Raw genomic sequence first — 72,089 nt, forward strand, 5'->3', positions numbered from 1 at the left:
CTTGAGCTCAGTATTGTTCAGTCGTTCTGTGAATAGTACATTAATAAATTTATTGATTCAAGTTTAGCACTTAGCTAAAAGATTTTTGTAGTGCTGAAAATATTTCAATAGGTCAATAAAATAAGGAAATACAGGATAAGTCAGTCAATAACTTTAACAATATCAATTTGTTTGCATGACAAAGCTTCAAATAAATCAAATGTGCAGGCAAATAGCTCTATTAAATCTCATCTGGATTGAGAAAATACTTAAGCCTATAATGAAAATGAAAATTGAACCTTCTTTAATTATCTGCATAAACTGCACCACCATCAGCATAAAAATGCAGTTAACGTTTTTTTGGTAACAATCAACTGCTTAACCAATGGCAATAATAGTAAATTTCTTTTAAGATTTATGTTCTGATACAACCAAACACTAATTTCTTGTCTAACTTCAGGTGAAAGCACAGCCTGGTTAAAGAAAATGAAGCAAGATTTGTAATGTTTAAAAAAGATGCATGCTTAAGGAATTCGCTGAAATGTACTCCATAAAATTAAGGAATGCATATTCTTCCTTTGATGAGACATATCTTATCAAAAAATGAACTTTAGAAGTCAGTGTAGATAAACATTTAACCTTTACCTAAACAATGACCTCAGTCTTTCATTAATTCAAACATGCATCATTTGAAACCTATAGAGAATAATTTTGAAACAAGAATGTAAGCAGGGAGTGGGCAGAAAAAGTCGAAAAGAGGGACAAAAAAGTAAGATGATCCAAGAAGTATCTAAGTTTATTCTCTTTATTCTATTGTTTGATAGTAGCCACAATAGCTTTTGAGCTTTTGAGTACAATTTTCATTCACATTTGTAAAGTGCAACTCCTTGCTTACACTGATTGTGTAAACCTGGAGTGGCTACATATTTCATAGCCAGAAAAGTATAAATTAGTTCTTATAGTCAGAGGGATTTAATGATACCTTGCTTTGCAAATACACTGAAATATCTGCTGTATCAGAAAGAAAAGTACTGAGCAAGGAGGTCTGGTAAACCATAGTTTAATTCAGAATTTCAATGCTCAGAAAGTAGAGAAACCAGCTTGGATTTTTTTTTTTCCTTCATGCATAATCTGAATATCTAATGCAAAGGTGCTCACCAAAAATCTACAAAGTATGTTGAAGATGGGGAACTGGTTTTCTAATTCCAATTTGTTGAAATTTTAAATATGTATATATAATTAAATATGCATTGGATTAGAAATAGACTGATGTAATGAGAATTACTCTAGCCTTATAGTAGAAGAGACCTGAGTTACAGTTACTTTTCAATGAATGCTTATGGGCTTCTTATTAAAGAATTTCATATTAAGGTATTATTGGAGTAAAGGACTAGAGTTCAATTCTTATTATTCCTCTCCAACCAGAAAGTAATAAAGTAATTCTTATTCTCTTTCAGCTTCAATGAATATTTAATAATTTCATGCAGAGCTGAAGACTTCAACAAAGATATGGTGAATCTTATTGTATTCCACAACCATAAGTGTTTGACTACTCAACTCAACAATCGCATAGAAGGAAATATATCTGTAAGAGATGTCCATAAAATATGTGGGTTGTGCTTCACTCTTTCGTGTTTGGAAATATATTTTAACAACAGAATTTTAGTATTAAAAAATGTTGTGTCACTGGTCTTGTCTTATATTTTCCATAAGACAATTGATATATATATCTCAGATTTTAGCCGACAAAACTTCCACGGAGAAATGCACTTCTTTCCTAAAGTGTATGCTATTTTGGAGGAAATATATAAATAATGAAAGAGAAATATAACTAAAAATATGCTCTTATCTTTACCAATTTCCATTAGGGGCTTCTTACTAATCAAATATTTTGATTCTGTTCAAGTTCTTTCTTTACCTTTTTAATAGTTTCTCTGGGCAAGGTGAAGGACATAGTTTCCTCGAAGAACCTCAAGATCCAAACTTTTCAGAAAAGTGCTGTATAACCTGACTTGAGCTATCCTGTTCTATCTTCCTAAAAGATATTTCTTCCAATAATAATATTGAATACTTACTGTCACCATAAGGTCCACATTCAAATTCTTGCTAGCTGAGCTCACACAGCAGGCGTGGACATTTTAATGTACCTCGAGGCTGCATGCCAGATGCACACAGAGACCTCATCTTACCTGGGTGTGGCCAGGTGCTTGCCCTGGTCCTTGTGGAAGCATTTCTAAATTCAGAGGAGAGAGCTGAATCTGACTTGCATATCTAATAACCTCCAGTGACTACTAATAAAGCTATCTAAATAAAAAGAGACCTAAAAATGGCAAAGAAAGAATAAAAGAGGAAAGTTGAAGAGCTGCAAATATTTAGAGTTGGGAAGCTGAAAAGAATCTTCAGAAGTATAGCAGGTAACTGCAATAGATTCCTAATGAAAATTACATCTAGGTATGTGAATTACCATCTCTATTCAGAAAGTCAATGTATAGAAGGGATCTTTTTCACCTGCATATTTCTGGGGAGGAGGGTTAGAATTATCACCGTAATACTGAAAAAGAAGAGGAAAAATAATGAGGTTGTTATAAGACTGCAGTAAAATTGTGCCACATGATGGTATACTGAAAGTGCCTGAAGATAATCACATTCATGTCAGTGTTTCTATGACCTAAAATGGAGGGAAACCACTACACCTCAGTCTCCATAACAAAAACAAAGCTGAACAAAGCTTCTGATGCTTCAGAAAATACAAAGCTGTGGGCTTCCTCTACAATGTGACTTGTAATTTTGATATGATGTGTAAGACTGTGAGCACAGTAAATGTCTTTCCAGAAATGGAGAAAGTACTCCCTTGGATAACTGGACTTTTGGGTGTTTGTGTTGAATTATAATACTCCCTACTGAATGCTATGAAGAGTTCTAATTCTTCTTGGTACTAACAGTGTGATAGACTATTAAAAACAAAATCTAATTGTGTGTAAATCACCATTTTATAAGACAAAAATCTATAGCTTTTCTCATAAAAAGTGTGTTTATATTTAAAACACCACAACTGTTTTGTTCTAGAAAAGAAAATATGGGGAAAGGTTGTCCAGGATAAAGTCCCAAGTGATATTGTCAACAGCAATACTTCAAAATCCCTTTAATTTAGAAAGAAACAAAAAAAATAAGGTAGACAACCTTGTTTAGCATGTCTGATTAAAGCTGAATATGACTAAAAAAAGAATTCTGGATGATTACCAATGTCCTATATTTTGAATAAACTGCAATACTTAGCTTGAAAACAAAAGTGAAAAGAATATAAACACTTGAATTAGACCTTAGCAAACATTAGACATCTTGTAAATTAGAGACATAATTACATTTGTTACAACCTCATCACATTTTTTATTCAGAGAAATTGGAAAACATATTACCATTTGGGACAGGTTAGGTTAGTTCATTCAGTTCTCTTACTGCTAAGAGGATATACTGTGATATAAAATGCCTCCTAAAGCTTTTATTCAGTATACAGACTAAATGAAGTGTAATTTTCTGATAATTACCTTTAGCAATATAAGCTACATAAATTTTCATTATCAGTACACTGTACTTCAGTATCTGAGCCTTTGATGACAAATTGCATTTACTTTTAATATGTTTTAGTCTGTCAGATCAGAAGAGAACTTTCTGATAAATCCGAAATTTCAGGTTTCTATGCTTATTTATGTATGAACATCTTCAAGACTGATTGCAGCAGTGGAAAAAAATTAGATATAATGACAGCATTGCTGGTAACCTAAATTTTATCTTTGCAATAAGATGCGCCCTAACTGATTATTCCTGAACCACATCTACTAGCTAATATCTGTCTTCCATTCTGCAATAGTGACATTTACCATTGCTTAGGTGTTCTTACGAGACTGAGTTTATCAAGAGTTTATTTAAATTGTTTTCCTCTGCAATTTTTTTTTTTTTTTTTTTTTTTTTTTTTTTTTTTTTTTTTTTTTTTTTTTTGTGAATGTTGCATTTCTCGGATCAGAATCTATTTTCTACAAAAAGTAAAATGTCTTCAAATTTATCTGTCAATAGGGTTTAGGAATTGTCCATCTCAGAAGAGCTTCTGCTTTCAAAAGAAGAATTTTAATGACATAGGGGTAAAAAATTAAAGACATTAATTAAATCAACACTGGAAAACTAGGAGACTTAGCAAATGCAATTACCCTAAGAGACCTAAATGGTGTCTCAGATGTCAGAAATGGGACAGGCTTGTTCATTGCTCAGCATCTTCACTTTCTGGGATCACCCTGCACTTCCACAGGTATAGAGGTTGCAGACTGGTTTCATCTTTCTCTGTTGCTTACATCAGAAGTCAGGCCCATTCATCTTTTTATAAGTAAGAATATACGAGTGACAAAACAGGAGCCTTTTTAATATGCAGAAAATATAATCATGTCTAACCCTTAACAATATGTATTAACTTTTCCAGTGCCAGTTTTCCAATTGCTCAGTGCCATTAACAAAAATCTAAGGATTTGTGCATTATTCTACATTCATACATTTATTAAAATACCTGATTTTTAAACATCATCTTTCCAGGAACTTTTACAGATTTAACATTTAAAATATCAATTGAATTTAAAACATATCACCTCTATCAAATTCTATTCAAGATAAGACAATTATCCTAACTGTATTCTAGTGCATTTGAGTGCCAGTAAATGGCAAAAATGTCTGAGGTGTAGTTTACCTTCATCTCATTTGAATCTATTGATGTCTGATTTTCACAAAATATCCTAGTGGTGGTAAAAAAGGCCAATTGAATAGTTAGCTGACATTAGAGCAAGTAATTCAAGTTATAATTTTTCAGATTTGACCTAGAAACCACATAAGCAATAAACTTAGATCCATTAAGGTAATTTGTAACTTATATTAATAAAATGGGAATTTTGACTAATATTTTAAACATACCTAAGGGAGTTAGGGACCCAGATCCCAGTGAAATTCTTCATCCTGAATATAATGAGATTAAATCCCTTGGGCTGTTTTGCAAAGTTTAATCTTGATGTTTTAGCTTAAACTACAGTAATTGAATGTATAATACATGTTGCCTGAAGACACGATGGTGTTCACTTCAGTTAATAAAGGTCTCCAGTCTGAAAAGAAATGTACATGGATTATTTAAGAACTAGAGGAATATTATCTTTTCTTACTGTATGTTAGAAATATGCATTACACCTGAAATGGTTTTTGTGCTAAAAAAATAAAATTTTGAGAGGTTTTTCCTGCCCTCCCTCCAAATATTGACAAAGAACTTAAAATAGAATTGAAATGATGCAATTTTTGGGGGGCAAAAAAGTGGATTCTGATTAAGAAAAAAACACACCTCTTTGCTTGCACTTCAGAGCTAGCCACTTATCATGGGGATAGGGATTCATAATTTTCAAACACAAATGAGACATAGCCTCTATCTGGACTGACTGAACTCTTGAGGAATTCTTTTTGGCTAAAGAGCATTAATTCTTTATTAAGAGTACTTCTATGTCTCCAGAGTTATAATTTATTTTTGTAATCAAAAAGAAATTTCAAATTTCTTGTGCAAAACTAAGTGCTAAATGTGAAAAGCAAAGCTTTTAGTGGTCTATTTAACTATTTAGCCCCTAGAATGTCAACCCAGTTCTAACCTATCAATCTTAGAGTTCAGTTTCCCATGAACTACTCATTTTTGAAAAATTAGCATGCAGAAATACATAGTGTGATCTGCGCAAAAAAAAAAAGCTTCATAGAACACTTAATTCTATCAGTAATAACTAATAACTTGGTCTATTAGCAAAATAATTTTTCCTATGAATTCTAGACCAGATAGGTTGTCTTTTCCCCTATTTTCTTACCTAGACAACCATGTTAAAAATTATTAATCACTAATAAGGGTTCTAGGTTGCTCTGCCACTGCTTGTTTCCTCCCAGAATTGTGTGTTACAGCACACACCTTGGGAACTGATTCCTTTTAATAGAATCATGGAATCATAAAAATGGTTTGGATTGGCAGGGACTTTAAAGATCATCTACTTCCAAATCCCCTGCCATGGGCACGACATTTTCCACTTGACCAAGTTGCTCAGGGCCCCATCCAACCTGGTCTTTAACATTTCCAGAGATGGGGCTGTTGCGATCCAGTTTAAACCCAGAGGAGCAAAGAAAGCTAAGTCTTTGTATATAAAAAACAGAAAGAACTTTCAAGGTTCAAAATATACCCAAAAATGAGATTAAAACCAAATGAAGTTATATGTTGGTGCCAAAAGACTGATATGTTTTATTTAATAATAAAAGAGGAAAAGAGAAAGAAAGAGAAAAGAAGGAAAGAAAGAGAAATAAATGTGCGTGGGCAGTGGGGGATCAGGGGGAGAGTGATAGAATTTAAGTTGGAGCACATCACTGATCTGAGGGTCCCAATGATGTCTCGTTGCTCCTGTCCATCTGGTCTTCTTGGTGGTGATGGTTGCATCACACCATGCTTCCACATGCTGCCACATGCTGAAGGATATGGAGTTTTGTGGGTTAATATACACTCTGGGCCAGGTGGGAATGTCCATGTGTCTCCCTTGCAGGGATCAGTTTGACACTGTCCATGGCATCACTGAGGGTGTGTTACATCACACTGCAGTGCTCTGGTGCTGGGTCTGGGGATGCCTTTGGGGGGCTGTTGATGGTCTGTGTCACCCCTTCTGCTGAGGATAAGATTTCCCCTGGGAGAAGGGCCCCTCAGCTGGGCTCCTCTGCACAGAGCATGACAGGCACTCACTGCCTCTGACTGAGGTTTTCCAGCACACATCCAGAGCCTTTCCCCCACCCTTTGGTGCGAGGGTCTGCGTGAGCCTGGCAGCTGATACCCTGATATCTGACAGCTGTGGTCTCCTCTCCAAAGGTATTAGACTTGTACTTTGTGAATGTCCCCAGCCCTGAGTTGCTACTTTATCTTATCTTCATCAGTGAAGGGTGTAAGGACTCTCAGAGCCCTATTCAGGGTGTGGTGGTATTCTTTGAAGTTTTTGTAATACAATTTTGCTATAAGTCCTTCATGAAAAATGTTTAAGTCATAAACAATAATATTTTAGTCTCTGACAGGAGCATCCAAAATTTTTCTGAGTAACTGGTTCCAGTGTCTCACCACCTTCACAGGAAAGAATTTGTTCATAATATCTAACCCAATCCCCCTTCCAGTTTAAAGCCATTTTCTCTTGTTCTATAACTTATGGGATATTTATATGGTCTTTGACAAAATTCCATGCTGAAAACAGCAGCTTTAAGGACAGTGAATAGTGCCTTTTTTGTTTCATTTTGGGGTTTGTTTGTTTGTTTGTTTTTGCTAAATGGATGTACCTATGTTAGTATATCAGTTATTATTTGAATTGCGTTTTTGAAATGAAGCCATAATAATACCTACTGTGTTTTAAGCCGTTTTATAGAGAAGTATCAGTCCATGTAGCCTGTTGAATGCATTACTTTTTCATCTTTCCAGATGCAGCTAAACAACACAACAAGTTTCAGGAGATGCCTTAATGCAAGCCACCTGTTAATGAATGCTAATCCTATGGTACCAGAGTAGAGCTAAAAACAAACAAACGAAACTTCATGAAATTTAAACCTAGAGATGGTAAATTCTCATAACTGCCTCATTTTCTCTATAATCATTTTGTGTCATGCTCCTTAAGTACTGCTTCACTTAGATCTACTAATTCCATTGATGATCTATCACAATAAGTTGTGCTCACATTGCTAAAGAAAATGAAGAAGTAAAAAAAAACTTTTTGTAAGAAAATGGATGAGTTCACAATTACAAAAAAAAAAAGTCAGAATCATTATTGCCAAATAAAAGCACCAAATATAAAAATATAATTAAGGCAGATATAAAAATAATCTGTGATGCACACTTACATAAAAGTTGTGGTATGACAATAAAAGTATTACAGAACAGAAGCAAATCTTTAAGACTTCATTCATAGCAAAGACTGTTCTTGAATACTGCTTGTACCAGTATGAAGCCTGGATGAGGGGAACAGAAGGACATGGTATCAAATCAGCACATATTAGCATACATATACAATCTGCAGGTGCACTGTAGCAGTTCTGTCGTATTATGGAAAAAATTGGAATGTTACTGCCTTTGAGAGTGAGACCAGACCAATGAATGTACAGACTGCCCTAGAATTTCTTAAAACAGTGTTTTCTCTCTTCAGCTTTGCTGTTGTTATCCTGTTGAGGTCTGTGAGTCTTGAAGAGAATGTGTGAACACTAAAACAGCACAGAAAATTACCAAAAACCCACAAGAAGGCATTTGACAAAGTGAAGAGAGCTGGTAACAAAGACTGTACTACAGAAAAGCTGCTTTATAAGACTGTGAGAATGCTTCAGGAAAGTACTGAAGCACAGCAAGAAGCCTGTACTGCTTAGGCACTTGACAGCTAAAGAGGAGAAAACACTTGGCTGCTAGAGGAGCTTCTTGCTGGGGATTTTTTGGAATGGAACGATTTCACAATTAAACGAGGTAGATAAGCACTTTGATAATGAGCCATTAGAAAACCTTTAATGACACTTTTGAAAAGTGCTGCTGATGACTTTACAGTTCTGCTGTGACTCATGGCATTGCAAGGTGAGAGTAAAACAACTGAGCAGTCATAAAGGATGCCACATACATCGAGCAAGACACAGCCTCTCAAGTAACACAGATTCCTACCAACACATATAAAAGTCTTTGCATCTGTGCCTCGAGGCTTGCAGAAAATTCAGCTGTATTCAGGAATGCAACAGAGTGGGCTGTGAAAAAGAATTAAAAACTGCATTTCAGGATGTATCAGATCACAAGAAGGAAGTGACACAAAAGATCATTTCCCCGTTAAAGTATGATAGGAAGAAATGGGCTCATGTGAGACTGATTTTTGATTAAATAAGCATTGAACAGAAGTCCCAGAATATTTTAAAGCTAGTTTCACAACCTGGATAAAGATCTTGATAAAATCTCTTTATCTGGGTACAAGTTGACTGAAACCTAAGCACAGAGTGTGCAGCTAATGATGATGTTTGATAGTTCAGTTGCCATACATAGAGATTATAATTAGTGTAGAAAATGAAAAGTGAATGATTAAAGAACAAGGTTCTACAACACACTGAAATTCCAGATCTGAAAATGAGAAAAAGCAACAGCATATTGAGTGATAAATATTGCATGGTTACTATAGATAAAAGACTCATTTATTGAGATGGTGAACATTTTGAAAATACACAGAAAATGAAAAATTCTTTTTTAAAGTATCTAATGTGAGAGGAAAGAGGCATGTAGTGTATGACAATGCAAAATGAGAATCTGAGTACCAGATGTTTTCTACTGGCCACTCAGAGAACAACAGGAAGGACAGTCAACAGAAAAGCCTTCTTATACTGATATCGTAAGCAAAATAAAAGAAAGGCAGTAGCAAGTTGATGATATCTAATCACTAGACAACATTCCAGACCCCAGAGAGTAAAGAAGGTAAAGATGTAGGTAAAGAAATAAGGAAGAAAACATTGTTTCCTGATTGGAGAAAATTTTGCAGGCTAAACATCCTAAGTTTCTGATTTTAAAGCTCTTGTACTGCATTGGTCATTTTTAAGGCTCATTAAAGGGTGCAGCTTTGCATATTACACTGTCAGGTTGTTGATGTCACATGCAGTCCCATTTGCCAGAACTTTCCTTCTTCCATTCTTTGCATTTTTATCCTGCTCAATAGAATTCTGTCAGTCAGCAAACGTACTGGGGCTGAAACTGCCTCTTGGAACATACAGTCACTCTGTCATTGAAGCACCTGACAAAGTGCTGGCTTATACTTAAGCAAGGCTTAGAACTTCCATACTATACATCATAAGTACAGCTTACCCTTCATTTTACTTATATTAGTTTGAGTAATAAATCATAGTTCCTTTACTGAGACAGAACTCAAGACCATTTTCTCATTTAATAGCTTTCATCTGTATGATGTTCCCTATAATGGATATCACAGTACACTAATGAGTTTGCCACCGTTATCAGATGATGTATCACCGTTTACATAGTTCCTTTGTACCCCTGGAATCACTGCATGAATTTAAGAGCTTTATAATTTTTCTTCACATGTATAGGTAAAAAAACATGGTCCATTAAAAATACTTTTAAACATTCATCTTCACAATGTTCTTAGTGTACAGTTACCATTATGTTTTCTCATTAATAGTGATTTGATCTGTCTCACAGAATAGTCAGTATTTGTTTAAGGTGAGTGTGACCACACAAAACATTATTTGATTTTAAAAATAGAATTCAGGAGTTCTTTTATTTTATTCATAGATAATAATGTCCATGTCTGGAATGCATTATTAAGAATTATAGAATGAATTCTACTTTATCTATTTGAGAATTACCTAATGCCTCTGTAATAGTACAGAATAAGATTTTTTTTTTTTTTTTAATGAAAAGATGAAAAACACATTAGCACATTTGAAATGTAGAGGAATAAAGAAAGATGGAAGACAGATCTGCAGCAGAACTTTAAACTAGGTGGTTTTGGTTTGAAATGAAAAATGAACCCTGAAAATTTTGTGAGTTTGCAACTTATTTTTGTTATTGTAAATCTTATGCTTAAATTTGCTATCAAAACTAAAATTAAAGCTTCCATAATCTCAATTGCATAGCCAGAGTGAAGACTAGCACTGCTGCTCTTGGGACATACCTTGATAAGTTTTGAGTTTTTATGTAACATTTTGATTTCCACAGACAGGACAAGGAAAAAAAGGAAAAAAATAAAATAAGCTACAAGTTACATGGTACATAAAATGCCTTGAAAAATATCGTCAAGATTTTTTTATCAGTTTTGTTTTGTACCAGCCACAGAGACTGATGTACCTTCAGCACAGCAATTTACTCTGGCCTCCAATACCCATAGACTTTAGCAATATCAGCTTTATGTATGTGAATGACAGCACTGTTTTTTCACTTTACATCAAGTTGTGAGTAAACATGATTGAGGAATCATGGCTTTAGGAAATACTGCTGCATAACGGAGAAGCTATGAGGATTCATACTATCTTTTCTCATTTTCTACTGCTGTCAGCTATGAAGTTCCTATTTGAGCAAGTAGATTTGATAAGCTTTCTCTTGAGTGAAGACTGTGAGACAAGAGACGGAGTCTCTTTACTCCATGTCCCTCTGATTCAAAGAAGTGCCTAGAAGCAGGAATTTCAGTGGTGAGTTCTAGGGTAACAGTTTCCCTCATTTACCTACTAGATACCCAGTTTTCCCTGCATAATGCACTCAAAAAATCTGGAATTGATGTATCCACAATGCATGGAACATTGTGTAAAAAATAATTCACAAAGAACAAGCAATAGAGGGAGTCAGAATCTGCAGTCTACTTATGGTATACCAACACCTATGTCAGTTCAAAAAGGGACTTCTCGGAGCTACAAATTTCTTTCCCTGACATGTTCACTTGAATCTGAGATACATGCTCCCCCCTAGCAATTCTTGTTTACTGCCTTAAGTAATTTTGACATGTATCTCAGGTTTGATGCATTGATTTTTTTTGAGTTAATGATCTGCTTCCCAGCAGTGGCATGGCTAAACTCCCATGTTCCAATGGAGAATTGAACTGTTCTAAGGACATTTATAATACAGGCAACAAAAAGAAGATATTTGAAAAGTTTCTCCTTTTTAGTGAGGTTTACAAAGAATACTAATAAACTGGGCAATCCAATTTGGAAAAAGAAGACACAGAAAAAATGCACCTTACATGGAGCATGTCATGGTTTTCCTAAGAGACCTCAAATTAAGCAGCAGTTGCCTTCTGGTTTTTCCAAAGGCAAGGGAGGGAGATAATGCCTTGATGACTGAAAGATAGCCTTTGCACAGTAGTATTCAACAGAGATTTAGAATAATACATTTTCAATGCCAGAAAGATAGTTTCTGCTTATTTTTAAAGCAAAAAATATATATGAGAAATAATCTTCACCCTTGAATTTCCAACTGTTCGACTAAAAGGATACCATCATATTGAGACAAAAATATATTTTACCCATTAAACACTGTAGTTGATTATTCACCAAGACAACAATATTCTAGCAAAATCTGACTTCAATCATAGTCAAATATTATATTTGTGTTTGTACTAGTAAGACTAAATGAAGGCTCACATGTCTATCTTAGTGATGGGTGCTCCTTATTGACTAAAAGTACACAGGAAGCTTCAATTAGAAAATTCAATGAGATTTACCTCTTCTCCAAAAAAGCTAATTATTCTGTCATTATTCGGATAAGAACACACAAAAAATATAATTATCCATTTCTAATGCATAAAAAATTGGCCATTCCTCTGCTGATTATGCTCCCTATCTTTTGGAAGTAAAAATCTCTATTGTCTCTATAGTCTTTATTTTGGGGATAAAGCAAAGATTGTCAGTATTATAAATATATGTCTTAGATATGTTTGTTTGGGGTTTGTTTTTTTTTGTTTGTTTTTTGTTTGTTTGATTGGTTGTGTTTTTGGTTTTGTTTTTTTTTTTTTTTTTAGTTTCATTTCATGCTATTTAATTTCTAATAACATTTAGATAAATGTAATACAAATCTTAAAACATAACAGCATTTCCTCCAGCTTTGTTTTTGGTTAGCCTGCTAATGTGACTCATGAAATTTTTTATAGCATAGTGAGTATATTTGGAGTTCCTAAAGAAAAGGCAAGCTTATAGATGACTGAGCATATCAACAGTATATGTTGAAAGATTGGAATGATAGTGTCTAGAATCAGACATCTACCTTTTCATAGAGCTGCAAACACTCTTCTTGCAACTGGATGCCTCTCAGCCTAACTTCATCCTTCTTCCTTTCTAATCCCTCTATTTGCGTCTTTTTCAAGTCTAGACCAGCAGATGAAGTTGTGCCTGCTTGACTAGGTGCAGATTATTTCTTTTTACATTATAATTTCATCTTCGTTCAAATACACTGAACATATAAACCCATTTTAGTGTCACTGTTTTGAGGAAAACAAGGTTAAGTTTTTCTTTAAAAATCACTGAGTTTCTTCAGTCTGCTATTCTGGTGTCAAGCAAGCACTTTGAGAAAAGTGGATTTTATTTCACCAAGCAGTTATGAACTTGGTGATATACAATTGATTGCAGTCAGGGCCTTAATTTTCTTTCTTATGCTCAAAGACCACATGAGTTGAGGGCTAAGTGCTTATTGCAGACATGTTAGGTCTCACTAGTATTCAGAAATTGGCGTGAGACAGTAAATATTACTATCTCTTCCAGGCTCCTCTCACATATATTGTAGAACAAGTTCACTCACAGCAATTTTAGATATGGAGAACAACACCAAGATAAACTTCATGTTACCTCTGCAAAAGTTAACAATTCCTTCACTATCACTAAAGATCTTTTCACAAAAGGCCACAGTTGAAATGTAATTCTTTGCTGTCACTTGCATTACATTTACCCAGCTATTTATCTCCTGCATGAGTTTTCTCTTACTAAGAGAAGACAGCTTGTAAGAAAGTATTTTAAATGAAAGTGATACACATTTAAATATAACACTTGTCTGAGAAGTAATTTGCCCTTCCTTTTTTACCTAGCCATAGAATTCAGTAGTTCTTAAATGCTGTGCATAATGAATGCTAACACCATGGGGCTAAGCAATAATTGCCATTTTTCTGTCTTAAAGATTGCAACTGTTATTTATTTATAGTATAATAAGCTCAAGTTGTCATTCACCCCATGACCATGGCACAAGCCACCTTTATTCCACAGGACAAAAGAAAACTGCTGAAGGAATAGATTTCTATATGCTAATTACATGAAAGCTATTAAAGGAACCATTTCTCATAATGCCAAAATATTGAGGATGATGAGGCAAATGCCATGGAGGACAACAGAAGAAATTCAACTCCCTTCAGTGGGCTCTCTCTCAGATTTTACTGTGATTCAAATGCACATTGTAAAATGAATTCTACTCTTCTTTTAAATTTTCTGGTCAACTTTCAGAACCTTTCAATGTCTTTTCAGCAGCTTTGTTCCTGGTTCTGGCTCACTTGAAGAACTGGAAAAATAGCACAGATCCATCCCTGCAGGAGGTGATGACTCCTGGTGCTGCAGCACACTTTCAGGATACACAGCAGTGGAGAAAGAGCTCTTGTTCCTCTGGGAAATAATAAAAATAAACCACTTAAAATCTGTTGCTCAAAGTCATCCCCTTGCCAGCACTGAAAAACAAATATGAACATGCACTGCAAGAGGTAGCTGAGATTTTAATGTATTATTAGAGTTCTCACCCTGGGAACATTGAGGTGATTGCTTTCTGTAAGTGTGTGCATGTGTATCCATGTGTATTTTAACATATATATGCACAATACAAGTGGTGTGTTGCTTTCTCAAGGAGAAACGATCAATGGAAGTAAGGTATCACTGTAGTAGAACTCTTGAAAAAAACTCCAAAAAAACAAAGCAACAACAATTCTGTAAAGAGACTGCACAGGCAATTCAAAACCATTCTGAGGGGCTTTAGTACATTTTCTGAACTCCAGTGGTCTACATATTATGACTACTTCATTGTTCCAATAAGGATAATTGAAAGAAGCAGGCCAAAAGTAAATTTTTAATGCTAATAGACCTTGATTTGTATCCAACACAATTTTTACATTTTGATATATGTATTTTGCATCTATTATTGCTTAGAATATAAGAAATTAATGTTAAATATATTAACTTTGGATGCTAAAATGTAACTATACTAATCCTAATGCTGCAAGTTATCTAAACACTGAACTCATAATTAAGTAATGAAAAACCTTAATAATCTTTAAGATTTACAAGTTCTTGCTTGAATTTCTTCAGCACAGAGCTGAATTTCCAACTGGATCAAAAAATATCCAGTATATTATGAGACTACTCTATGTCGAAGGTTTAGGCACTTGGGTAAATTTTCTTAAATAAAATTAATATTCATTTACATTGACGAAAAAATCTTGCTTAGGAAAACATTAATTCATCATACAGAGCAAAAGACCTTTACTTAGTATTTACTTCGACACTTGTCAGGAAACTCACACTTCTCCTGAAGTAACCAGGTGATTTATGTGACTAATTAATTTCCAAACTGAAGGACAAGAAGTCCCTTTCTCCTTTAGGAAATTTTGATGGAAGAAAGCTTCTCAATGGAAAATATCTGGCTGGAAAAGATTTGACTTAGTCTTCTGGAGCAAACATAGGATGCAGTGAAATCCACTGCTGAACAAGTGGTAGGTTTCTCTAAGTTTGTTCTTCCAAGCTGAATTTAAATCCCCACATCAGTGCATAGAGCATTCAGCACTCCCAATTTCATCATCCACCCACTGTTGTTGTAGCTTCTGACTGGTTTCAGATTTTCTGTCTCTGCACATTCACTGAAGAACAGCCCCCCGGAAGGTTAATTCTCCTTGTAGTCTTTTATGTCAAGAGCCTTTGAGGACATCCAAGAAAATGTCATTCCTTTAATCTTCAATGCCCTTGGTACTCTAAACTGTTCAAGGTAGGGCAATGGCAATAAGTGCTTTTTGGCTTCCTCCTTAGCATTCCTGCTCTGAAGATGTGGGACCCCATAATGGGGCAGCGAAAAATACCACTGTTCTTTTCAGATAGCTTTTAAAAGACTTGTAGATTATTCTAATTTGTTTGCATTTTAACCGCAGATGTATTTTCTTAAAAATGCATACAGATAATTTCCAGCACTAAGGTCACAGACCAAACTAGATTATTAAACTACAAATTCAAAGCATTTCATATTTCTATAGCCTCCAGGACAATGTAACCTTTAAGAATATGAGAATAGAAGAAAAGTTTGCTCCTTAGCATATGCACTTTCAATCACAATAAGCAGCCTACCCATGATAACACTCCAAGTTCTGACAAATGATAAAAGGACTGATTATTCCTCTTCCTCTTTCTTCTTTTCTTACTGATTTGGTAATGGTAACTATTCAAATGTCTTTACATGCTTCATTGTCACCATTTTTAGCTTTTTTCTGTCTTCTTCTGGATAAGACTGTCCTAATTATCTAGTGATGATGATACATGTTCTGTGTCTGAAAAGAGAGAGATCTGAGAGCTAAATAAATCAAACTTCCTTTAACTGTGGCTAGTATTGGCATGGGTCGTGAATCACATATTTTGCTTCAACAACCTGCACTGGGTTTCACCTCAGGCTTTCTTTAAGGTGATCCTCTTACAATTTGAGACAACCATGCAGTGGCCAGCAGTGCACACAGTTACTTCAATATCAGAATATGGTTTAAAATTATCTTGCCCAGACTGCTTCATTTTTATTAAAAACGTGTTATTCTTTCATTACTTGCAAAATCTATATAATTTTATTTGATTTTGTCTAATAGCTGGGCACAAGAAAGTTATTAGAAGCATCCTAGCTGGATATTAAGGACAGATGCTTTGATTTACATCACTTCAGGCGACGCATGAAGGGGGAAGTAAAACCAAAACTAAAAAATCTAAAATTTTATAAATTTGTAAGATAAGTCTTAGTTCTTTGATGTGTATTTAATGACCAAAGGGTCTGAAATTCAAAAACACATGTGGGAGTACTCACTTCATTTACCCTTGGCAAATGTCCTGGATAACAGCATTTGATAAAATAAGAATATGAGTGTAAGTACTGTGGGTGAATTGAACACAAAAACATTTGAGCAGGCATTTACCTTTACCTGACAGATCAAAAAGTAACCTCTGAATTACAGAAGAGATTTCTGAAACAAAGATGAAATCATGAAGAAAGAAAGAAAGAAAGAAAGAAAGAAAGAAAGAAAAGAAAGAAAGAAAAGAAAGAAGAAAGAAAGATAAGAAAGAAAGAAAAAGAAAGAAAGAAAGAAAGAAAGAAGAAAGAAAGAAAGAAAGAAAGAAAGAAAGAAAAGAAAGAAAGAAAGAAAGAAAGAAAGAAAGAAAGAAAGAAGAAAGATAAGAAGAAAGAGAAAGAAAGAAAGAAAGAAAAGAAAAAGAAAGAAAGAAAAAGAAAGAAAAAGAAAGAAAGAAAGAAAAGTGTGTGTATAAACAGAATAGAAATTGTATCAAAGGGAAGACTCTGGACTGAAAAAAAGCAGCTGTCAGCCTCTGTTTTCGCACTGGTGGCAGTTATCCCATCACAGTCTCTGCACCAGGACTGGTGGTGCAGCCTCCTCTTGGTCTCCAGGAGCAGCCAGCACTAGCCAGGGCAGCAGGGAGTCTGAGGGGAGACCTTATCCCTTTCTACACAGCTTCCACAAGAGGAAGAAAAAGGGCAGACATCAATCCCCTCTCTTGTGACCAGTGACAAGACCCAAGGCAGTGATTTGAAGTTGTGTCAGGGGAGGTTTAGTTTAGATATTAGTAAAAGCTTCTTCACCCAGAGGGTGGCTGGGCACTGAAACAGATTCCCCAGGGAAGTGGTCACAGCACCAACCCTGACAGAGTTCAAGAAGTGTTTGGGCAATGCTCTCAGGCACAGGTTGTTACTCTTGCATATCCTGTGCAGGGCCAAGAGTGATGATCACTTGTGAGCCCTTTCCAACTGAGTATTTTTTACACATATATATGTATGTAGAGAGCGTAGGGTGCATCAAGCAGGGAGCCAACATGTGGAGACACGTGTGTTGGCATTCCAGAGATGATCCCTCACCAGCATGTGCATCAGCAGACAATAGGAAGCATCAGAAGCACACACAGAGCTGGGATATACAAATGTCTCGCAGGAGGTCTGTGCAGTTGGGGAATTTCCTCTCTCCTCACAGAAAGGGAGTGTGCTGGTAACACACAGGGCCTGGAGTCCAACAGGGAACATGAGTTAAATTGTGTGCATGGACATGTAGAATATTTTGAGATTAGTTATAATCAATCTTAATGTTCAGAAATACGCTCATAAGTCTTTACATTTGTATTAGCGTTTAGTTATTATCTAGTATCATGGGTTAACTGATGTGGTACTGATATCAGTCCCGCATGCAGTTCACTTATTGCCAGTTAATTGCATTTTGTTAATAAATCAGCAAACTACTTCCATCCTAATTTGCTTTGCATTACATGAGCAGACCTGCTTTCCCAAGAAACACACACAAACTATCTTATTTTTTAGATTATTGAAAACTAGCAAAATCCTTCTCTATGGTTGTGAGGACAAGCATTTCAATTAGGCACAGCTCAAATTTTACTGCTTTGCAAAATTTATCCCCTTTGACCAAGTCAAGAAAGGTCAAAACAGAAAACAAAACTGATGAGAAACCTACAGAAGACAGGCCTCTAAGGAAAGATTGAGAAAAAAACAGGCTATGTAAATGAAGGAGGGAAAGACTAATGGAGAAGATTATAGTATTTTCAAATATATAAAAGCAGCTATAAAGAAGCAGACCACATTGAATTGCTGGTGCTGTGGGCAAATAGGAGTTTAAGTAGATTACAGGACGTACCAGATCAGATATTAGAGAAAAAGCTCTTCATGTTTCTTCTTCCCTTCTAAAAAATAAAACACTGGAATGGATTCCTGCAGAGTTTGTAGTTTCTCTGTCTTTGAATACCTGGAAGAGCAGGCCTCAGAACAAGAGGATGATTAGGCAACCTTTTAATGTCCCATCATTCTCCATGATTTTATGCTATTATAGAACAACAGGTTGCACCATAAGACACAGAATCTGAATTGAGACCCCCAATCAGGTAGAATGAGATTATGTTCTGAACTCAAGCTGAGATATATACAGTGGGGAAGACAGAAGACTGCTGTGGGAGTCCAGGGTTTTTTCCTGGCTCCTTTGGGGGTGCAAAAACCCCCCTGGCAGACCCCTCAGAGACCCCTGAGTGCTGCCCAGGGGCTGCAGGGGCTGGATTTGGCTCCTTGGGAGAATCTGCCCACATTGAGAGAAGAGACACAGAAAATAATGATGAGTAGAGTGTAAATTAGAATGTTAGAACGTAGATAAATAGGTTTTCTTGAATGTTTATGATAAGGGACACGTGGCCAAGATGGATAATTTGGGGGGTGGACACCTTTTCCTCCTTCTTCTCCATGTCATCCATATTGGGTGACACGTTGGCCTCTTGGATTGGTTGGGGTCAGGGCTGGACCATTTAATAAAATTGTATTGTATTGGTAAAATTTTGTAAACATGTAATACGTAGTATTAACTATATAAGATAAGCCCTGCCTTGACCAGGCAGATTCCACCATGGATGCCAGGCTGAGCAGACCGCTGCTGGCCAGGCAAAATGTCCCAGAGATAAGAAACAATAAACTGTCCTTGGAAAAAGAGAAAACCGTCTCCGGCAGTCTCTCTTTGGCGGCTTTGGGGAAAACCAGGTTTTGAACCACCTTCGTGTCCCTCTGGGGTGATCTCGGGGCAGAGGAGGAACCCCAGACTGGGACAACTGCAAGGTGGGGTCAATTCAGAAGGACCTGAAAAGCTGTTGGCTTTCTCCTCCTGTGGCACAGAGATCATCTCTAACCATGGCTAAAATGCAAGGCTTCCTGAACTGTTGTCATTGACTAAAGCATTTCAGTTTCTGCCTTCATACCTACCTTACTAATCTTCTTGTTTTCCTTTTCTGTAGGTTCCCATCCCTAAGCATAAGCAGACTCAGCACAGCTGTCTGCTTAATATCTCAGCAGACCAGGTGCTCTGACTGACATTGGCAACACAAGCCCACTTTTGCAAGCAATTTAATCAAAATAACTGCACTGTGATTGGCAATGGTTGAGGCAGTAGCAAATATTTAATTTTGCTGACTCTTCTCTGAGGCAGGGACATTTTGAATGGGCAACTTGATGCACTAAATTTTTACTGCTTATCTCCTGAGGTGAGAAAAAAAAATCAGCCCAAATTATTCATCAAGAATCCTGACACTAGACTTCTCACAGTTGTGAGCAACTGCACAGTATTTAACTTCTGTTTTCTCAATCCAAAACTAAATTTTGACACCAGTAGGCACTCTGTATAAACCAGTTGGTGACTTTTCTTACGTAGGGCTATTACCACTTTCTCTTCTGTGATCAGACTGCATGGCATGCTCTAAATAATGCAGATATTATAATTATGTGATGCTATAAAATGGAAGTAGAAGCAGATAATAGGAAACTGTGCTTAATATGATATTTTAAAGATTGAGTGGAAGACATCCTCTCTGAGCATAAGAGGGAATAGGTAATTTATATATTTCTTTGCCACAGGGTTTTGCAATTTATGCTTGTTTCCTGAGAGCAAGAGAGTTGTGGAATTCATCGTTTTTCTATTCTCACTCTAAAAATGTGGTGTTTGTCAAGAAAAGAAAAAAAAAGTCTTTTTGCCTTCTTCTTGTCTTACTTGCCCCTCCACCTTGAAAATTCTTTATTCTCCCTACTAGCCCCAAATTATTGTTTCAGCATTAGCATTTGATTTTCATCTCTGTCTGTACTAGAGTCCAAGCTTTCTCTCTATATGTATGTTTACTACTGTGTTTTTATGTCTCTCCTTTTGACTACCACTTTTACTTTCCTGCAGCTTTCTACTCTCAATCTGCTTTATCCTTCTGTCCAGCAGAAAGTTCCTCTGAGACTGAAAGTGATGGAGATTCATTGATTTCAATGTAGATGCTCAAAATTATGGACAGACAAGGCACTGGTCTCTTTCAATGGTGATATTTTTGAGTACAAGGTGATAGCACATCCAGGGTAGGCACAAACTTAGAGAAAATTTATAGAAAAAAATTAAACCTCTAATCATGCCTGAACTTTTTTTTTTTTTTTTTTTTTTTTTTTTGAGCCAGGGTAGATTTTCTCAGGGTAGCAACATGGTCATGCCTAATTTAACAATACATGTCTAGCTCAGGACATTTGATCCTTAAAACATTTCAAATAAAAAGACAGGATTTGCTCTTTAAATGAACAATACAATTCCTGTAATGCTTCCTGCCTTGTCATGCCTCTTTTCTATAGAATTGAAACATTGCAATTGATATATACCCAAATTCAGTCATATATCTGTCTAGGTAGGAAAATTGCAGGGAAATGCTCACAAGTTCCTCAACTGAAAATTTTAAAGATAAATATCTAATAACTATAATAATACTTCTGCAGCTTACATGAAACACCATCTACTATGGAGTTATTTGTGTCCCTGATATGGGATTATTTATCTAAGCAGAGATATCAAGACCAGGTAATAGCAGTGCATGACTCTCATACTACAAAACTGAGGTGGGTAAAGGCAACTTCAGATTTCCATGACATTATAAATAACCTGGTTAATTTCAACAGGTCCATGCAATGTGCACTTATCCACTTAGGCTATGTCTGTCAGTGACATTATCTTTCTGAGGGTATTGGTACTGGTGGCCAGCAGTCACTAGTGATTAATTTTTTTCCATCTCACTAGATGTAGTTTGTATTTTATAGCTGTTCTCTGTCACCTGCAATATATTGTTTCCTTTCCCTACTACTGACTTAGGATTGTTGGATGTGTTCAGGTCTAATTTCATTAATGCATATCTCATGCTGGCATGTAGGAGGAAAGAGGTCTAATAATATTAGTTGAAAAACTTACATTGGGTTCTCTTTGCTAATGCTGTCTGGCATCTGTGAAGACAAATCCAGCTGACATCCACAATGTTAATCTTATTAATTTTTTTTTTTTTTTAACATATCTGAGAAGGAAAAGTACATTGCGGACTTCTTGCCTTCTTTTTGTATACAAAAGCAACAATCATTTTGATCCCTGTCTGATTAGATAAAAAATTCTAATTTTCAACTCTGCTTTTTATTGCATAGCAAATTTTTAACATTTACACTCACATACTGAGAATTAATTTACTGATAAGAGTAGAAATAGTAAATAAGCTTTGATTCACAAAGGACTTTTTTTTATGAGAGCAAGAAGGAAAGAGAAGGTGAAAAACTGACATTCTTATCACCATCATGCAAACTATAGATCCCAAGAACCTCCAGTGAAATGTTGACTTAATGATCAAATCAACTCCACACCACAAACAACCCAATTCACAGCATTGTCAGGTCTCTAAATCCAGACTCCTATTACTTCTCTAACTATGCTTGAAGATAGCCTTGAGCCATCTGTAAAATTGAAGGAATTCTATTGTCTCAGTCTCGTGGTGAGACAGGCAGACCCTTGGGCTTTAAAATACATATCTAACAAGTGTATCACAGATATGGCTCTCAATACCTCTCTATGTATTTCAATCATGGACAAGACATTTCTAAAGCAGGGTCAGCCTATGGAATGTACTGGCCTTTCATCTGGGATGTGCCCTTTGAGAACCTTCTCTATTTCTTTGGGGGGTATGTACACAAAGTAAAATGACTTCTGCAGTGCAGCACTTACAAAAGCTATTTCTTTCTGTAAAATATTGCATAAAGAAAAGTAGAAATGTATCTAATTACATTTTAAACAGTTGATGATGTATTTTTCTGTAGTCTACTTTAATTGTGTGCACTTTCATTTTTCAAATATAAAAAATAGCCCCACCTTGAATGTGTATAGCTATACTGGATTTTCAGTTTTATTATTAGTGAAGGTCATACAAGAGTTTTGCTTTACCCAGTTGGCTTCTCAAATATTGAAGGTTAGAATTTTCCCATCTAAGAAGTTCAAGAACAGCTCACCAGGACCAAAGAATACTCTAGTCTCATTAATTAATCAAGTCATGTCACAGCAAATCTTGTTAATCCATCCTCAGAGGAAACTCAAGTGATGTTTCAATTCTCTATGCAAGAATAGACAGAATAGTGAATAGTGATAGTGTTATACAATTACAGAGAGATGGGCAGCATTTGAAGATACCAGAAGCTAAACTATTTTTCCCCTAACACCAAGTAAAATGCTTTTTTAGATTTTTTTTTTCAAATTAACCTATTTAATAGACATAGCAGGATTATATTTTCATGCTAAATATTCTAAGGTACTAACAAATTTTGAAAATCACATTACTGTATAAAACCAGATTATTTTGACATCTTTTATCTACTTGAAGTCACAACAGGAAAATGCAGGTGTTGACAGTGTTCTAAGAGAGCGACAGTGACTGAGTATGCAATAATAGCTGTTATGTTACTTTTTCTTGGTTTGTACCAGCATTTACTCTCTAGTCCTAAAAAGAATCAAATTGCTTACTCCAGTTACGGGGCTTATAGAGAAGCAGTTATTTTTTTTACAGGGTAAGCAAACATGTAAAGGCTGAGATTTACGAACAATACTCTTTATTTACTCTGATTGAGTTTCTGGTCTTTGTCTTGAGAGTTAAAGAACACCCTTGCCCTGATACCACTCAAAGTCTGAGCTGTGCATAACTGTTCACAGATGAAAAGCCTCTCAAAAGTCAGGGGATCATTCTGATATTTTATGTTCAACACATTTGAATAAAGACCTGAGCTTAAATCAGTGACTTTACAAAAATGATGTTTGCATGAAGATTACATATGCTTCCTGTATGAAAGGAAAGTAGGAATACTCCACATTTAACCTAATAGAACATAGGTAGGGTACAGCTGAAGCAACAGATCTCCAGCTGGTCAATTCATAGGAAAAAGTTTTACTTTTTCTAGCAAAGTAGGCTGCTAACAGTTAAAAATAAAGGAATGCATTTATTTGGATATTTAGACCAAGAAAAATCATTGTAGTGTTCTTAAAGTTGTTGTCCTGCTTGCATCTCAAGATCTCTGTCCAGATGTAGATGTTCTTTCCCAACTTTGCCTGAGGCCCTTCTGATAGCTCTGACAATTACATGTGAAATTACCCCTCAGATGGAAGAATGATGCATCTGCAGCATGGGTCTGATCCAAAGATTTGTGAAAGCAATGGAAAAACTCCAAGTGGTGCAATCACTTGTGGATCAGATCCCTGAATTGTTAGTGATGAAGCACTATATAAAATGTCAGCCCCAATTAATCTATGGCAAAATTCCCATTCTGTAGGGTCAGGACTGCAACTGAATTTTTTTTTCAGTTTTCTAAACTCTATTGATTCCAGTTACTTTGCAGCTTAACACATCTGAAAAAGTGAAGCTTATTTTCAAAATTAGTCATTCTTTTTCCATTAATCCCAATGTTTTTGCAACTGTTGTTGTATAAAATTACTTACCCTTTTTTTAAAATTTTACTTACTTTTGCCTCTTCATAAGGAACAGTAGTCAATATAAATGTGTATTCATATTTGCAATTATGTGCTCTTTTCTTAAGTTTACGTCCCTTTCTGATTTAAGTTGCAGTACTATTCATGCAACTAAATTATGTATTCATAATTTGAGCTCCAGAATTTCCAATCACAGATTCTTTATATAATGTGAATATTTATATCACAAGCATATACGTACTGCTTTAATCAGAGATCAGGAAAATACACTTTGGGATTTATAGCTAGTGTCTTACACTATTCCAGATGAAGGATCCTGTGGGCCAGGTCTTCAGATGGTGTCTGCAGACATTGCTTCAGTGATTTCAGTCAGCTCATGAAACAAGGATCTCTTCCTACCTGTCCTTTTATAATTCTGTGTGGGCTCTGTATGGAATTAAAACACAGAGAAAACAATCAGTAACTCAAACTGAATACATATGAAAAAATTTTGATGCTTTTTGTTTAATGAAGTAAGCTACATTTACTGCAGATATTCCCACTTCTGATCTATACTTTGCACATTATTTACACTTAAGTGCCCTACCTGCTCCTATTTAAAATAAAATCTTTGTCATGACTAGTTAACTAGCTTACCCAGGCAGTCTATTTTGATTTTTTTTTTTCATCCAGTTACCTTATTCTTTAAATAAATTCCTTAAAGGCTTCAGAACTTAAATGTAGAGTCCTTTCAAAGATTCACTGACTGTCTAATCTTCTGCCAGGTTATGACCCTTGCAGCCCCCATCAAATCCTCACTCTTGAGATTTCACACAGAAACCTTGAGAGCTGGAGACTGCAAAGATCTGTGCTGTAGCTGTGGCTGAAACACTTCCCATGTGATTAAAAATAAGAAAAGCAAGTTAAGCTGTTGCCAGACTGAAGAATGTTCTCCCTGTGACCACCCTCCTGACTACATTTTAATATGATGCACATATTTTATTTTTATAGATAGCCATGTCACCACTTTCCAGCATCTCCTCTGTTAATTGCAGTTAAGTAAATAGGCCTGAAATTACTACTAATCTTTTCATCAACAACTTTTCTGCATCAGTACATTGGCAATAATAATTTCGTACTGCACTTGCATGCCAGCTTCCAAAGACTTCCTATAAATCTACCCTCAGACTCAGATAGATTTCTTCCTGCCAGAGGCTTGAAGAAAGCTGGGAGAGATCTACACCATTCCACCTGAATTTACAGTTGAGGAGGCTGTATGATGGATTTGCTTTTCATCCAATCTCTACTGCCTTCAACCAAACTCTTTCCTATCTCAGCTTATTGCTCAAAATTCCGTGCACACATAAATTACACAGTCTCTTTGTTTACAGGTTAAAATTAAACAAACAAACAAACAAACAAACACAAAAGACCTAAAGGTGACAGAAGACTTTTATAGCCTGCACCATGTTATATACACTCAAATTCCCCAGTTGCTGTTTTCTATTCTAAAATTTTGAGGAAAGATCCAATCTTAGAAGCCATAACACAAGTTTACACAGTCATTTATCAGCAGAGACATACTGGAATGGGCTTTGAAATTTTCTTAAGTACCACTTGTCCATGGCACTTAGTTGTACAAGCAACTTGCATAGGTTTGTATAGTTTATGAAATCACAACTAAAAGTACATCCCTTATCAGTTAATGTTTTTAAGATAGACCAAATTTTCCCTACTATACATTAGTATTATGAAGATTGCAGAATAACCATTTAAACCATGTTATACAGCATAAAAATTTGAGGGACCATAAAGTCCTTATAAGAAACACAAACAATCTGACATATTTTAATGATTTTTGGTACTTATTTTAAAAATATTTCTCATCCCTACAAGCAGCAATATTGGATGGAAATTCAGGAGGATCAGTGAACTCTATTTTTGGAAAATTGTAAGGGGATTGAAGAAATGTATAGATAAACATAGAAAAAACTTAGTAATAGAATACCCAAAGCCTTGTTAACTAGTCATCACACAGTAGTATTTTTAATCAGTAGTATCTAAAAAGAAATCCAATGTTTCACAGAAAAAAAAGACAATTTCTTGAGGAAATGGTAGCTCATCACAACACTCCCCCCATTTGGATTTACTTTTCTTCCCTTGCACATAACTGTTAAGTTTATGTAGTGGTGCTAACTATAAACTACAAAAACAGGAAAACATAAAGAAGTTATTTCCACATCATTTACAGTCTGCTGCTTTATTGATTTTCTCCACATCCTGTGCATCTCACATTTCACTTGAACCATTTGTTTTAAATTTTAAGGGAGAAGCTTTCCAAATAAATTAACTTTACTAAGGCTTTAACATGCCATTGGTTAGTCAGTATCATATTAATCTTTGTAATGCTAATGTTTACAAATCAGGGGTATGGGCCCAAATTTTGATTGCTCTATTCACACAATCAGTTACACTGATTTTAATGGCACTGTTAACATTAGTACAGCTAGCAGTATCTGGTTTCTTACAGCTGTCAGCATGCCTTTCCAAATAAAAATCTTGTAATTCTTCCCTGTTTATAAAAGCAGAGATTTTCTAAACTGCAGTCACAATGCTTAGTTTATGCCCTTCTTTCACTGAGCCAGGCATTTTAAGAGAATCATAAATTTCTTATTATGCACATTTTAAGTGTTAGTAGTTTAATCAGAGTCTGCTAGAAAAACAGCAGGCATTATTGTTTTCTGGACAAGTTCGCATTTCAGGAATCATATTCTTTTAATCTGATTTTACTTTTAAATATGCCAAATTAGTAATATATCAACAGTTACACAGCAAACCACTGTCAGGTATATATGCCAGGAAATCACACAGTGCTTTCCATTTGGTGACTTGCCTTGCAGGCTGTGTTCATTCCGCCTGGTGCTCTGCAGTGAAACACATATATGCAAAATTTGGGATTTAATTTAATGCTCACCCTTTATTCCACAACATCATGCAGAACTAACTATTCTAAGAGAGCCTGAAATAAGAGAGCTGTCACTGCCCCAAACCAGGAAAAAATTAATGGTCTGAGGGAAGAATTGTCTGTTTAGTATGTCTGTGGATCAAAATGTGTTGTCCACTGCAAAAAGCAGAGACTTAGCCCTGTCTCTTCCTTTGCTATCTTTGCCTGATTTGGGGGTAAAAAGAGAATGTCACGACAGAAACTGTGTGTGTAAAAATTGTTTTGCTTCCAGTTTCTAATGCCACAATGAAACAGCAGTTTCATCTCTGCATTCTAAAACCTCGAACACATAAGTGTGTGTCAAATGGCAACACTGATCACACTGCTCTGAGGGAGAATTAGAACCTCTTGTGACAAGCTTCTTCTTGTGAAATGCAATTGCATTCATGTGCCTTATGTCAGGATTTCCAAAAGAAGCAAAATTAAAGCATCTTTTTCTTGATTTGAGCGTTAACTGCCTTTTGTACTTTATATGATATCACCCTGCTTTCCCTCTGCTCAAAAGGAAATTTGGTATTTTCTGAAAATATAAGTGATATTTTTTTAAAATGTTTTTCTCAGCAAGTATAACTGGAATAAAAATAACCCTTTAACAATATTGGAAGAATCACTGTGAATAAAATGTAACAAATGGTCTTGTGCAATTCATAAATATGAGATAATTATTAATAATTAATAATACAATTATATTAGATGCACAGTGAAAACATTTTAGAACAATGTTTTTAGCATTTATCACCTATATTGATATTAAATACTATTATTTCTACATTACGCACAAAGAAAAGTCAGAATATGTGCTTACATTCTTCTTTGAATGCCCATATGTATTGTAGAATAATGTCTTTTCAAATGTACTTTTAAAGCTTAGAGTAAAGGAGAAATGTCACAAGGAAACATTCCCAGATGCCAGTACTCATTGCAGCAAGATTTGCTGCACTTAATTAACTAAAATTCAGTGCTGGTTTGTTGAAAAATGTATTGTATTGGAACACAGTTAATTAGCAGAGAAAAGTTCAAGGGTCTTCACACCAATTTATACTACAGAGATAATGAAAAACACAGGAATAAAAGACTTCTTGGGTCACTCCTGTCTATATTTACTCATGTGCAATCACAGGCAAATCATATATTCTTAACTTAAACTGCAATGAGTACCTCCTTTCAATTTGTTGGTGAGTCCCTGGCACTTTCTCTTCAGATATTATTATCCAGGTGTATTTGCACCCTTTCAATCTTCTGAAGTGCCTCTACATTCACTGAGTAACTTTAGTCATGGCCTGTTTATATATACATTTGCTTTTAAGTCAGTGCTGCCCTTTAAGCTTCAAAAGCTCTTTTCTTTCTAGTGCTTTTCCCTCAGTGCACAGAAATAAATCATATCCACTCTCAGTTTTTTGTTTTCTATGATAAACAAGCAAGGTTCTTTTAAATCTGTCCCAGGGGATGGACATTCCATTCTCTTCTCATTTTAGTGGACACTTACTTCATCAATTCTAGACTGAAACTGTTATCTCTTGGAGGGAGGTGGACAGAATTTTAAACAATCTTACAGAGGTCTGATCAGTGCTTTGTACAGCAGATTCAAAACTCTCCTTTCTCTGCAGAAATATCTCTCCAAAATGCCTATGAACTGTATTCTTCATTAATATGTCATTTCACAAGGATAACTGGAAAACATTCAAATATTGACTACCAAGTACTGCAGTTTCCTCTCTCCTTCATTTCGACCCTGTAAAGTGCAATGGTATAACAGATGTTCTTCTCATTAGTCCCTGAATGGATGATTGTACTTTGAATTATTATTTTTTCTCCATTTTTATTGCTTCATTTTTCAAAGTTCTACATGTCATTGCAGTATTCCTTTTCTTAAAGCCCTGTAAGCCTTTATGTTTGCAATGGCTTTTAGGTTTTGCCATGAGCATATTTTGTTAGCCCACATCTACCTTATTTTCAGTCTGAGAGTATTACTCCTGGCTTGTGAGAGGTTTTAAAATTTTATTTCTTTACTATATATATTTTCATGGGATATTTACCTCTTTGCAGAATAATCTACTCTGTTTCAATTTTAAGCACATTAATTGCACTTTAATTTGTCCATGTAAGTATTTTTTACCTATTGCCCTTTATTTTTGGTTCCTCTGTTTATCATAACTTATGCAACTGAAGGAAAGGTTTAATTTAGTTCTGAGTCATAAAGTTTTTTTCTTGACTGCAATTTCACTGCAAGATGGCCTTTTTCTCCTTCTCCTGAATTTACTGTAATTTTATAAATAACCTCTTTGTATTTCTTTAGCTTTCTTTGGGAAAGGTAACCCAACATAACTGCACTATCTCTGACTTTAAAAACTAACGGATGACATCAGCAGCTTGATGAGGGTCAGTACATGCATCTAGTTATGCTGCAACAGTTCTGAAGACTCTATTAACCCTTGACTTCACAGCAACACAGATCCTTCAAGAAACCAACTGCAACCCCACTAAGACAAGGACAGAAAGGGTCTGCAAGAGAAATAACTGGTGATCAAAATGGCAATTATCTAGGTGAACATGCTATCACAATTTCATGGTCTGTTGTGATGATAAGCTGTAAATAGGTCCCCTTTGATGTTAAAAGCATCAGAAGATGGAACACCTAATAGAGATTTGCCAAGGGTTTTGCAGTTCTTTTATGCATTTCCAAACAAAGAAACTGAAGCTGTCTGTCTCCTTTAAAAGGATTACTTAAAATCACCTGGGACCACTTATTTTTTTGAAAATTTTCAGTGTTAGCAGCAGGAAATTAAGGCGAAAAACTGCAGTGAGCAGAAGTACCTGCACGTGCAGGCAGGCACTGCACCTGTGCCAAGACTCAAGGAGCCAGCCAGGATCAGGCTACAATGCAGCCTTGCTCAAAGACAGAAGGTTTGATCAAAACACCAATGCAACAATGAAAATCACATGACTCAGCAAGGATCACAGTGCTGTACACCAGTATCTTAATGTGACAGGCATCACTTATATGGGCTTCAATTTGTCTGGAATTGAAAGATTAAGTCTGGGAAACTGAAGCTTCCCTTGGCTTAAAGAGTTCTATCCTATTTATTAGGCAATAGGAATGCATTTTACAATTCCTGGAAAAGGCACATGCATTTGCACAGTTCCTTCCTAATATATTTTCTACCTCAACTGATAACTTGCCTCTTTGCTTCATGTGTGAATCAAGCATTTTTTTTCCATCTTTTTTCTTTTCTATCTTCTTCAAAAGCTATGGAACATAACCTGTCAATAACGGAACCTGTCAATAAGGAAGGTTTATTTAGGAATGTCACGAGGTATTTGTTTTACTAACAGTGAGATTCCTACTCCAAGTCAGGGTTAAAATTCATCTGCTGTGTTGAGAGCTGAGCTTTCCAGCTAATTTATATCAAAGTGTATATGATATTGATCTTCCCCAAATGGTTTATTCTGTCTCTGTATTCTGGAAATTCATGCTGTTTCTCTCCTTCTGTTCCCAAATTAAGCCTTCAAAATAAACTCCTCATTCATTCCACTTTTTCCTACCCTAAAACTTTTGGGGGCATCAAGGGGAAAGGCTGCAATTTATAACTGGCATTCAGACAGAGTGCTTTGATAAACACTCTAGACTTCTAGAGTGTTTTAGAAAACAAAGACTTTTAGAAGTCTTCTAGACTTCTAAAAACTTCCAGAGAGCAACAGGGTCCATGATGTTTTGGTATGGGATAGATCCTGATGTGATCATAGCTCAGTACCAGTGCACATGTGTTCATGCTCTCCTGCATATGATGGATAGGATGAGTCATGGCAGACAAGAGAAAGGGCTTTAGTGAGAAATCCTTCTGCCATGGATAGTCCTCCTTTGGAGATAAAACTAATTTCTCCATCAGGTAGAGAGGATTCCTCCATGACTCTGCACTGCCTCTTTGCACATCTTCTATCCAGGCCACTGACAGCAGCATGGCCTCAGAAGCCACAGAAATCACAGTCTGGCAAACTGTCACAGAACCCTTTAAACCCCTCCTAGGCAGGCCTTGGCCCCTGTCCCCATGATTTTATTTATTTCTGTGAAGAACTCTACTGCACCCCCCACCCTGCACAGCACCAAGATTTCTTTCATGTTCTTTATTTCAAGCACTGATTTGTTTCTCGTGCATTCGTAGTAATTATTACTCATTTTGGTAATGACTATTTCAGCTTGAAAATATGGTTTTCAAAAGAGCAGTATGATACTCTGATTTAAGCAGTATGATACTCTGATTTAATGTTTCTGTTAGCAACATTAGTATTACTAGCTTACATGAGTAATACAAAAATCATCTTATTTAAAGAATTATATCTCTTCTGTCTTCCCCTGGAAAGGCTACACAGTAAAGGAAAAGAATGTGTCAGAATAAATAGTCTATATTTTTGATGATTGATTATGTTATATGTGTTAATGGAATATACAAATTCCATAAATAAACATTAATGTTGATTTGTTATATGCAACATGTTAGTAACTGGAATAAGGATTAAAAAAAATAAAGGAAACAACAAATAATTAAATTCTTAGAATTTTTACAGATAATTTCTTCACTTCCTGAAGTCTTGTGTCACTTTCCTTAACCAGAAGTAGTATATGTAGCTTGCACATATTATTAGATATCAATTGTGTTCTTCAAATGAAAGTAACCCAAGGGCTAACAAGAGGAACATTGCCTTTTCTCCTGATCAGGGAGAGAAAATGTGTAATTTAGCTTGTTATTCAATGCCAATACTTAGTTGTTTGGGGTTTTTTCCTTGGTACACAAATCTTGTAGCATATAAAAATTCAGAAAAAAATTATGAGATACCTACTCTACTGGAGTAACCATAGCACAGCTATTGTTTCTACATCTTCTCTCTCTATTATTGCCATTGGTTTTGCTGGTTCACACTGCAGTCGTTATTTCTCTAGTTTCTTCATTAATTGTCACCTTCCCCTGCTTGTATTTGAGGGTAGAGGGCAGAGGAGACTGATCAGACTGAGAATACCATGACCTTGTACATACTTCTCTCCTATTGTGCCAGTACCACATTTTCAAGTTATGCAAGAATAAATCTTCTGATTGACCCTTTGTTACTATCCCACCTCTGTCAATTTACTCCTTCCACTGTGAGCAGCCTTAGAAGACTGATACACATCCAAAAACTGCTCTGATGAATACTGATTTAGCATACCTTTTCTTTTTTTTTTATTTATTTTTTTTTTTTTAATTTTTTCCACAACAGACTAATTGAGCTATGTTTTCTATGTTTTGATAAAGGTGCATGCAACACTTTGCAAGGTATAGCATGCAACAGGTCAATAAGGCAGCTCTTCTTTTTTAAAGTGTATGAATCAACATGGCAGATGAATTTTAACCCTGAGCTGAAGTAGGAATCTCATTGTTGGTAAAGTGTACCATAGAATACAAAATAAATGAAAGCTTTCAGGAATATTCAGGAAGACTTTTCAATTCAGCACTAAACTGTATCTATCATTTACAGGTTATTGCAATCCTTTCTTTAGAGTTCCATAGCACAGAGGCAATGTCTGTGGGTGAGACAACAGTGAATATACTGCACAGCTTCTCACTGAAGTCATTTCATAATGACGGCAAAATTAGAGAAGCACTTCTTTTGACATCTGTAGCACTGAAAGCTTCCAGATAACACAGTGTGTTCTCTTATTCTTTTTCTCCTATTCAAACAACCTGTAAACTTCTGCAAACATAGCAGAAGCAAAGCTTTCTTATAAAGATGAAACCAGATACCCTCCTGAGCTTGTATCCAGCAACACCACCCCCCTTTCTTTTTTTTTTTTAATTTACTGGAAGAACCAGTGTGTGATTGAAATGGGAGGAACAGGTGAAAACTGCAATACCTTTTCCTGTAAATATAAGAGTTATCTGATGGAGACTACTCGCATCAGTCTTTTGCAGTAAGATGGAATAAGTAGAAGCTTTCTCTTGTGCACAAAATTCAGGTTGAAAAGAATTCATTTGTCACACCATCGCTCTTCTTCCCATACAGTCCATATTTTTAAAACAGTCTGCAGCAGTTCACATTGCTTGAAAGTCAAAGGTCATTTTTAGTGCAATTTAGTGCAGTTGAACTGTTTATTCTGATCTTTTACAAATAACTGTTAGATCAAAAAATTTTAAAAAGCAAAAATACAGGAATAATTCAGTTTAAGCACATTTTGGGACCATGCACCAAGAAAGCCTTGTTTCCCACCCTGCCCTGCCCCATCCTCCCAAGCTCCTTGGAAGTCAACTTTCAGATTAGGCATAACTCAGTTACAGTAATCTTATTGATTGTCATATCAGAGTCCTTCAAACGCAGTCCTTTCTTATTTTATAGTGAAGTGTTTCATGCTGTAAAATTATATTAAATTTAATAACAAAATCATTGCCTCTATTTCTGAAAACTTATTTTTGAGACATGGAAACAGCTGTCTTTCTGTATGGTTTTGGTTTCTTTCGTTCTTCTACCTGTTATTTCATTCTTGCATTGTGCAATTCTGTGCCAAGGGAAGGAAGAAATATATTCTGTATGTTCTCAAATGCTGTTCCCTTCAGCTTTCTTGTGCAGTCAGAATGTGGAGTAAAGCCCACGATAATATCATGAATTTTCAGCTGTGTGTAGTTTCCTCTTCTTTAAGGTGTGACTGACCCATGCTAAGGTTTCGTGTAGGAGTGCCACACTAATCCAGGCATTCAAACAACTGGAGACAGTGTTCTTTATGGCTATGGTGTTTCAGAGAGTTTTCAACCCACAGAAAAGCATACTTTCTCATTCCAATTTGAACATATTTCTCAGTTAACAATTCTCACTTAGGAGATAAAATTCAATGTTAATTGCATTTTCTCAAATAAATTACCAAAAGTGTTAAAAAAATCCAAATAAAATAATATAGCCTTTTGTAATCCCCCACATCTTTTCTTGACAAATAATTTTCCACACTCCTCTCTATCTCCCAGGAAAAGTTAGCATTTTGTAGGCAATTAAATGTATAAAATTTTCACAGTTTCACTTTTATGTGTAACTAAATTTTGTAAATCAGCTATATCCCAAACAATGATGACTTGGTATAGACCTCAAAATTTTGTCCTCCAAACAACTCATAATGCATTATGTATTTTGTATAATAATCACTGAAACAAGTGTTCCTTACTTCAATGAGACATTTTTTAGATATTTTTTCTGGATTCCTTCTACATTTTTCAGAGAAGCTGGAAACAATATATAAAGCTATTACCATCTGGACACCTTATACATAATCCATCAATACATGATTTTAACAGGGCTGTTTCTAAGTAATTACACCGTTTCTGCCAATGGAAAAGGACACAAGAAAAAAAATATTTTTAAACAGCATTAGGGTTGTACCAGAGAATAATTTATCATCAAAATAAACCTCCATAAAATATAGAAAGAAATTTAATTTAAGAGTGACTTAAATGTAAGGGAATTGAGGTTCAGTCTTAATATTTTTCACTGTCTTTTGTAGAAACCTCAGAGATTATCTGGCTTTCCCAAGCCTTCCCATTTCACCTCAGTATTGTGAGAATGACCTCAAAGACCGTGGGGCACTCAGGTAGTACACAGAGAATGAAATGTAGGAACACTGAGAATGTATTCTTTACAGGAAAAAAAATAAGAACTGAAAATCACTACAATGCACAGATCCTTAGCAATGTAATTTTTTCTCAACCCAGAATTATTTGATCAGAAGGTGTATGTGAGAAATATACATACACTGAGCAAGAAAACACATTGCCTTTGAGAAAATTATTCTTATAATAATATTCTTATATCTTATAATAATATTCTTATATCCTTATTCTGCACTTTCGATTCAGTGTCTGCAAATATTTCTGGACTCAAATTTTCATTCTTTGGCTAAAAAGTTGATGAAACTTCCTGTGAAAAGAGATTTTCCATACCATTCTCTGTCTTCACTCTGCAAATTAAGCATTACTTCTCACTAAAAACTATCTGCCAAGCAGATATTCAAGATTATATTAGGACCAGCTTATTTCTGTACTATTATTGCATGGCATGTCATGTAGTATTCATACCCAAACTTCAGATCTTAGATTGCATAATAAAAATGTTATTATATAAATATAAAAATGCATATAACTTTCTTACCAAATGAAATATATAGATTGTTTAAAAACAGCTTCAGTGTTGAAATTCTAGTATCACTTTGGAGCAGATGTCACCATCTGGCTGCCTTTACAAGAGCCTCTATGAGACCATTTAAGTCTCCTGACTGGCTTCTACACAGAAAGCAATTAGAGTGAAGCACAAGGGATAGGATCCAACTATGCTAAAATTAAGGTGTTTTCCTTCATTAAACAGAGAAAAGATGATAAAAAAAGGTTGAACAAATGAACAGACAATTTCAGTTTGAGGAACGCTTCATTCTCTTCCTCTTCCCTAAATAGTGAAAAAAAAAAAAAAAAAAAAAATTAAGACTTCTTTCCTTTGGCAAATATCTGTGGGCGTTTGTTTTTTCTTTTTTTTTTAATGCAGTATTAATAATTTTCATTCAATCCTTGAATTTTTTTCTCTATCATCTTCTCAAGTGGTGTCATATCCCTTGCTATTTATTTATTTATTTATTAGCTAATATTTCCTAGCATATAGGTCAGCTTATTTTGCATTTCCTTGATTATTTGGAGTGTGCTGTTGCATGATAAGTATCGTAAAATGGCAACATATTCAGGCACAGCAATCTAATGATTGAAACTATTTAAACCTAAATCCAAAAAGAAAATTAAAAAATAGCAGCTACAATTATAAATGTTTGTCTTGAAAAGCCAATGGTCTCTTCAATTTTTCAATGAAGTAGGAAAATTTAATTTCAATTTTTAAAATAAATTAATTTAAAGCTTTGGGTGTAGAAAACATCACTGTGACCATGTATTCCATGGAAAAGTTCTCCAGTGGATTTTATAACCTGAGAATACAGTACACAGGTACAGATGAAATTGGGTGCAGACATATCTAGAGACCCACCCACACATACATACGCAAACATATTTATTTTATTAAATATGTGTTTTCAGTTTTTTAATATGAATGCCTGAGTAGCCTTAAATAGTAAATTCTTTTAAAGTCCATTAGAGTAATGAGGCATCACCAACTGTCTTGGTTAATTTCTTCCTCAGTAATATGTTTTATTATTTACCTTACATTTCTCTAGAAAACAAGGCATGAATTTTCACAGTATCTTGCTCAAAGGTCCTGTGTTTTAATTATGTAAGATGGATTTTCTAACTCATTCATTCCACAGAATAGCTCTATCAATTCTGATGGCGTTTCTGTGTTTCTTTACTTATTTATATAGTTTTTGATTAGTACTCAGATAAAATTTTCTCAATTTTTTCTTCACTTTAGTATGAATGGAGGTGTAATGCATTTCTGATTTGTTGCCTTTTCTTTTTGCTTCTTGGAAGCACTCAACCCCATTCCAACAAAATTGCACAGTTTGCAGTTAATAATGTTAAACTAAGACTATAAGAGACAGTAATCAAAAACTTCTCTAACTTTCTTGAAAAGATACCTTTAAGAAAGTGTTTTTATTCTGGAGGATACAGATGTCTTGGGAAAAAAGAAATTTATAAAGGTCCCCAAACCAAATGGTCTTGCCTTTTCACCTTCATTTGGAGCTTGCAGTAGTCTGTGCAAATCACCTATACCATGGTGGCTAGACTAATAAAGCAGCAGAAATTAACAACATTTTCTGGCATTCAGTACAAATGTCTCTAAAGCTATCCAGTCTGACAAACATACTCTTAAGTTATAAGTGCAGTACACAGTGATGTCAGTTATAATTTTTTTTTTATCTTTTCCTGTTAAGTATCTTATCATTACTTGTTGGCAAATTATACTGCTTTTTAAAATCAGTGTTAAATCTCCACACAACAGAAAATTCACCTCTCACTATCTATCAAATACTGATGATCAGTGACAATTGCTTCAGTAATTTTAGAAAAGCATTTCTTTCCAGTATCCAGATAACTAACTACAGAACTAGGAATATATATTCATTAAAATTTCCAGGGCTGAGAGGTGCATCCAACAATGTAAATCATATCAATTCCACTACCAAGCACAGACAAGTGCAGTAAAGCTGATGCATAATTGTATATGTGCACATATACAGGACCAATAACTTACTGTAAAATAAATACTTTTCAATATGTGTTCATCATGTGTGAATGTGACATGTTTGAACATATTGTAGACGTATTTTTTCCTGGCTTCTTGTAGTAGTATCTCTGAATTTGAGTCAGAAGGCTGGAGAAGAAAATACAGACTGCTTTTTAAAATTCTATTTTAACTTAACCCAGTTATACAGTGTTTCATAATATTCTATTGATGTTCAGGCCTTTGATCACTGATCTGAGCACAATCAACAAAGTCAAAGCCAGAAGACAGGGATGGTAGAAAGAAATAGTTAACAGAACTGTTGCAGAAATATCAGTAAATAAATAGTTTAGGACAGAATATTAATGAAGTTTGGATGGTGGTGTCAGAAGAATTGTACATCACTGGAGTAACACTACCAATGTTCTGAAGGCAGTGTAAACACTAATTCACAGCAAACAAGAAGATGATAAAGTTATCACAGTCACTTGCTCTGCTAATAGCCATATGCCAATGATTATCATGCTTTTCTGGTCCAGATTTGATTACAGTTAACAGGCAAATAGTTATTGAATCAGAATTCAAAGTTCAGGTGGAAAACAAGGCTGGAGATTCCGTTACTAAGGAAACTAAGAAAGACTACATTTTTTAGCTATAAAGATGACAAAAGAAAAAACAACTGAAAAGAGGATTTCCCTTTCTTTTTTTAAGCACATTTGGGAATGACTGCAAATCAAACAGACCTCATGCCACTGGTGAAACAAAAAATAGGAAAATCAAGCAGTTATGTTTATAGAGATGGATCAGCATATTTAATGTGAGATAACAGTTGTGGTAGCACATTAACCATGCAAACTGTCTCTGGGACATTATCCTGCTGTGGTGTAAGGTGTCTACATTGCTAACCATTTTATCCAAGTTTCAGTAGTGCCAATCACATCTTTCATTTTTAACACTTCAGAGAAACAATGTAATTTTGCCATATTTATCTTCTGTGATCAAAATAAAATATTATTAAGTCTTGAAGCCAAAGTATTACAATCACACTGGGTTATGTTGATTTTCAACCATCTGGATTTAGAATATCTTGTCAGATTGGGTTAATATTATTTTTTAATCAACACAGAGTACGCTTTTGAAATAAGAGACTGCTGTCAGTGACATAGTGTTATTTTCATCTTCTTGAAACACATACAGTATTAATGGTTTATTTCAGTCGTTTGCCATAATCTTCAAAGTAGTGGAGGTAGATGCACTCATTATTTTTACGACCACAATCAATATTAGGAGTGCATCTCTCCCCCTCTGAAAGACACAGGGATTCTCTTGTTTGGAGATGAAGACATTTTCAAATTCGATCAATTTTTTCTTATTGCCTCAATCTGTTCCTATTCTTCCACTTTCTAACATAAGCTGCTGCAACTTGCCTCCAAAAAATAATTTAAAAATAAAAAATTAAAAAAGGTCGCATCTTCCAATCTTCCACATTTGTTTATACTCATGATACAAACAACAAAAACACCCAAGCAATATATATTAAACAGTGTGGTCAGAATGACCCACAAACTCTGCTGTGCTGTGATAGACATAAGGGCAAAAAGTGGTATTTTCTGCCCATAAGTTGCAATTTCAACATGTGCTTTTTCTCCATTTGTTATTTTGCTTGACAATAAATCTGTTTTGTCTGGTTAGAAACTGTAAACAGTCCATGCTTTTTGTTATCTAAATGATTTTGTCTGTGTATTAATCTCACTAATATAATAAAACTTATTATATTATATAAATGCACATTCATAGGAATAAATTTGTTTATGTCTCTACCATTTTTCTTTTCTTGTTCTTATTTTTTCTTCACAAATCTTACTACATTAGTTGTGTACTGGTTACCCCAGCACTTCCTGAGCCCCACTGAATTCTTAAGGTGGAAGTGCAGTTGAAAGTGAATGATGAGATTCAAAAAGGGCCACTAACTTAACAATTTTTATTTGTTAAATATAGCATCCCAAAAATGTGAATTGGAAGACTATGTTCTAATAATTTTGAATTCTTTCACTCCACTATTAATCTGATAAATTTTATGTAGCTACTAGTGCCAGCACTTTTACTTTACTAGATAATGCAGAATTTCAGTAGAATTATATATATTTTATACATACAATTTCAAGCTATATTGGTGCACACATCTTACTCAGGGAAACTAGTACTTTCAGAATACAGGGTTGTTAGCAAAACACCAGCCCAATTCTGAATTACAGACAATATTCTCCCTTTATTTTCTTAATTTTGAACAGCCACCAAGCATTAGTATATGACATACAAGGTTGCAAAAGCCCAAAAATTTTTAGTTCCCAACCTGTGAAGTCTAAAAAAATTATTTGAAGGTAAGCATCCCCAAAAGAGAAAAAAAACATTTTGCTAATACGTCAAACACATCTTTTTTTTTTTTTTTTTTTTTTTTTTTTTTTTTTTTTTTTTTTTTTTTTGTGTACAATTCTTACAATTCTAAAACATAGAATTAGAACTTAGAACTTTTTTCTTTTTTGGGGAGATGAACATGCTCTTAGTTTAATAGTCAACATATTTAATCAATATAATAATGTATGCAAAAGTTCCAACTATAATTTATTCTTGCTGAACATTCTCCAATATGCAATACAAGACAGCATTTAAGTCAACATGTGAGGGTAATCATAGGCAAATATCCCCAAAGTTCTTTTCTAATTTGCATTTAATACTTCTTATTCAGGGCAAAATAAATTCTAAACTGGAAAGATGCTCCTCAAATCTTTTTTATCAGTTGACCCACACGTATTTGAACTAAACTTGTACTTCATCAGCGTCTCTTACAAAATGTAATGGCTTCACTCTGTCCTCTACTGAATCAGAATATGTTCATCATATAAGGCTGACCTTGCAGTAAAACTACTTTACAGAACAAAACTGAAGCAAAATCTGGAATCTGTTTATGGTAAAGAAGGACTGGAGTTCAAAGAATCAAAAGTAAACACATGCCATCAGTACCCAGGCATTTTAGCACAGATATTGTGAATAAATCCATCCCAAGCAAGTGGCAACTATCCTCCTGAAAGTTTAATCTGGTATGCAAAATATATATTCCCAAACCATCAAACAGCATTCTGCATGAACTGCCTATTTTTGATGATTTTTCCACTCCTTTTTTATTTATGTTTCTGAGCTGCTTGATATACTTTTGTATTAAAGGGAAAAGGGAAACCAGCGAGCAAAACTAAAAAGGGTAAGACTAAGCTAATGTTTAGTCTCAGAGAAGAAAACACTTACATGATCCAGACCCCGTTGAAGATTTCAGCAGAAATAGTCCCATTCATTTCAACAGAAGCTGAATCTAGCTTTCTTGAAAATTCTTCTGGTTTTTATTTACATTACTAAGAAGGAACAATTACCAGATCAAGCCAGAAAGAATGATACATTGTCTTCCTGACACAAAAGGAGTAAAAAAAGCAGTGACTTCTTCACAATTCTTTGGGTACAACAGAATTCAAGAGGGCACACAGCAATACACAAAGATCAAATTTCTTCTCTTACTTAAACATTATTTAAAGCACTTAATTATTTATCTAACTGTGAAACAGATTCTTGTTGTTGTTACTATGAAAAATCCAAGGGCAACTGAAAACCTATATTTGTCAGGTTTGTATTTGTTTTGCCTGTGGTAGCCTTACCATTATCCCAATACACCTCCTGTAAAGGAATGAGGAATCTCAGCTAATGATGTACTTCTGAAAGATAATATTCCAGTGGACAGGCCAGTTTTCAGCTAAGCCACAGAACTGTATGAATGAAGTGTAGAAACCTACATGGGAAATAAATGGTTATTGTAGAAGAAAAGTAAAATAATTTACTAAGTGACAAAGCTGCTGAAATCCTTTCCCACAATATTTCATTGCTGCTTTTACTGATAACACATCAGTAGCTGTTACACGTCTTGATCATAAATGTTTTTGTTTCTTTAAAAAATGCACCTTGGTCTGTGTACAACTGCTTCACAGGTTGTTTAAATTGTTGGATTGTACCCCTATTTCTTTCACTTAAACAAATGGCTCTGGTACTTTCATACCTTCTGTTCATTGCTCTCGACTTCTGCTTTGCAGTCTTAGAGCTGATAACAAGAGATTCATCATCTCTGCCAGTAGAAGAGCTCTAGTCATTATGACTTTGTGACTCCTCTGTGGGTATCTGAGCCAGGATGACTGTTGCATTGCCAGAGTTCCTATACAAGGCTAATCTAATGTGAAGGACCTCAGATTTTACTATGTGGTATTTGCTTCCTATAATTTTCCTGTGTCTTCATGCATTTAAATAAATCATTCATATTTAGTGACAGCAATGCACTGCTGATCCTGTTCCTTGCTGATATGCAAGCTGAGCCGTGCCAATTCATGCCAGCTGAGATACTGCCTCACACTTTAGAAGTTCTCAAACATGTTATGCAAAGTTGGCTTGCCTTTGATTGATGGAGATCATACTCCACTCTAACAGCCTCCCTGCCTGAATTCAGAGTTTTCAAGACTGTATTACTGCAATAGGTACTTACAGCAATTTTTCTTTTAATGGACTTTTACAAAATACCAACACAAAATCATACAATGCTTTAGGGTGGAAGGGGCCTTGGAGAGCATGCTCCAAAATCCCTGCCATGGAAAACAAAAACTAGATCCAGTTCCCTAAAACCACATCCAACCTGGCCTTGAGCACTTCTGGGGCATCCACAGCTTCTCTGGGCAACTTATTCCAGTGACTGATCAGACTCACAGTGAAAACTTTCTTCCTGATATCTAATTTAAACCTCCCCTCATTTCATTTAAAGGTATTCCTCCCTGATACTATCAACTTCCAAACTTCCTCTTCAAGGACGGCAAATTTTGTACAATCAAACAAAAATGAATTGTTACTCCTTTTTTCCTGTTTTGTAAAGCAAGCCAAAACTTAATTGGAACCACAGGTATTCTACATTTCAAATAATAATAACAGAATCTTCAGGGAAAAATGGATAGCTATGTAACTCTTTGAAGTTAGGTATGGAATTAAACTGCATTGCACTACATTGATATCAGTTTTTTTGGGGGAAAAATAAGATGAAAAAACATCAGGAATATTAGAAGTCTTGTGTTATTTCTTGCTGCTGCAAAGATGTTATTTTGAGAGAGTTTCGGAATGAATGAAATTATTAAAGATAGGAAGTGGAAGGGTTCTTATTTGGGTTTGTTTATTTTTTTTTCTTAGTGAAAGAAAACGAGTTTCAAGCACTGCAATGGCACTGGTGTATAACTAAAAGTCAAAAATACTCTAGTAAATTTAATTCAGAATTTTATTCAAATTGAGTCAAAATGTATTTTTTTTAAAAAAATCCACAAAACTGTTCTCCACCTCAGCCTACCTGGCATGAGAATGTTTTTTTTCTGAAGATGTGATACATAACATTATATTCAATTTACACTTTGGTTTGCATCTATTTATGTGGACTGACTGTGATTGAGTGTGTAGGATGTTTTCTAGAATAAATTTTAATCTTAACTTTACATTACTGTTATATAAAAAGAAAAGTCAATATGAAAATAATAAATTGATCAAAACTGATTTTTTAATTTTTTCAATGTATTTTAAACATTCATTTTGGTACATTTCATAAACATTCAAGACATTTGTCAGATGATAAGACTGACAAACTTCTGAATAATAAAATTTTAAAATACATAAGTGAATAAACAATGTGCTACACTGAGGCTTGACCCAATGTTTTTATGTTGAAACCATAATTTTAATGTGGCGATATTCAGCACAATATAAACCTCTCCTAATGTCTTGTTTGATGGACTCACAGTTAAAAAGTATAGGAACAAGATAAATTCTGTGACTAACTTAATTTCTCTAAATGTTCTGGCTCTGGAACAGAGCCCGCAGGTAAATAATGACTTTCAGCAATCTCAGTATCCAGTAAAATGGTATGTTTCTGTTAGGCAAGTATGTTTCTGTAAGGCATTGGGTTCAGCCAGAAAGCTTATCCATCATTACTTTCCTCACAGAGTTTCACATTTTCTAGACAACAAAAACTAAAAATTACATTGTCTTTGTAATTGTAATCATCTTTGTACTGTGAAAAAATACAAAAGAAGCCCATTCACATATTGACATTTCCCCTGCCCCCCAAAAACTAGGAGAAAATTAACCTTGTATACATGTATCAGCAACACTGTCCTCTGTATTTCATTAATTATACAAACCCAAGTAAAAGTAATGGTTGAATCACTGCTAAGAAAAAGACAAACTTTACAATTTCCATCCTAAAATTAGCGTACTGGTTCCAGTGGTCTTCTGGATCCCTGTCTTGCCAAGAAGTCTAGGTGCAAAATTGGAACCTGCCACTAAATAACTGATGATGATTTCCCCTAAGTTCTCTTCTTCCCTGTGTTAGGCAAGCCTTGTCAATATCTCCACAATATTTGGTAACTAAGCCATGAAATGACTCAGAAGATCACTCTTTTAATTGTGTCTACATTACAAAGTAGGGTAGTGCAACAGAGCCACAGGTGGCAGAGAAACAATTGGTGCTGAGGAATTAAAACTGGTACTGCATAGATATGAGTTTGGGATAATGAAGAAGACTGGGGGTACACAGACTAGATCCAGAATGCAATGGAAGGACTCTTTGTATCAGTCAAAATTCACCAATTTTATTACAGCAGTGTCTCTTGTTTTAGATTACCAAAACAAAACAAAACAACATCAAAAAACCCCACAAACCCTCCCCCCACCGAAAAAAAAACAAAAACAAAAACAAATAAACAAACAAACAAAAAAAAAACCAACCAAAAAAATTTAACCAAAAAACAAAGCAAACAAACAAACAAATGAAAACCAAACACAATTCAAGCACTCACAAATGATTCTGCTATGAAATCTAAAGCCCAGTATGTGAAGCCATTCAGCAGGATGCTCCCTGGCAAAGTTGAATTGCTGATGTAGGTTCTCCCCTAGCAACAGTTTGCCAAACTGAGCCACTCAACAACTCGAGGCCAGATGCCAATCCAAGAGACAATTAACCTCTCCAGTCCATCAGCATCTGGAAGAGATCCACTATTGGCTCAAAAGCTGAGTAAACACATGAACTCTGCCTTAAGCCCAACCTAATGAGTCCACCAGAGAGATGCAACAGTTCAGGCAGAGCTATACTAACAGTTGCAGTGTGTATAGAGGAAAGTTTCTTTGTGAAACTGAAATAGCTGTGTATCTCTCCATTCAGTCATGTTGAGGCACCCTAAGACATGCATAAAGCGAAAGATCAACCAAAAAAGATAAGACAGCATATATATATGTATGTATGTATTTAAACTGACAGACTCCCTACTGGTAACACCTTTATGATATAGGTTATTTTTACTGGAAATTCTTACTTCTTAGCACTGCTTAGTTGGATACCATGCCACCCTTGAAAATGCAAAAAATGAAAGAGCTGTGGATAAGCTTTTAAAATATGGAAATTGAAAATTCAAGATATCCACAGTATTGCCCAGGCAATCACTTTAATACTTTTCAATCTGCTTCTAAGTTTTCAAGAATTGGAAACTAACTTTTCACAAAAGAAAAGAGACATATCTCTCAGTCTTCTTCTGTTAATTTCAACTAGACTATTCATAAGTTCACATAACTAATTTTCCCAAAAAAGAGGGTACAGTACACTGAGTCTGTAACAGTAGGAGATCAAAAGCACTGAAATGTGTTTCTTAGCATCTTGAGATCTAAAAAGTATTTTTGTTTTTGACAGGAACTACCCTCAGTGTCTGCTGTTTCATCTGTTCTTCAATGCCTAATGCTCACTCTTCATCTGCCTTAGTTTCCCAGACACACATGCATTTTAGAACTGAAAATCCTTGTAAAAATAATCTGCTTTCAAAAGTCTTTAAATGTGGGCCGTTCACATAATGGCAGTGCAAGCAAAGTAGTGACTAAGTTGAAGACCTATATGAATGTGGTGCTTCAAAAGAGGTGAGGAAATCAATTAGTCTTGACCAGTTGTTATATTGTAAAAGTTCTAATAAGAAAGATACAATAAGAAATAATTCAAAGGAATCAAATCAAAGCTACCACAGCCTGTTACACCATGGAGCAGCTCCCAGTGAAGGCCATCACTGTGTCTGGAGACTTCAGATACATCTCTGCCAATGAGAGAAGAAATGATCTTGGTAGAAAGAGAGGTTCAGGCACTAACACAGCTCCCAAAGTCAGAAAAATAAACATTTATAACTTAGTGTTTCTACCAATACCCAGAATAGTTAAAGTCATAGGAAGATCAATGTTTCCCTTTCTATAGGTAAATTTGTTGTCTTCCATCATTATTTTACAGAAAATAAATATATTTTGGTGTATTTGAGAAGGTTATTAATATCGACTGAGGTAATCACACCAAGGGAATTAAGTCAGTGCTGCTATACACACATTAGTCATGACAAATTAGCTAATGTCTCAGGCTAGTGGGATGAACTATTAACTGTATTTCAACTAGATACACTACAAAATATTTAAACTTAGGAATTATGTCTCCTAAAACTTTTCATTTGGTTATTTTGTTAATTGGCAAAAGCAAAAAACAAATAGAAGAAAATTCTTGTGGGAAAAACATTGCATCTCTTACAAATTTGTAGTGGAGTATTGCAACATTTGGAGTTATATCATCTTTGTAGAGAGAACTTTCCAAAGTGTCTTAGTCATTTAGGTAGGCATGTAAGCCATAGTAACTTAACAGAATTAGGAATTTTCCATACCAAAGTGAAAACTAGGCCTAAATTACATAAAGTCTAAAATGGTCTTGAAAATAATCTTAATTTTTATTAAAAAAACATTTGCATCTCTAAAATATGTATTTCATAATGATGAAGTGTGAAACGGATCAAAATAAACATACAAGTACCATGAGTAAGAAAAGCTATTTCAAAGCAGATTCTTTCACTTGAGATTTCTTTAGACTCCAAAAGACATTTTGCCAGACACGTGTCATACTGTTTACATGAGACAATATTAGCTTTGGTGATTGCACAGATTTACTTTTGTTTTTTCTGGATTTGTACCACAATGACTGCAATGCCAATAATATCAGTGTAGTTTGGGTATTGCCTCAGAAAAAAAACCTCAGATTTTTTAATCTTTTTAATGTTATTTGACTAAAGAGCAGACTGAAGCCACTGAAATAATTATGACATAACATCAATGAAAATTATGGCACCAGGGAAAATAAACATCAGCTACTTCTTAAAATAAAAACTAATTTTGCAAAAAGCGCTCAGAAACCTACCTGAATTTTATCCATTGTGTCCTGACCTCCCCAAATGTAAAAAAATATAACAAGTTCCTCTCTTCTGTTTCCATCATTCATTATGGGTGGAAATGGCTGAGATACACGGAAAGCTTCAACCCTCACTGCAGCCAGAAGGGGGTCAGATGATGGAGGCCTTTATAAGAGGTAGCTTTGAGTGGAGGTAAGCAAGTTAATCAGTGTGTCATCCTGACCACCTCATGCAATCTGAGGAAAAAAAAATATTTCTCCCCTGGTGAGCTGGAGGGCAAGTAAGGTAAATCAGTCTGCGAAGGCATGCAGATCTATGAATCAGCTGTGGAATATTCTCAGGGAATCCTTCAAGCTCAGTTTAGTGTTTCAGGCTAAGTGAAATTAATTATATCTTAAGACTACAGATGAAAATTTTTCTGACATCTGACATCTAGCCAAAAGGCTTTTCCAAAATGTCTCCAAAACTTTTATATCTCTTTCCACAACCAAACAACCAACCAATCAACTAAGCAACTCCATAAAAATATCAACACAATCCTTCAAAGAATGCCACATTCAGTGTTTCTCATTCTCTCATTTTTTAACATTCAAGCTACTTTAGATTACATAATAACTTGCTTTCACAGGCAAGAGTCATGAAAATTCTGGAATTTTGGCTGACCTAAAGGTTGCAACTGAAAACCATAAATGAAATTCTAAGTCCAAATATATTTTTAGTATTCTGTCTGTTCTTGCTCTAAATGCACATTTAACTAAAATGAACAATTTGCTGCTGCATAACAGGTCATAGTCTTTATTATGTGTTTAGGAGCTGAAAATTGCATTTGAAAAAAAAAATTAACTCTACATGATGTAAACCAAAGCATCACAAATGCTGAGAAACTGCACTATATAAGCATTTTTCTCATGTTTGAGGAAAAAACCCTCAACTGGTTATCGTTAATCCCATGTAATGAAAGCAATCTAACAGTGTCAGTTAGATGATTGCTTGCTTCAACTCAGAAATAGTAATTTGGCTCTGTTCTGCTCAAGCTTTTCCATAATAAGCAATGCATATTATGATGACTTATTTTAAAGTTAATCATTATCGTGTATTGCACAATGCTATGTGTCAATTGTGTGATACAGAAAAGATTTTAAAATTTATGAAGCAAAGATTCATAAATTTAAAATGCTTACTGGTTGGGGAATACTGAAAAAATCACTTAAGAAAGCAGACAACTAAATAAATATTAATACAATTTGTAAGAATGCAAAGCCTTACTCTGTTTTGCAAAGGAATGGTGAAACTGAAGGAGTTGCATTTGACATAGTCCCTGCACTAAAAATCACATACTTCAAGAGGAAAACTTGCAGTTATTATACTCATCAGAGCAGAAAACAAAGGTTGCAACGCAAAATGAAACAGGAAACCTCATATGAGAAGCCAACTCCTTTTGCAAAATTTTACATGAAAACTGAGTAGTCTGCCCATACTGAATATTCTTGACATATAAAGCTCATAACAACTGACACTTTTGAACCACTAACAGGATATAGATTTATATGTTCTACAATGGTGATTCTGGAAAGGCTGTAACTTATGATTGGAAATATTTAAATCATTTTTATTTGTATAAAAGTGCAAACAACTTTTCACAGTATTCTGTTGCAAAATGATATTTTAGACTGCTAAATTTCAGCAAGAGTATATTTTAATTATATATGTTGAATGTACTAAAGACATATCCTCTATTCTCTTTATGCAACTGATTACTTTGTGAGAATAATGCCTCAGATCAAACCTTCATTTAAATAAACAGCAATTTCAGTAAGGAAAGGATCTATTTGCATATCCAATTGGCATTCAATGTACTCTGTATTCTGATTTTAAGCATGTGGCTTATTAGAACCGACCTGCTGGAGGCATCATCTGAAATACCATTCTGGACCAGAGATGGCAGCCATGAGTGAAGATGTCACTCACCCTTACTAGCAGAACCTGCTCCTCACACTACAGACAAATAATGAATCATGAATTGTGCTCCTACTCTTCAATAGATCTTAACTTACATCACACAAGCTACTGTCTTAGTCAAATGCATATATATACACTTCCCTTCTGGCTGCTGTAAATCATAAAATCCTTATTCATCAGTATTTGCAGGGATACCGTGGGAAATGCTACAAACACTTACTAGATGCTAAAAGAGCAATCATGGTCATGAGCAAATTGTGTCACCATAAGTGTCTGAGGAAACAAGGCAAAAGGAAGAAGACCAAATCTTGAATAAGCTTCCATGCATCAATAAAAGACAAAAAAGGAAACTTTGCTGATAGTTGTGAAAGGAATTTAAGAGGAAAATGTTTTAAGAATAAAATCATAATGGTGTCGAACACAATTAGAGAATGCTTCATTTGGAGCATCTTTCCTCTGTAAAGAAAACAATTTATGCTCTAGTAAGAACTTTATAACATGTTTTTCACAGAAAAATATGTCTAGGCTAAGGTATTATTAAACCATGTTAGGTTCACTCAAGAACTGAAGGACTGAGCTTTGAAAAGATTTAGCAATGCAACTTTAATAGGATTTAGACCACAATGTTTGCACTGTCTATGTAGCCAGCATTTCAGCTCAAGCTATCTTGCTCTGTACAAGATGTGGTGCTTTTATACTTCCTAATAGTGAAAATCTGTATTTCAAGGGAGTAATCATCAAACTAGGGATAAACCCACAATCATTTATTCAAAGGAATGAACTGCACAGCAACTTGCTCCTTGCATGAATGCTTTTACTTGCGTCTCTGATCTAAAGCCTTTATTACACACTGTGCCCTACATCTGGGCCTCAGCAGGTTCAGAGGTACAAAATAGCTACAACAGATATTTGACCTGAATAAATGCTGGAGAAACCTAACCCCAAATGAACACAAACTCACACATAAAAACTAAATCCAAACAGATTAATTTAAGCCTGCATTAAAAAAAATATCCATTTTAATGTTTTTTTGTACTTTTCATTTCTAATAACTGTAAGGGCATAATTTTTTTCGTTATATTCTTCTTTTAAGAACTCACCCACTTTTCCCTTTTCAAGCATTTTTAACTATACCATATTTATTTTGCATTACAATATAGCATAATATAATTTCTGAGCTGTTTTCTCTGAGTTAACACCTTACATGCATACAGCAAATAATATTCCACTTGGACAGACTTATTGGGTGTATTAAATGAAGGCTGTCAAGCATTCTATTGAAACAGCTAGTGATTTGTCCTTTACTATTACAGAAACAAATGCAAAACAATGATTTTGTGTTTTGCAAAATTTACACAAAGTAGTAGAAGGAAAAAGCTGAGACAGGATGATAAATCAATAATAATGCTAACAGAATATCACATTCTTATTTAATTATTACATTTCTAATAAAATTAAATCTGAAGTTCAAATGGCAAACTGTGTACAAGAGTGGTGGTATCTAAATAGCTAAACATTGAAAACAGTCTAACATATTGAAAAAGCCACGTTGCCTCACAAATGAGAAACTGGACAAGGCAGAGACATTTAATGCATTCTTTGTCTGCAGAGTTCCAGAACCCTGAGCTATAGGACCATAACCCTTATATTGATAACTCCTAGACAACTCTGAATTCATGCATGATTTCCTGGTCCTTCTAGTTTCCTATGAGTCTATGAAGGCTTGTGGGATTCATCCAAGAATACTCAAATAGATGATTGATCTTCTCCCAAGACCTCTCTCAATATTTTTTTGAACAGTCTTGGGAATCTGGAGAGGTTCCAGCTGACTAACATTGTCTTGATTTTCAAGAAGGATAAGAGGAATGACCCTGGAAACTATAGGCCTGTCAGTCTCACTTTAGTGCCTTGTTAAATTTTAGATAAGATTATTCTGAGAGTTATTGGAAAACACGTGAAAGACAATGGTCACATCTAGCAAGTCATTGGTCACATCTAGCAAGGGTTTATAAGGGGAAAGTCCTGATCAATAAACCTAATTTCATTTTATGACAGCTGCCCACCTAGTTGATCAAGGGAGGCCAATTGATGTAATCCTTTTGGATTTCAGTAAAGCTTTTGATACTGTCTCTCACCGTGGCCTTCTGGATAAAATGTCCAGAAACAGCTGGATAAACATGGCTGGTGACCAGTACCAATGGGATTCTGCAGGGCTCTGTTTTATGCCCAGGTCACTTCAACATCTTCATAAATTACTTGGATGAATGATTAGAAGTTATATTAAGTAAATATGCCAATGATACTAAACTGAGGGGAGCTGTTGACTTCCTCAAAAGCAGAGAGGCACTGCAGCGAGAGACCCTGACAAATCAGAGATGGGAAATCACCAAATATATGGAGCTAAACAAGGGAAAATTATGGACTCTTCATCTGGGACAGGTCAAACCCAGATGTCTATACAGACAGAGAGACTGGGGAGTAGCACCACAGAAAGGGATTTGGGGGTCCTGGTCCGTGGCAAGTTTGAACGTGAGGCAGCAGTGCCCTGGCAGCCAGGAGGGCCAACCCTGCTCTGTACTTTGTGCATTTCTGGACACTACAATTTTAGAAGAATATAAAGCTCTGAAAAAGCATCCATGGGAGGGCTACAAAAGTTGTGAAGGGTCTGGAGGGGAAGCCATGTGAGGAGTGGCTGAAGTTACTTGATCTGTTCACCCCAGAAGAGACTGAGGGGAGACCTCACTTCAGTCTACAACTTCATCAAGGGCAGAAGCCAACTGGCATACACTGGTGTCATCTGGTGGTGACCAGGGACAGGACCCAAGGGAATGGCCTGGAGTTGTGTCAGGGAAGGTTTAAGTTGGATTTTAGAGAGGTTCTTTACCCAGAGAGTGGTTGAGCACAGGAAGTGGTCACAGCTCCAATCCTGACAGAGGTCAAGAAGTGTTTGGGCAATGCTCTCAGGAACGTGGTGTCATTCCTGGGGTATCCTGTGCAGGGCCAGGAGATGGACTTGATGATCTCTGGGAGTTCCATCCAACTCAGGAAATGTTATGGTATGTAAATCAAAAGCTTTATTCTACAAATAGTTCCATGCAAGAGTTATTTATTCAGATAGATAATCCTATTAAAATAAACTAATCACATCTGTAAAGTTATCCATGTGCATAACTGCTTATTAGATCATATACCCTGAAAGGTGAAGCAGGTATCTGAATACTACCTGAAATTTTCCCAGATCAAATTATGTCCAGTTGAGATCACTGAATTTCTCATTCATTCACTGATGCTTTTAGAGGCTCTCACACTGATGACTGCAACAGATTCCCAGTCAAAAAAGGCCTGTCATTTGCGTGGCAAAGTAGCAACCCTCTATTAGACAGAGCACTATACACATGTACATATAACATCCATCATCACCATAAAATTGAAAGTGCAAGAATAAGCATTAGCAAAAGACACAATACTAGAGAGACCTATTTCATGAAAAGGATGATGTCAGTCAGGTAGATTAATGAACACTGCCAGTGGCAATCAGTAAGGCCAAATGGCAGATTCCATAGAAAGTACACACAGCCCACTTATTTTTTAAGTGACAGTAGTGCAACTGGAAGAGTAATTTCTTTAGTGTGAAATGCATTACTATTTCTGGGTTCCACTCCTCTGATAGTTTTGTTAGTCCATAAATGAAATATGACAACAGAACCACGTACAAGGGTCAATAAACTTCCAAAAATCATTGGCCAGCCTTTTTTTTTTTTTTTTTTTTTCTGTTGGCCTGTTGAAAAAAAAAAAAGTTAATAACAGAACCATCTCAGACTGTAATTTAATTTAAATAAATTAAATGTGGGAACAAAAAACTGTACATTGAGATAGAAATATGAAGTGCACTCCAACTCTCACTGAAAATCAGCAGGTTTGAGCAATATGTTGCCTAGGCTCTTCTAAAATCCTAGCCTGCAGCCTTATCTATGGATCACATATATTGTTAATACAGAAGAAACTGATATAATTGGTGTAATCTGCAGAGAAGGGGACATTTTTTCTTTCCAAATGCATCATTGCTCACCTTGATTATAAGACAATTCAGTGATTTACAGTCTTATTAAATGTGATAAGAGATCAAGCCTTGCTTCTAACATTGTGTGCATTCTAAGATTCTGTTATTGAAACAGAAGTGCATCAAACGCATCAATAATAACAATAATAATAAATATTTTTCATATGCAGTGATGTTTCAATGAAATACACTAATACAACAAAAACAAAACTTTCCATTTTAACTTCTAAATATACTAGCTACCTCTGTCCATTCTATTTTTACAGGATACTTAAAATTATATAACTATTTAGTCAAGGCCTAAGAATTTCCTTTCCTTCAATAAACCCTGAAATAAGTTTTTTGGGTTTTTTTCTAATACATATTTTGTTCGTATCTATCTATCTATCTATCTATCTATCTATCTATCTATCTATCTATCTATCTAATCTATCTATCTATCTATCTATTATGTATAATTTTTTTCTGCAATTACAATAATAATATTAAAAGTAAAGGCTAACTTTTTTTTGTAAATTGATGCCAAGATGTTGCCAGTATTTTCATGTCCCAGAAGTTTTGGAAAGATTTGCTTCTGTTCCAAAGTATAAATAATTTTTAAATCATATTAGATACAGATTGGTAATTAAGCTGGGAGTAAAACATAAAACATAATATCACATAATTTTCAGCTCTTAGCCCACACCAAAGAAAAAATGGGAAAATAACCTCCTGGTTTTGAAATAATATCTATCATCTTTTGTATAAAATAATGTTTTTTAGAAAAGTTAAAGAAATTCTTCATACAATCATCTTGGGCTCTATTTATACATCAGTGAATGATACCAGAATGCACAGTGCTATCTCAGAGCCATGATTCTATCTCTAGGTCTTCCTCAAATACCTTCTTAAATACCTCCTCAAATTTTTTGCTCAGGATTTAGCTGAGCATGGATAATGTATCTGCTTCTGAATGCTCACTTACCTGTTCCAATGCAAAGCAGAATGGAAACAGTAGAAAAAAAGTAAGTAGAATACCTCCTTTTATATACCTAGGATATAACAGGCAATGAATTATACTGGAAAACACTTCGTCAGTTTCCAGTGGCTTTTAGCATTGTCACAGCCTGAAAATTTGGGAAACAGGCCTGGGAACCTTCCTGAATATATTGTTAAGGTAAATTCTTTCCAAAGTGAACCTGGAAAAACCCTATTGGGGCATGCTGAATGCATGAGTCCTGTTAACGCTTCCAAACTTGAGCAAACAGGTTCACACATTTCTGACTGCACTTCCTGCTCTCTGGCAGGAGAAAAGTCCAGCTAGGTATGTATGAAATGTGTGAAATGTTCTTTCTATTTGCAAAAAAAAAGATACAGAAATTGTCTCATTATCCACTGAAGCTTGTCAGGTTAAACTGGAGGGGTAAATACCAAACACTTGACCAAAATAAAAATAACTTGCTCTGTTAACTAGAAAATTGTTTATGCATTTGATTGGAGACAAATAACATTACCACAGAGAATGTTTATTATTAATTATGGGGTGACTGTTTTTTTAACATTTTGAACAAGAAAATAGTTTTGTTTCAAATGCATTATGAAACTTGTCTATTGTAACTGATTTTTGGTCAAGCTGTAAAAGTATAAAATCAACATTGAATACAATTAAAGTGAAGTTATTCTGTTTACAATCATTTAACCCTCAAGCCAGAAGCTTCTTTCCATTTTTCCTTTCAAATTAGTCCTGAGAAGATTTGCAGGCATATGTCACAGCTTGAGAATGAAGTCATATGAGAAAAATATTAAAAAGAAAGCAAAGTTCACTAGAAAAAAATCCATAAACAGAGCTAATCTTTGTTTAAGTCAACTTGTTTTATTGAAAAGCAAGGTGACAAGCAACAATCTCCAACAGTCAGGATTTTTTTAAATATAAATAGATGGATGAGAAATAAAAGAAGTCTAAAAATGGTAGGGGTGCAAGAAAAACAGAATAATTTTCATAGTGAAACTCAATTTTTTTTTTTATTTTTTAATATCATGGTAAATTTAGTGAAGAAGTTCTCTGGAAACTGTAAAATTAGCATATCATTTAATTTTCAGTTCACTTTACTAGATAACTTCTCCAGCATTTATATTGAACAAATAATATTGGAGATGAGAATACTAAAATGGGTCATCCCATGAGAAACCAACAGTCATGGTGGTTTATTGTTTCAGACTATAAGTCTATATTTTTACTTTGTCTCTTACTTCCTGTCGTCTCAGTGCTGCTGTGGTCTTGAGTCACTGTTTGCATCTCTTCATTAATTTAGTTTGGCTGTTCTTAGGCAAACCACAATTCAAGAGGAAGCTTTCTTCTATCATTTAACACTGTTGAACAAACATAAGCCTCTGCTTGGAATGGGATTACAAAATCAAATAATATTTCCAACCAAATAATTAGAAGTGGTATACCTACTCCAAACCACTTTATTACCGTACAAGAACCTAAAAAAAGAAAATAAGACACTGGTGAAACAAAAATGGAAAGGGAAAGAATGTTGGTATAAACAGGTATAATGTTGGTATAAACAGCTGATGTTTAAGAAATTACTGAAGGCCAAGATCAATCACAATACTCTTAAGTTCATGATAGTGGAAACTAGCAATGAGTCAAATGTGTATAGGCACTGAAACCACTATTCATTTTTTCACACTTTCATAAGAAATGATTACAGAAACATGGAATGGTTTGGGTTGGAAGAGACCTGAACTACCGCCTAGTTCCAAGTCCCAGCCATGGGCAAGGATACTTCCCAGCAGACCAGGTTGCTCAGATATCCAAGTGAAAACGTTACACTGTGTACTAGAGATAACAATTTGTCATTTTTATCTGATCATTTCTTATAAAAAACTACACAAGCATTCTCATGCATACAAATCATATGATCTACATAACAGGACTATAATTTTATTCTGCTGCGACATTAACTGAAATAAGAAAAATAAAGGAAGTGTTAAAAGATACACAATATTTTGGTGTTTCTTCTGTGGTTTGGGTTTTTTTTTTGAGAATTCCAGCTTTGGTATCTCATCATCTTAAATCTCTATGAGATTTTTATTTTTTTCCTATGCATGTGACAACTCATGGGCTCAGAAGAATTTAAAAAACCAAAAAACCTCACACACTGTATTACTAATATACTATGAAGAAGATGCAGTACCAGACTAAAATTTCTTAAAAATTTAGAAAAGAGGAAAATTATTTTAAAGTTTATATATAAATGTCTGTAATTTTCTTTATCTATATATCTATACAGATATATATATATTGTTTAATTAGGAAAATTTTTGAAAAAAGTGTCTGCTTTGATCTTAAAAAGCAAGTTTGATCAATGACACAGTCAAACACACATTTCTCATACAAGAAAGGGTAGTTATAGCCACAGTTACAGTTTTTAGTACTTAGATACTCTAGATCTTAAAAAAAAAAGGGGAAAATGCAACATATAAACATGCTAATAAAGTTACAATAATAGATTATCTGGTGCTCTTAATGCACTGCCAATATCATTACAGTATTGTTAATGTAGTGATTTGATCACAGACTTCTCTAGACTTCTTCAGCAAATGAATGCAGTGAGTCAGTACCTCTCTTCAACTTAGTCCAAAAAAAAGAATCATAATTCTTTTCCATTTTTCACCTTTTTTTTTTCTGTATTTTTTTCTTTTGTGTCATACAAATAAGAGGATGAACTTCCTTACTGTGCAAATGATCAAGCACTGAACAGATTGCCCAGAGAGGTTATGGAGTCTCCATAATTTGAGATATTCAAGAAATGTTTGAAGACACCATTGTGCCATGCATACTGGTGTATGGATAGATTTTCCTCTCACATTTTCATCCCAGTCTTCTCTGACTACAAGTACAACCACTCAATAACCTTTTTCTTTTTTTCTCTCTTTTTAAATTTGTTATCACAGAGGTATTACTATAATTTCTATTTGGCCCAACCTTTACCAGGGGCACATCTGTGTTTGGAGCTGCAGGCACTGGCTATGCCAGACATGGAGGAAGTTTCTGGCATCTTCTCACAGAAGGCACCCCTGGAGCCCCTGCCACCAAAGCTTGTCCATACAAAGCAAATATAGTTTGTTAAGATAATTCTCTAATAACAACCCTATTCTTGTCTAAGAATCATTAATTATATCTGACAATCTCCTGGAGGGCTTCAATCAACACTTTCTTTTCAGGGAGAATCAAATTGTTTTAGCATTGTTGATACCAGTAGGCAACTAAAAGAACTAACAGAATTAAGAGTTGGTTGTGTTCTAGTAGGACCTCTGTGTTCCTCTATGCAGAAAACATGTTCTTCTATGCAGAAAACATGTTCTTCAATGCAGAAAGCTAAAAGGCTAATAGGCTAAAAGGCTAAAAGGCTTCTGTCTCCAGCAGGAAGGGGACAAAGCATTACAAAAAGTATTGCACTGTAAAAGAAATCTTTTGCATGGAATGACAGCCCTGAAAGGACTGAATCTTCACTCTTTGCCAGTTGTTCTGGATGTGGCTATCTAAATGATGTCATCTGCAATAAGAGCCAAAAAAAAGTGTCTCTTTAGACTTTTCAGCCACTTTTATTCAGCTCAGAAATTCAGATTGAATAAGTCTATCTCTGACAAAGTGCCACATACCAGAATCACAAGATCTCATAGTGAGCTCAGAAACAATTCTCAGCATTACAGACATTATATCATCACCTTTAGCAAAAGTTTCAACAGCCCACTCTCTAAAAACAAAAATTTTGTCATCTTGAGGTAAAAAACAACATATTTCATGGCATAAAAGACATCAATTAAAAATATATTAGTTGATACAATTCACCAGTATTCAGTCCATTTGCAACAGCTCATTACAGTAGCATCTTTGATCTAAGAGGTTTAACTATGTAATTACCACGCAATATATAAAGCAAATAATGCATCTGAAATTCTCCACTTAGCTATTTTCCTGAATTTATTAGCCCTTGAATTAAACTAAACATGCTGTGTTGTTCACTATAGTTTTGAAACTCAGCTTTGAAAAAACACGATCCAGTAAATCATAAAAATGTTTAATTTCTAAAGCCAAATCCAGCAGTTAAAATTTATGAAAAAATCTGCTGGGATTTTGAAACGCGGAAATGAATTTTTCTGTGTGTTAGAGGCAATAAATTGACAGGTGTTAAAAGTGTTTATGGAAATTTCCAGAAAAAAAAAGACTATGATAAAAAAAAAAACCCACAACACTATAATTGCATGAACTATACCAATAGCTTTAATTTACCTTAAATATGAACTTTTAAAAAGCTCAGACTGGCTTTTTTTCCCTTTGGAATTAAAATATTAGTTCTTCAAGTGCCATTAAACATCAGTCTGAGTTCTTCTGAAAGACACACCTAGCAATAACTTGTTTGAAATACTCATTCTCTACCAAACAATTGCCCTCAATTCCATATCTCCATGTGAAACCTTCATAAGAAGCAGTGAAGGCCCTGAGGCAGAAATGAGTGAACAGCTGTATGGTATATCTTGTTTTATGGACCATGATGCAAAATATACCCAGCACTTGCAGACAAAAGTCCATGGAAGCTGATGCAGTGGCACCCAAGGACAGCACTGAGGACCTAGATCAGTATTTTTCAGAAAGCATCAGCTGATGGCAAATAATTTTGATATGAATGTTTTCTTTTGCCCAAGTTTCTATACTACAAGGTAATTTTTTTTTTTTTTTTAATTTAGTCTCAAAAAGTATTTTTTACATACCTGTCAATGTATGCCAAGGAAATAAAACCATTTAATTTACCAAACAGCCTTTTATCTTTTGCACCCTAATATTTCTAAATGGTGGAACAACTAAAGCAATCTGCCAGGCAGCCACAGTAGCACAAAAAACTAGTCCTTCATGACAATAAGAAAAAATCATCTCAGAGTACTAAAATAAACCTAGAACAAAAAGGTGACAAAGCTTAGAGTTCAATGTAAAGAAAAAGACAGTGACCGCTATGTATCCATATAAAAACCCTCATAAGAAATCTAATTTTTGATTTGAGCTGTTTGTACCAACAAAGAATTTCTAATTGAAAAACAATGACAGAGAAGGAATAGCTGCTTACTTGGGAGTTGTTGAAGTAATTGTCTTCGATGATTCTGTAATTTATCATGCAATTCCAGCCTTCAAACTGTCTAGTGCAAAATCTGTGAGGATATCCATAGCCATATACCACTCAGAGAAAAGACAAATAAAACAATGGCACTGAGTTTCAAAATCGTGGTCCATATTTCCACAAGGAGAAACAATTAAATAACCAAACCAACACACAATTACAGGAATGCTTTTATATGACTCAAAGGTTGACATCACATGCAGATGTTGTTGAAGACATTCCAGATGTACAGAATTCATTTATTTATTCATTTATTCATTTATTTATTTACTACCTGTGAGAATCTCAAGTGCAAAAGTTAACAGGGAATATGGCTATTCTCAACACTACTAGGAAAATGCTATTATATAATGTTTGCTTTAGGGAAACAACACAGGCATTTCTAATATTAATGAATTACTTTCAGAATGTGAGCAAACTAGAAAAGAAAACTGAGCTAATTTACAATGGACACGAATCTTCTGCCTTATAAGGAAACAAGGAAATTAAGGAAATTAAGGAAATACTCTTGGCACCTTGAAATAGTGTACATGGGGTTTTACACTGAACTCTTCTACCACCTTAAGACCTATAGGTCAGATAGTAAAAAGTTTGAATCTAATACAGTTGCAAAAGCTCAAAGTGTTTAAATATTCTTCAATCAAATAAAACTTTTATTCCTGCTAATGGAAAAGCTGTATTCAATTCATACATTACTAAAGAATTTATCATCTATTAATTGTGAATTAGCGATCAGTACATAATTAATACAAATGTGGCTTAAATCCAAATACAGGTATGCATTTTGCAACTCTGTGATTTCATAGCCAGACAAAATTTTAGTAAAGTATGTGAGCAAAAGGGGCAAAGGCAGTTAGATGCAGTTGCAGGTAGGAGGCACTCATGTGATAAAAGTTGTCAGACAAAAAACAGATAGGCAGTGGTAGAAGTCCAGCTGGACATCCTGTAAAAATGATTGGCAAGACAGAAGAAAATCAAACAAGCAGGTAAACAGATTCCCCTTCTCAGGAGGAGCAATAGTATAAAAAAAAACTACATATGACAGAAGAAAGAGGCAAGCTTATTTCACTTCCAACTTGATTCATCAAAGAACTCTTAAGCCTAATCATTCAGGTCTCTGAAAGTAAGGAACAAGAACTGCAGTCATTGTTAAACATGGAAATGTAAAATATAATTTAGAACATATATCTTAAAATTTACATGCTTCATATACAGCAATGACGAATAATATTGTCTAAGAATGGCAATAAACAGGAAGTACACTGCTTGTGAGAGAATTTAGTAAAATTTAGTTTTAAAGCTTAAAACTGGCCTGATTTTTCAATCTGCAAGTGCTCCTACTCCTGTTCTCTAATTCCCCAAGTGATACATAAATCTATTCAGATATAGCACAACATTCACTTCATTGGTACTCAAATACTCAATTTATCATATGAGCACCACAAATTGGCTCAATTTGAAGAATTCCCCAAAATGCAATATTTGTGGAATTACAGAATTTTGCACTTTTTTATTTCCCACATGGGTACTTCTGGCCTTTTACTTTAATTTAAATAAAATTTGTTCTACATATATTCACACTGCCTCTAGCAAAGTGTTAAGTGTATAAGAAAAGTTATAAAAAAAAATTTCCAGAAGTTTCACCATTTTTCTGATGCCTTCAAAAAGCATTTTATCAGAGCATAGTAAGGACTTAATTCCAGCTTGTTCTGTATTAAGTTTGCTAAGGGCTAGTCTCTGTCAAAAAATCAAATTAGGTAGTCACAGAATTTAAAAAGCAAACAAAAACATTTCTCATAGATGAGACAGAGGACAGCTTACAAAAATCAGTATACAGTGACAAATGGATCACTCACCATTTATGGTGGGGCTGTTCCTTTCTTCCCCTCTCTCTGCACATCAATGCAATCTCTAAAGGAAGTCAGGGTTATGCTTTTTAGACTGAAATATTTTGGTAGCTTTCAGGTACGTTTGGGATGTTGGTTGCTTTTGTTGTTCATCTTCTGCAACAATTTATATTTAGCTTTTTTGATTTGATGGTTCATTATGCTCTTTTTTCCATCACCCTGCAAAAATGGAGATGAAGTCAATGAAGTAAAATGCAGTCAGAAAAGTAAGCCTATTTTATGTCTCAGACTGCCTTTCTACTCAACTACTTTGGTATTGCTGCCTTAAAACGCTTAGTGCCTCAGGGCATGTGTTGTCTGAGGCATTATGTCTTATAGCCAAGTTTATATCCTCAACAGAAAATTCCCATCGAACTGAGAAATGCAATATTTATAACTTTAAGAAATTGTACTGGTTCATTAAGCATTTCCAAAAGTTATTTCCATCTTAAACACTTGCTACTGATTGCATTTGGAAAGTACTCCCCTTAACCAGCATATTCTGCTCCTGAAGCTATTTAACAAGTTTTGCAATATATCTGTTGGAATACATATATAATATCTGTAGGAAAACATCTTTCCAACTACCTCACAGCTGCAATGGCTTTGAAGCTGTGGTCACAAATCTTTTATTTCAGATATAAATTTTTAAGATTCCACTGATTTCAACAACACATGTCTAATATTAATACTAAAGCTATAAATAAATACTAAATACTACTCCTCAAACCTGCAGATCACTAAAATGTCATCATGACTTGCCTATCATAAAGTACTACCATTAATTTGTGTGGCAAGAGTTGTGCCAGTTCTAGGTTCAGGGATGCCAAATAGTGGAGCTGTTTCACCCAGCTGTCCCTCTCCACTTAGCTTTTTCTTATGATTCAATATAGCTGTGCTTCCCACCATGGTCTTCAAGGCAATTACCTCACAAACATAAACCACAATTAGATTCTATATTTCCTACAAATAACACTGGGGAAAATTAATAGATACTGAACTGAGATGAGCTACATGCCTTTCTGCTGAATTCAAATATCTTGGAACTCAGCAGGGACCATGCCAATTATTTCAAACGAAACCAGTGTATTGCATAAATTGTAGTGTTAAATGTATGGCAAATATGAATCTACATCCTTTCTCTAAAGGCTGAGGCTCAGGCAGTATCCTCATGTGACATGAATGTTTCTGTCCTTCAAAGACCTTGCCAGTATCTTCAGGCAAAAAGGAGGAAACGAGGATTTTTTTTTTTTTTTAATTTTTTTTTTTTGTTTTACGAAAAGCATTTGTGTTGTGGAGACAAAAATAAGCCTTATTATACATCATAAAGGGAAAGGAAACTTTCTCCAATTCCTCTTAAAGGCAATAACTCTAAGTAGCTGAATGTTGAAGTGTGGTTTTCCGTTCACATGCTAATAAGCCTAACTGAATATACTTGAGGTTTTTTCTGCTCTAGGCCCCTAAGTAGATTTTTTTATAGTATCTGCAGAGCCTGTTAGCTGTCTGTTACAGTTATAATATATTAGAGATTTTAAATTTTCACTGCACAAAGAGTTCCTGCAGTTTGTTAATCTTTCCAACCAAGATATTAAGGTCTCTTAGCAGGCTATTAAGGATACTTTGAACACCTAAAAGGTTTTCTAAAGAAAACTGCAAAACATAGCAAAACAAAACAAGACAAAAACAACAAACAACAAACAACAAATAGCCAAACAACCAAACAACAAACAACAAACAAAGAAAAAATGAACTAAATAAGAAAACAGAAGTAAGTGAAAATGAATACTTCAGAATTAAGATATGAAACAGCTTCATCACTAGTAGAATTTTTAAACTTTTGTTATAAGTAAAATAGATGGTTTAGTGCGTCAACAAACATAAGAATATGATTATCACTGAAGAGAGCCACTGGACAAAAATTTTGTCCAGTGAAGGAAATAAAATAAAATATTCTGCAGTTTGTTTTGACACAAATGGAATAAAATGAAAGTAATAAAAAATAATATTCTGTCGTTTATTTTAGCACACTGTAAGACTTCATCAAAGTCTCAAAGCACCTACAATATCAGCAATTAAGGAAAGTGTTAGCTTTTTTGCCTTTTCATCTCAAAAGAAATCTGCACAGAAAAATATGTTTTTTAATGCAGAAGTTAACTGTCCTTTTTACTATATCCAAAAAGTGAACACATTACATACTGCAAACATGTGAAGGGTTCCCACATCCATATGCGAAATCTCCATAAATATTCCTGCTGTTTTCTCTAACTTACAAAGGTATTTGGTAAGACTTGACACGACAAGGGGAAATGGCCCCAAGTTGTGTGAAGGTATCTTCAGGTTGTACATAACAGGCTTCCCAAGAAAATGACAGAGTTACCATTCCTGGAAATGTTCATAAAACAAGTAGATGTGGCACTTTGCAATACAATTTTACATATAATATGATTTTATGGTGGCTTTTGGTTGGAAGCTGGACTCATTGATCTTGGAGTTCTTTTCTAACCTTAATGATTCCTCAATTTTACATTTTACAGTCAAACTAAAATAATATCTCCTAGGCTAGGCCTGGCAGCTGTGCAATCCACACATGTAACATGACTTCAAAGACTCGTGAGTCTCAAAGTTCAATGCTGGTGGTATCATTGTCCCTCCAGCCATCACTAAGAACTATTTAAAAACAAGGTAGCATTTCATAATCTCTTTAGAGTCCAGTAGTCTACAATAACATTAATCTACTCAGGGAGAAATAGTCGATAGGCAAAAGCAAGCAGACTGTAAAGTTGTCAGATGTTTAGGTAGAAGACAGTCTGACAGAGATAGATAGGAGTAGTGCACCTGTCAAAATGAATTTAACTCAGAATCTTCCTTAGATAAGGTCAAGGCAGCTCAAATGGACAAGAAATATAATTAATTCAACAGTTCAAATAGACTGCACAGTTGTTCAGTCATAAAGTATAAAGAGATTAGATACAGGGTTCAGGTGCTATCCATCCACAACAGAAGTCCAAGTACCTCATTTGGCTGAGATAGTACCAAAAGTCAGAGTTTTCTTCTGGCTACCTACTTAGAATTGGCTGGAAGGCAATTGAAGATATTAGCAAAGAGACCATTAAAGTATATCACCCAAGAAAGACAGGTCTTTTCTGTTGCAAAAAGAAGCTCAGGTAGACATTTAAGATCATTAAATAACGGTTTAACTCCCCTATATTACTCTGAATGCACACTCATAAAAATACAGACTATACCTATAGAAATAACTTGGATTTTAAGAGACTTTCTAGGGAGAAATAAACTACCTTTGCCCAAGTACAATACTCAAAAAATTGCAGTCTATTATGTTAGATTAAGTAATAAAAGCCCATCTGCATACCTAAAAAGGATCCTTACACTGGCTGCTCTCAAGTCCATCAGAGGAACCATCAGCCTATGTCAGGCCCATCACCAGAAGTTGAGAGGCACATGGATTCACAGTGGGAGGCAGGAAGCCAATATGGATCCAGACAAAGGGATATCCTGTTCAGGCCTCTCTCATGGCTGTCCCAGAAGACCCTCAGCCCCATTTTGCAGGTGTGAAACCCATCATGATGAGCCAAGCATGCCTACTGGAGGGATGATGCCTCCTGGCTGAATGGGACATATACAGAGATTGCAAAGGACACAGTATAGTGGGACGATAGTAGATGGAACAAAAGGCAGGGAAAGGGCTGGATTTAGGCAATTTGGGAAGGAAAAAGTGTGGAAAAAGTGGAAAATAAAAGGATAAGGGATAAAACAGCTGGTTGCTTGGAAATAAATAATATATGATCACTGCACTTTTCTAGCCACATACTGCACTTGAACAGTTTAATCTGGTCAAACTTCTTATTGACTTTTTTTCTAGTTGTCTTCCTGTGTGAATGTGTGTACTGGAGGGTCTGAGTGCAGTAATTGTGCATCTTACAAGTTGGAGGTCTGTAATGTCAGCAACTGCATCTGTAATGTCAGTAATGTCAACAATTCGAGAGACAAGAATGAGAAACTTTTAGCACCAAAAACTGGAGGTTTCTGGGGCAGAGGCATCTGTGTGTCCACAGCACCAGCAACTGGAACGATAGAAGGGCTGGGTGCCACCATCTGGGCTGGGAACACAGGTGGTTTGGCCCACATGCCAGCTGAAGATGAAGTGAGATTGACTGCCAACAGTGGGGATGGGACCAGGTGTCAGAGCCCCACAAGCCCATTGTTCCCAGCAACTGCAGCAAGTTCTAGCAAGGAAGAAGTAGACTAACTGGCAGGTACATGATGCAGCCTGGGAGCCAAGGAAAGACACGTATTTTTCAAGTTAGGATCATGCCCAATCCATGAAGTCAGCCATAGCCCTGTATGTATGCATACTTGTGGTCTACACATGTATTCTGCCTGTGTGTGCCAGCTGGGAATGCAGTTTCAGTGTCACTGCTGGTTGGGCCTGGGATGTGGAACTGGGTAGCAGTTTTGCCTCACCTCATCTGTAAGATTCAGGGCAATAACATCTCCCTGGAAATCTTCCAAAGTACATAAATGCAGTTGGATGACTACAGCCATAGGATGTAAATTTGGAATAATTATTTCACAAGATACAGGCAGTATCATCTGGAGAATGCTCCATTCTCTGGAGAACAGAGGGGAAACAAAAGGTGAGATAGTTTTGAAAATTATGTCCAATATTCCCTCATTTCTTTTTCTTGTTACTCATTTTTAAAAGTGCAATGCTACATTTTAGCACTGTCTAGAAGAATCATGAAAAAAAATATGATGTATTTCAGATTGGCCTTTAGGGTATAACTCCTTCTTCATAATCCTATTTGAACATACCAAAGAAAATGTTTACCATAAGTCAGATTTTTATTTTGGAAAAAAAAAAATAACAACCACAAACAAATAATTGCATCTACACTTTTTGTAATGTGGACATTTACCTTTACTAGGGGGAGAAAAAAAAAAAGAGAATCAGAGATGAGATCACCTTCATCTAATAAACAGAAGGATTGCTGCTGATATATTTTTTTTCAGAAGCACTTGCACGGTGACAGTGAATCATCCAATAAGGTACTAAAAAACTGGTCTGCAGGGAAAGCTGATTCACATACATATATATATATATATATATATATATATATATATATATATATATTCCAAATCTTTATTAAAAAATATCTTAAGTATTGCTCACAGTGATTATTGTTAGGTGCATTTTAAAATGTTTATGATCTTTCAGGGCAAAAGCCTAATAAGAATTTATCTTTATAATGCAAAACAAGTGATTTCATAGGGAAAAAAAATCTGTCTTGCAGAACAATGACCAAACTATCTACTGTAATGTACCCTGAATTTATCAGTAAACTCATCACATCACAGAATCATTGAGGTTGGAGAGTACCTCTGGAAATTCCTAGTCCAGACCCCTGCAGCTCGAGGCACGAGCCATCAGAACAGGCAGCTTATGAACAGATTAAAATGTCTTTGCATATTTCCAAGGATGGAAACTCAACATAATCCCTAGGCAACCTGGTCCAGTGATTGGACAACCTGATAGTAAAAAAGTTTTTTCTTATGCCTAAAATGAATTTCTCATGTTTCAGTTTGTGCTCCACTGCCTCTCGTCCTTCAACTGTGTACCACTGAGAAGATGTCATGTCTATCTTTGTTACTCTCCCCATCACAAAAACTAACAGATACAATTTTATAAGGGTGATTTTTACCTTATTAGCTGTATTCTTAATGAAGATGTTAAACAGTAGTGTCCTCAATACTGATCCCTGGGAAACAACACTAGTTCATGACTGGCCTCTAAACTGACTGATCACAACCTTCAGTCAGTTTTCATTTTACCTCACTGTCTGTTTATCTAATCTGTACTCCATCAGTCTTCAATGAGGATATTGTGAGTGAGATACTTTACTAAAGTCAAGATAAATTACATCCACTGCTCTCTTCTTGCCCACCAAGCAAGTAATTTTGTGGTAGAAGTTCATTAAGTTGGTCAGACACAATTTCTACTTTGCAAATCCAAGCTGACAACTCTCAATCACCCTCTTGATATGTTTAGAGTAACTTGGTGATTTTCACGTCCTTTGTCTTCAACTCCCCTGACTCATTTAACAATATGCCCGCATTTTCCTTTGTCTTTTTTCTGCCATGTGTAAATCTTTTTTTGCTGTCCTTCATGTCCCTTGACATATTTACCTGCAGATGGGCTTTGGCTTTCCTAACCTCATCTCTGCACATTCCTCCTTTGTGTCTGCATCCTTCTTCCACCTCTTCTGTGCTCTCACCTGAAGTCTGTGTTTTGTCAGAAACATCGCTGTAGTCTCCCAACACTATTTCTTGATTATAAATTGCTACCTCCTAGAATACTAAATGCAAACTGGAAAAATGGAAAAAGAAAACATAAAATTCATGCTATAGTTACTGCTAGTTAAGGCAGACACAGAAGACTTGTATATCAGCTATAGTGTATGAAGACGAATTACATGTAAAAAGGAAGCATTTATTCTCTGTAAAAGAGCCTGCATCTGATAAATTACTATTCTTGGCCCAAATTCTCAGCTGGTATTTATTTATACAGCTGCACTGAAGACAAAGCAACTACTCTCATTTGTACTGCTGAAAATAGAGATCATTGAATCTTTTTTACTCATTAAGTTTGAATGTTAATTATTTGTTCCCTCTTAAGAAATTAAGCATCTCTAGGCACTCTAAATTCTGACCAGGTAGACATAAAAATCTAGGTATCGTGTTTGTTTAGCAGTTTCTGCCTCAGAAAAGTAATTTGATGAAAGGTTCTTCCTCTCTTCAATGGAAGTAGGTGAAGAACTGCTGAAACCAGGACGATTATTGTTCCCACCATTGTACCCACACAGTGGATAACCAAAAGTAAAAAAGTCACAGCAAAGTCTTGCTGGACTAAATCTTGTTCTTTCACTGAAATGCTGAGGAGAGAAAGACAATGCAATGAAAATTGGCACTTGATATTTCTTACAGTATTAAAAAAAAAAAGAGTTTTAATCCACAGCAACAAGGAAAATCACATCTCTTACAAAAGATGTAAGATATCATTGTGTCAACACACAATAGACAAAAGCAAAGGAATTAGGTATCAAATTCTCATAGGGCTTTAAATATTTTCTGTGTCTGGTTAAAGATAACTATGTAAAATCTGAGATGGACTTTTATGAATAAATTTTGGTTTGGTAATATTACTTTTAAATTTTCTCAAGCAAAAACGGCTGTATTTTTTGTATGGATGCTCATTGCAACTCCCAAGGTTCCAATTTTTGGGGTTTTTTTAGTCAGACAATGAATAATCAACCAATAATACTTTTACTGATGTTTAAAATCACAAAACAAGATGCTAACAAGTTAGCTTACGAACAGTTAAGCCAATCTGAAAAGTCTGACAGACAAGGGAATAAAGTATTGCCTCTCATGGATGAACAAGATTAACATGACCAAGTGATAGACAGATCCCATCAAGACCAAATCTGGAAAAAAACTTTCCAAATACCAAGAATATGGTGAATGTACAGCTCAAAAAGTTCCAATAAAATCTTTGTAACCATGTGCTATATTGTCTTTTGAAGAATGAAGCTTTGTTTATTACAGAGAGCTGATACTACCAACTTAGAAAAACACTGAAGAAGGTCAATTCCAGTTCCTTCAAGATTATTATTTAGTGCCAGACTAAAATTGTAAGAATATGAGTTTACTACACTATATCAATGTGTTCATTGAAAAGAAATTACTGACCCAACCTTAAAATGCCTGTTCAAATATTCAGAAATTTTTAAAGTTTATCCTATTTAATGGTAACACATGGAATTAAAGAGTATGGGAAAGGGACAATTATAATGCCTACATCTGAAAAGGTAAAAGAAGAAATACAGAATTATAGAAGAGGTATCCTTCTTTTAAATTTAGGTAAGTTTACAGAAAAAATAATGAGATAATCAATAAATGTCTGAAAATAAGGAGCAAACAAAACCAAATTTGCATGCTTTAAAATAAAATAGTATTCAGCCTTTTGTATGGTGTGGTAAAGATCTGTTTAAAAATAATAACTGGGAGACTGTAGATAACATTTTATATTGGGATTTTGACACAATTTCACATGACATTCTCATATACAAATTAAGAAATATAGTCTTGATAGAACATTTATGTTTTATGACCTATAGCTCCTTTTTTAATGTAATTCCTCAGGGGATCTATCTTGACTCTGGTTGTGTGAAGTATTTCAATTAATGATTTGGCTGGTGATATAAACACTACATGCACAAAATGCACAGTTGATGGAAAAAAGTTTTGATGGTTTGCAGGCATGCTGAAGATAAAGATCAGAATTCTTTATCTTTTAAAATGTTTCCCCTCCCCTGAAAAATAGTCTTAGAGGAAAGTAAAGAGTATGAATTGATAAAGACAATGCAAGGTTTTTACACTTAAGTAGAAATATTTTTCTAACCAAATATAGGATAAGAATTTCAGTTGTTAAAATAAGTTCATTGAGTTTGTAGTGGATCATTGTTATGGGCTGATGTTTGGACTGGCTCCTCTCCTTGCTTCCCCCGTGCAGCTGCCGGTCCCTCCCTCGGATGGTTTTATCTAGGCTGGTGTTTTCCGGCTCTCTCTCTCTTGCTGCGCTTCGGTTGTGGGCTGTGTCTTGCTCTCTGCCGTCTGCTCAGCTGTGACCCCCTCCCCTGGCTGCTTTGGCCGTTTTTTCCCTTTTCCCCCAGCTGTTTTGTCTGTGCCCCCGTGTTGGCTTGTCTTGGGTTTGCTTTTGCTTGTCTTGGGCTCGCTTTAGCTTGTCTTGGGCTTGCTTTGGGCCTGCTCCCGGCTGCCCCTCCCCCTCTCTCCCTTCTCCCTGCTCCAGGGATTTGCACCGACTCCGGAGGACAAGGATCTGGACTTCGGGGGCCGCTGCTGGAGGTCGGCTTGGGAGGCTCTGCCGCTCTCCCCGGCGAGGACCGGCTGGGTTCGTCTCATCTGGGTTTGGGTTGGGGGAGTGTTTCTTTTGTATTTTTGTTAATAAAAAGTTTTTTCCATTTTCACCACAAGAACAATTCTTTCTGAGCTCATTGAAGGAAGGAATTGTAAAAAAGAAAAGGGGGGGGGGGGGCCCTTTGGAGCTCTTTTTTCCCCAAATTTGTCCTAAACTTGGACAATCATAAAACTACACGCTACTTATGTCATGATGCTAGTCTCAAGGCAAACCATACTAAGATGGATAAGCATAAAATCCTGCCTGAAAGACATGCAATTATTCTCTTTGCTTTTCCCAGTGCTGATAAGGCACCAGCTGGGATTCAGTGTTTGGTTTGTGCCCGGATGGTCAAGAATGATGGGGACTGACAGGGGAGAACTCAGGGAGATCAATATGAACTCTACAAAGAGGAATTAATGATTTTGTTTATTAAAAAACAAACAAACAACAAAAAAAACAAAACAAAAGGGAAATATCAAAATGTTTATGATTACAGCTTTCAGACATGAATACTGATGCACTGAAGAAAGAGGGACCAATCTTCATGTCTTTGATGACAATCTAATAAGGTGAAAAATTTATTTATAAAATTATTTATTAAAAAATAAACAGGTTATATATTAAAGCAAAATTTGAAGACAAGTGTGATGGATTGCCTGGGAACATAGTGGAGATCCATATCTGAAGGTTTTAATAAAGTAACTATATAGAGGATTGAACCAAATTCTTTTCAAACAATTCTTTCCTTCTAGACCTAGTCACAATATAATCTATGAAGGTTGTGAAACATTGTCAACTGAGAGAAACACTGGAATATCAAGAGAGAGAACAGCTGCTTATGATAATTGTGAGAAAGAAATGGGACTTAAAGTATTTCACAAACTCTTGGATTTAGGGGCTAACAGGAAAACAGTTATAACCTAAAAGTTTGCTACCTGGAAATGAAAAGATTAAAAAGACCAGTGAATATTTGGCCCTCTTACAAGGGTCTTCCATCATCACATTTTGCTTTGAAGAAAAATACTGTGTAATGATATATACTAAAAGGTATTTTCAGTATAATAAGGGCATTATGAAAGACCTTTGTGATAAGCTCCTCTTCAAGAGATCTTTATGTGGTATCTCTTGAAAGTCTTTAATATAAGAAATATTTATTTTTAACTTTGACACGAGCATAGAACAAACATGAAAATAAACAGAATAAGATCTGACACCAATAATAAGTAGATTGAGGATAGTAGAATTATTTTAATTGAAAAAGACCTTGAAGATCAGCTAGTGCCAATCCCATTGTCGTGGCAAGAGACACCTTCCATGCACCAGGTTGCTCAAAGGAAACAAAGGAAGAGTTCAAATCTTTATATCATACTCAGGGGAAAGAACAGAGGTTAGATAATAAAAAAAAATTATGTTAGAGATTTTATAAAGAAGATTTTATTTGATAGATTTTTCAAAAACAATCAAAAAGCTCCCCTGCCAATCAAGAGACAAAAAACTCCTCAATATAATTTAATGTGCTTCTGACAGACAGTGGTCGAGAATAATAGTTTTACTGAAATTATATGTTTTTTAGCTATACATAGGCATGAGCAATTCATAGTTCCTGTCGACTCAGGGTTCTGCATCCACAAAAATCAAATAAGTACACCTTCTTTACAATAAAGGAAGTGTAAAATAATTTTATTACACCCATATAAGCATACACACATTCTCTTTTAACTGCCAATATTATTCATGGATCACATTTTATTCCTATAGCTTTGATAACAGCCTTGTTAATCAAGCAATGGTGTTAACCCAGAAGACTTAACCTTTTCCAGGTCTCCCTCTCTTTGCTTGGTGATTGTCTGCTAACACTGTTTAGGTGTCTTCTCACTCATTTAGTACATACAAATTTCATCAGTTTGATACCTAATTTATCTTTCAATCACTGTCAAGATTCAAATTAATATTTGATGCAGCTGTCTCAAAACAATTGATTTTGTTAAAAATCTCAATTAAAATAGCATATAATTAATGCAAATTATTGAGAGAAAAGAGTTGAATTACTGATCTTCAGTGTGACACCAATGGCTTACGAATTCCTATTTCTTATCCATGTTTCACTAATGGGAAAGATTACAAGACACCTTTTTTAAAATTGTTACCCAAGTGACATACCCATAGACTGATGTCTAACAACCAACAGGAAGGAAACTTATAATATTTTTCTATAGTATTTATTATTATTATTATTATTATTATTATTATTATTATTATTATTATTATTATTATTATTATTATTATATAAAGTTTCAGGGGAAAATTTCAACTCTTCTTCTAAATCAACCCAATTTTTAGTTTAAACAGGGATTCGATTTGTAGATTGGGGTTTTTTGTGTGTTTTTGTTTCTGTTTTAGTTTTGTTTTGGTTTGATTTTTTTGGGTTTTTTTTTGTTTGTTTTTTTTTTTGTTGTTTTTTGTTTGTTTGTTTGTTTTTTG

The sequence above is a fragment of the Erithacus rubecula genome, assembly GCF_903797595.1.
Source record: "Erithacus rubecula genome assembly, chromosome: 3".
Classification (NCBI taxonomy): Eukaryota; Metazoa; Chordata; class Aves; order Passeriformes; family Muscicapidae; genus Erithacus; species Erithacus rubecula.